The sequence below is a fragment of the Phacochoerus africanus genome, chromosome 6, assembly GCF_016906955.1.
Source record: "Phacochoerus africanus isolate WHEZ1 chromosome 6, ROS_Pafr_v1, whole genome shotgun sequence".
Classification (NCBI taxonomy): Eukaryota; Metazoa; Chordata; class Mammalia; order Artiodactyla; family Suidae; genus Phacochoerus; species Phacochoerus africanus.
The window spans coordinates 13,991,025-14,063,113 of NC_062549.1; the positions used below are offsets into that span (position 1 = coordinate 13,991,025).

The following is a 72,089-nucleotide window of genomic DNA, read 5'->3' on the forward strand; positions in this document are numbered from 1 at the left end:
TAACTTTAGACCTGGGCAAACAATTCCAAGGGAAAATTCCAAATCGCATTAGAATTGCTGCTTTACATTGTTTGTCGAACAATGAAAATTTGAAACTGAATAGCTGTGGTAGATTGAGGATGTCTGCAATATTTTTTTTTCTTTCATTTTGTTTTTTTTTTTGTCTTTTTGCCTTTTCTAGGGCTGCTTCCACGGCATATGGAGGTTCCCAAGCTAGGGGTCTAATCGGAGCCGCAGCTGCCGGCCTACACCACAGCCACAGCAACACAGGGATCCAAGCCACATCTGCAACACAGCTCACGGCAATGCCAGATCCTTAACCCACTGAGCGAGGCCAGGGATCAAACCCGCAACCTCATGGTTCCTAGTTGGATTCGTTAACCACTGAGCCACGACAGGAACTCCTGCAATATTATTGGTCATCAAAAAAAAAAAAAAAAAGGAAATTCTGATACATTCTAAACATGGATGAACTTTAAAGATGTTAAATAAACATCTTTATTAAATAAACCAGTCTCAAAACGACATCTACCGTATGATTTCACTTATATGAGGTACTTAGTGTATTTAAATTTATAGGTACAGAAAGTAGAATGGTGGTTGCCAGCAGATGAGGGGAGGGGGAAATGAGAATTATTGTTTAATGGGTATGGAATTTCTGCTTGAAAAGATGATAAATGTTCTGGAGATGGATGTTGGTGGTGGCTAAAAAGCAATGTGAATGTGCTTAATGCTACTGAAATGTACACTTAAATATAGTTATAAAGTGGTAAATTTTATTTTAGGTAACATTTTAGCATAAATTTTTTAAAAGCTGAAAATTCTTTGCTATTCCTCCCACTGTGAAGTGAAGTCTAATTCCCTTCCCCTTGAATTGGTCTGGCTTTGCAACTTTCCTGATGGATAGAAAGTAGCAGAAATGAAGTTCTGAGACTTCCAAGACTAGGTTGTAAGAGGCTGCGTCACATCCACAGGCCCTCTTTGAACACTTGCCCTGAGGTAGTGGTACTCAACTCACAGACGGGGGTGACTTGCCCCTGGGTGATATTTGGCAATGTCTGAGACATTTTTGGTTGTCATACTGGGAAGCGGAAGGACAGGTGCTACTGGTGTTGAGAGGCCAGGGATGCTCCCTAACATCCTGCCCTGCCCAGCCCAGCCCCTCACAGGAAAGGATGGTCCATCCCCAAAAGTCAAGTCTCGGCCAATACTGAGAAACCTGGGCCCTGGGGAAGCCAGCTGCCTGTAATAACGCCACTCACCCTGAAAGCACCACATTGTGAGGACATTGAGGTAATTACTTGTACAGGCCATGTGGAAAGAGAAAATACCTGCATAGCTCCAAATCCTCCATCCATACCATCCTTGATGCCAGACATGAGTGAGGGCACCATTTTGAATGCTCACTGCCAGCAGAAGTGATTGAAGAACCGAAGAAGGCACAGCCTTCCAGTTGAGCCAACCTGAACATCTCCAACAGTTAGAGCCACCTCAGCTGAGGCCCTGCTCATCAAGGCCACCTCCCCACCGTGTGCTGATGGAATTCATGATCAACAAGAGTGTGCATGCACATAATAAAATGACTGTTGCTTTACGTCACTTAGTTATGGACTGGTTCGTTCAGCAGTAATAGATAACCAGAACAGCATCCCGTTGATGTCATAGAAAAGATTAACTCTTAGGAACCAGGAACCTGGTTGCAGGAAGACTGGCACTAAGTAGATGGTGCAGATTAAGTCAACCTTAATCTCAGTGATCGCATCCATAAAATGGGGATATGCATCTCTGTCCTTCAAGATAGTGAGAAAATTAAACAAGATCAGGTGTTCAAAAGCACTTGGGATTGTAGCTGGCCTAGTGGAATTATTCAGTAAATAAGTTTAGGTTAGATTTGATCTGATTTGTTTTAAGAGCAAAGATGATCTTTTTTCAGACCTCCTTCAGTATTGAGTAATTTCAATGTATTTGTCTCAGAAACCCTCTTCTCCTCACCCACCTCATGCAAATATCTCTTGCAAATGGTTGTCAAACAGACGTAGGTTAGAGCTCCACTTCAAATCCTTTCTAACTGAATAGGCTTGAGCTATTTAAAATCGCTAAGCTTCTATTTCGTCTTGGGTAAAATAAGGGTAATAATAATATATTTAGCTCATACAGAGGGTCCATAGATTAAATGAGATAAATGCATATAAGGTCCTTAGCAGAGATCACAGCACAAACCAAACACTCAATATCATTTTTATTGTTTGCAGGCCACCGCCTGCCCACCAGCCTATCTTACATCTCTGAATCCCAGCAGTGGGCACAAATTACACTCTAAATGGGCTGTGCACGATAGTAATAAAATGAATTTTCTCTAACTTCGAATGATGCCAAAGGGACTGTAACTACAGGAGGAAAGATGAACGGTTTCTCCTCCTCTGTAATAACACATTTGCTGCATCGGGACACGTTCAGAAAGTTGAAGAGGAAAATCCTGCAACTTCTTCTGAGGTCAAGACACGGGGATTCCTCTGGTGTGTAGCACCCAGAAAGATCTGTCCCAGATGGAGCAGGCTGGTACATCTCTCTGAATCACCATCATCTGCTCTTTCATTTTTGGCTTCACCATCTAAGCGTTTGGACCAACACTTGGCTTCATCATCTAAGTGTTTGGACCAACACAAAAGATTGTTTTGCAAGATATAAAAGAGTACCAATTTGAGGGAGGTTAAGAACCGGACTAGTAACCACGAGGATGCAGGTACGATCCCTGGCTTCACTCAGTGGGTTAAGGATCTGGCGTTTCCGCAAGCTGCAGCACAGGTCACAGATGCGGCTCAGATCCCATGTTGCTGTGGCTGTGGTGTGGGCTGGCAGCTGCAGCTCCAATTACACCCCTAGCCTGGGAACTTCCATATGCCTTGGTGCAGCCATAAAAAGAAAAAAAAAAAAGGAATACCAATTTAAGTCCAGTTTGTTTCCAGGCCTGAGTAAAAGCACAGCAAAGGAGCTATTACGACACCTGTCAGCAAGAGATTAGGCTGGCCATTGAGATGCAAGCCCTGTTCCCTCTCTCCTGGACTGTAGAGTTCATTGCAACCCATGGCCAGGCCCTTCTGATCGGAACTTCCCCAGGGGACTTAGTTCTGTGAAACCTGGAAAAGCAGCTACCCTACCCTAGGGAAATTATCCAGATGAACACCCCTAACGGTGGCGTTCACCAATTGAAGAGGCTTTGGTGCCCAGGAAAGTAAACGAGGAGAACATACAGGCCACTAGGATTGGATGCCTTTGAGAACCGTGAAAGGAGTGGGAAAATTCTAAGAGCTTTCATTTGGACACTGGAGTCTCCTGTGAAGTACTGTCTACAGTTTACAATGAGCCTGGAAATCTGTTCTAAGACTGCTGGGTGCAAAGATTATGCTGTACATTAAGAGACATACCACACACACACACACACACATACACGCACTCATTAGCCACCACTTAAAACATTTTGCTTTTCTTCCCACGTATGACATCTACTGAGAGCCCTGCTAATGATCTACTCTCCCTAGTTTGACACAGTCTCTAGGATTTGCAAAAAGACTATGTTATGAATGAAACAAAATAATCCCCAACATTTGGGCACAAAAGTATTTTCATATATCTGATGAGTCGTGTCATACAAACATTGCAGCTTAAATTGCAAACCACCCCCATTCCAATACTCCTATCCCCCTTCCTTGGTATATTTTCCAGAGAGTACTTACTACCCTCTGACATACTGTATTTTCTGTATATACATGTTTAGGTTTTTCTTTGTTTTGCCCAAACAGAATGTAAGCTCCATGAGGGGGTTGGGTAGGGTATTTTCCTAATTTCATTTACTGCTCTCTCCATAGGGGCCAGAGTAGTTCCTGGTCCCTGCTTGGCACTTGCATAGATCAGGGTCCAATCAGGAGACAGAAACCACGCCAGCAGTTGAAACAGTGAATTAAATTTTTTTTATTTTTATTTATTTATTTATTTATTTTTTGCTTTTTGCTTTTTAGGGCTGCACATGTGGCATATGGACATTCCCAGGCTAGGGGTCCAATCTGAGCTGCAGCTGCCAGCCTACACCACAGTCACAGCAACACCAGATCCCAGCCAAGTCAGTGACCTAAACTGCAGCCCACAGCAACGCCAGATCCTTAACCCACTGAGCAAGGTCAGGGATCAGACTTGCATCCTCATGGATACTAGTCAGGTCCATAACCAGCTGAGCCACAGCAGGAACTCCCAAGAATTAAAATTTTAAATTGTTAACCAGCCAAAAAGTTATTAACTAGATAACTAAAAGAATAAAAAGAATTCTAAAGTAACCACCTAGGGCTGGGTTAACCAAGGGAAGAGGTTGAAATAATTAATAAAACTTGGAAACTTGGAGAAAGGGCCCCATGGAGCTGCAGCTCTGAGAAGGCTGCCTGCTGGGTTGAGGCTGGCGTCTGGGTGGGGCCCAGAGGAAGTTGCTGTGGGCCTGAGACTCAGATCTGAAGCGGGGCATGGCCTGACTGACGTCCTGGAGGCGGGGCATGATGAGGCTGAATTCAAGGCAAACAGGATTCCAGCGCTGCCACCTGGGGGCGCTGTTGCATCCAGGAGATGCGCACAGAACCACAGAACAGTGAATCATAGGAAGCCCCAGAGACCTGCCAGCGAGAGGCGATTCCCCTCTTCCCCATCCAGCCTTGCAGAGAGATCTCAATGCTAAGAAGGGAGGTGTTTCTGCTTAAAATAATAACTTAATAAAGTTATTTGTAAAGATTTCTAGAAGAAAGAAATGAAAGGGAAAAAGAAGGAAGAACAGACAGACCGCGGGACATTGCTGACAAAAGATAACCCCGTGGCATTTAAAGTAAGAATAATAATAGTACCTGCCAGTTATTTTTCTCTAACACTGTGCTCAGCTCTTTAGCTTTACTTTCTTGTCTCCTGACAGCTCTGTGATACTGGACTTATTATTCTCGTTTTATACATGAGAAAACAGAGAGCCAGAGCGGTTTAAGTACCTGCTCAAAGTCACAGGGCTAATAAATCCTGGAGTGGGGATTTGAACCTACAGATATTTAGTATTAAAGCCCCTCCTCCTTCTCCTCTCCTTCTTCATGCTCATTGGCTAAAGTGTATCTGGAAAGTTAGCACTTCAAAAACCCAGGAATACCTAGAGAAAGAGAGGATGTGAACTATGAAGGGGTGTGTGTGTGTGTGTGTGTGTGTGTGTGTGTGTGTGTGTGTAGACTCCAGGTCAGCTGTTAAGGTAACCCTGTCTATAGCCATGTGACTATGAGGCCTGGGGACACTAAATTACTCTTTTTTCATCAAAGACTTTAGCTAAGGAAAGAAAGAAATGAAGAATGAAAGAAAGAAGCAAGACTAGAAAAGAAAGGGAGGAGGGGGATAGGGGAGAAGAAAGGGGGGTGAAGAGGACAGGGAAGGAGAGGCCCAAGGGGAGGGGAGCAAAGCCCTCCTGCCAGTTACACGTAGCCATGGGCACCAGCCTCTCCACAAGTAGAGAACTGCCTGAGACAGTCAACTTTTCTTCCTTCCTCTCAACCAGAGCAAAAAAAAAAAAACTGTAATGAGGTTATTTACTCCCCCCAGTAAGTCCCTTCACTGACAGCTCTTAGGCTAAGCTTCCTCGCAAATATAGGAAAGGCCAAGCCTAGCAATCAGCACAACTAATTGAAACGCCAACTTGAAGTTCACTAGATGAGTGCCGCCCAATCACAGTCATTACCGGTGATTAAACGTTATGCAAAAAGATCCATGGAAAGACACAGGTTTAGCAATAGACTTTAGCCCTACCCACACTGTGGGAGAAGCCAGAGCAAGATGACACTGGATGGAAAAGCTGGGGTGGAAGCAGAACAGCGATTGGCTTGGGGGTTAGCGGAACACAGGCAGATGAGGCAGGATGGATTGGGGCCAGCTGTCAGGAAGCTGCTATTAAGAGCACAGAGGTGCCTCCTTGCTTTCCTAGAGGGTCTCTTCATCAGAGTAGTGGAGTAGACCCAGGAATCAGATCTTAGTGCCAGTCATGGCTCTATCTCTTTTCTAACCTGTGAAGCAAAGCTCATACTATCTATACTTTAGAACTTCCATGAGGATAAATTAATAAGTAACTTAAACACCGGGATGAATGCCTGGCCTACCAGCTGTTACTCCATAATAGATAATGTCTACCATCAATCAGTCAACCCATAACCAATCAACAAATGTTTGTTGCAAATGTACAATTTACAGGAACTCTTTTTTTTTTCCAGCTCTTTTCGTTTTTTTTAATGTTTATTGAAATATAGTTGGTTTACAATGTTGTGTTAGTTTTGGGTATACAGTGTAGTTCCTTGTGCTATGCAGTAGGTCCTTGTTCTAGATTTTTTATATAGTCACGTGAGAACAAAGCAGCAAGAGAACAAAGAGGCTGTGTTTCAAAGCCTAGTACATCTGTCTCCCAAGGCCATGTATTTCCCTACAATGTTTGGCCTCCTAAGATGGGAATGTAGAAAGTTCAAAAACAATGGGAGAGGGAACAAAGCCTACAGTTAACCAGGCAGTGTGTGTTCCCCACACAGGTTGAGAGCCCAGGCTTTCTGGAGAAAGAGGTATCACTTTGGGTTGGTCCTGCCTCCATTAGCTTCCTAGCACTACTGTAACAAATTCCCATAGCCTTGTGGCCTAAGACAATGGAAATTTATTTGGTCACAGTCCTGAAGGCTTGAGGTCCTGAAAGTGTCGGTGGAGCTGTGCTCCCGCTGGGGGCCCCGGGGCTCCCACCATCCTCGGCTACTTTGACAGCCTCCTTTCCATCTCAGTCTCCTCCGCGGTGGCGCTGCCTCTTTCTCTTCATGCATCTTCTTTTGTCTCTTATAAAAACACTTAGTATTGGACTTGGGGCCCCCCAGGTAATCCAGGACCATCTCATCTCAAGATCCATAACTTAACTCCATCTTCAGAGACTCCTTTTCTGCATAAGGTCACATTTACAGGGTCTGGGTATTAGGACATGGACACATCTTTGTGGGGGGTGGGCAGTGACCATTTAACCCATTGAAATGCTCTAACCTTCTACCATGTTTGGAATTTCCTTTCACCAATTATTCCATCTCTCCTCTTGCCATGTCAATCTGTCTGTCTTTGGCCTGCCTATACTACCCACGAGCAAGAGTCTCCTCAAAATCCTGCTCCTGCTGCTTCTCTTTGTTCTATAAACACTAAACCTCTTGAAAAGCATTGTCTGTACCTGCAGCTCCAACTTCCTTGTCACCCACCTGCATCTTGGTCCCCGAGAACCTTGTTCCCGCCCTCACCACTGGACTGCCAGTCCTCTGAAAGGTCCTGTCTAAATTAGCATCATTCTTTCTTTGCATATTGATCCTCTGTTATCTCCATTATCCCTGCCACCAGCTACATGACATTGAAGCCTTTGTCTCGGCCACCCTGCACCCCAGTGCCTAAAGCAGTGCATGACACACATTAGGTGCTGCCTCAGTGTGTTAGTCCAGGTCTTCTGGAAAGTCAAAGCAAAGAAGCAGCTAGAAGTGCAAGAGATAGCACCTGTGACAGCTGAAGGAGATGGAGAGCAAGGAGAAGCTTAGGGCGATGATATGGATCTGACATCCGTGAAAGCAGAGAGGAAGGACTGGGTAGGAAGGGTCTTAGACTGCAAGGAAGTTCAAGAGTGTTTTGCCAGGCTGATGGGGAGCCCAGCAGACGTGTCCACAGCCCATAGGAAGACAGCCGTCTGCAGCCACTGGCTGGTAACAGCCTTGGAGCAATGCACCCTGGCACCTCTGTGTGGCGGGGGCTGGGCAGTCAGCGTGCCCTCCTCAGGAGGAGCATTTTCACGGCCACCCCAGGCGCTTAGTAACCCCTCTGTGACTGAATGGACGAGTGTCCTCAGTCTGTCTCTCCTCAGCACAGGGCACCACTAGCTGACCGCCACCTTCCTCCCTCACCATTTTCGCCACCCTCTCGCAGCCCCTGTGTGCTTGCATTTTCCTGATTTCTTCCTACCCCTCTAGCCTTTTGATTTTCTTCTCTGCTCCTTCTTCCTCAACTCACCGCTGAAATAAAGGCATCCCCAAAGCCTCGACCCTCTGCCAAGTCCTTTTCCTCTGCCACACTGTCCGGTATGCCTGCACCAGTCTTGCGATGAGAGGTGCACAGGAGGGCATTGGTCTGGGGGACGTCAGCAGACGCTGTCATCTGTGCAGCACTCACTGGGCACCAGGCCTTGCCCTGTACCTTTGATTTGTCTCACGTTTACTTATCCTCACTTTGCCCCTAAAGAGGTAATAGTATCCCTTTTTATAGATGAGGAAACTGATTCAGAGGGCCTCCTAATCCCCAGGCCACATGGCTTATAAATGGGCAGGATTTGAACTCAGGTCTACATGATTCCAGAGCCTGAGCTCTCACTAGACTTCAGGTCCTTGAGGTCAGAAGTCATGCCATCCCCATGGCATCTAGGGTAGCTAGCTGAGCACACAGTAGGTACTTTGCAACCTCCAAGTGCCTGATGGATTCTGATACTGGCACACACTTGCCTGCAGAGCCCCTGTCAGCTGAGAAGGGGTTAAGGGCTCTGGCAGAGGGAGCCTGGCTCTGGGCGACCTATTCGAAATAATGAGCCTCTGGTATTCTTGCTAATGACATTCTTCTCTCACTGCTTCAGGTTTTACTCACAGGAGTAATGAATTAATTAGTGAATGTGGGTGAGAAGCTCTTTGAAGTTGTAAAAAGCCCCGAGTACACATGCTAAGAAAAAGGACCAAATAGACTAAATCAGAGGCCCTGTGAGTGCAGAATAACTCCTAGGGACTGTACCACCTGCCCTTGGAGGACAAGTGCAGACAGAACAAAGGAAAGGAGGCAGGGACACCCACTGGCATCGTGAACACACCCAGATCCCTGGGGCAGCCTTCAGAGTCTCCCATCACCTCCTGGGAGTTCACCAAACAATTCATCTGGTCTGCACACTCGCAGGGATTAATGGTGGAAGAATCTGAGGCCACCTAGAGGCTCAGCAGGAAACAGTGCCAGTGTCATGGGTATTGTTTTGGTTTAACTCCTGCTGCAAAGTCTGCATAACCATCCACCTCAAAGCCCAGGGACTTACAACAGTCATCATTTATGTTCATAATCTGCAGGTCAGTGGAGGGCCCCCAACTGCTTATGGGTTTGGCTGGTGTGGTCAAGCCCTGCTCCATGTTCTCTCATTCCCCTCCTGGGATCAGCAGCTAGCTCAGGCATGGTCTCCTCATGGTGATGGCAGAGGTACAAGAAGACAAAGCTACTCTCTCAAGCCTCCACCTGGATCTCAGCTGCTAATATAGCATTGAGCCAAAATAAGTCATTGCAATGAGATGAGCCCAGTGACAAAAAAGCATCCCCAACCACAAAGAGGACATTGCAAAGTTATATGAAAAGGAGCTGGATAGAAAGAGGGGTAAAGAATTAAGACCACTAGTGAAATGTACCGTGGGGACAGAGGGGTGGAAGATTTCTATTGTAGGCACCTCCCCTCCAATCAGATCATCAAAGTCCTGTTCTCCATCAAGAAGTGAAAGAGACAGGGCTCCATAAAGAGAGAACATCAGCACCGCAGTAACCTGCTCATACTCACCAGTTACACAGAAAACTCTGATGTTTGTAAAGGCAAGTATAGACCCTGTTATGTTCCATGTTTTTTCCAAGACTCCTGGAGTTCTCAGGGTTGAACTTTCAGACTCTTTAAAGCCAAACAGTATCCAATTTTCCCCACACTATGCCCAGTGCAGAATTCCACAAGGACCCTCTGCGTAGACCCCTGCTCAGTGGTTCAGTTAGTAGTGGGACAGGCCCTCTCCCGTACATATGGAAATGCTAAGTGGGGATCCCCAGAAACCAGACAGCCCCATTCCCAAGAGGACTGCTTAGGCCACTAGCCTATGGCCTTATGCAAGATTTGCATCTAGCAATGAGTTGTCCTTTGGTAAACATTGAATGAACGAGTGGGTCGAATGCCCAGAGGGAAGGCATCATGGCATCTATCACACCCGGCCTCCTCGGCTGCTTTGTCCCAATCTTCAGCTCTTGAAATGTCCGTCATTCCTGGATTCTTCTCATTGGTCACTCACCCCCCCCACACAACTTCCACTTCCATCTAAACACTGATGGCTCCCCAACCCTAATCTTCAGCCCTGTCTTCTCCGGAGGTCCTGATTTAATGGTGTCACGGCCTTCCTATACTAGGAAGGCATTCACTCAATTTATCAGAAAGCCTGATGTGCACCCATCAATTGAACAAACAAGGCTTTATCTTGCTCACATATCAGGTAATCTTGAGGGAAGTGGTTGCTGGCATCCATTCAATAGCTCTATAATGTCAAGGCCAGCATCAAGGGTGTTCTCGTGACTCTTTGAGGAGATCCAATAATAAAACTCTCTTGTCTGCCCAGTTCTGAATTACTTGAGAAATAAGACAAGAGAGTCAGCATGTAGAGAACCAACACATCATCTATTTCCTGATAACTGACCCTGGAGGTTGTGTACTACAAATCTGATTAAGCAGGGTCCCTCTTTTTGGAGCCCAGTATTGGACTGACCGCCATTCAGCTTCATGGGACTGAGGCAGGTCCCAGGGTCAGAGCTGGGCTCATGCTGGGGAGGTTGTATAAGGCAGCCTCGTCCATGTAGAAGGGAATACCAAATGTGGAAAGAAGCATTCCCCTCCACACCCCACATGACTTCACCTCCCCTACACCATTGTTGAGCTGTGTGTTCCCATCTCACTCACATCCCCTGCATCTTGCTCCACGGGGGTTTCCAGAGGGATCACCCCAATTTGACCCTCTCCCCCTTCCTACCCTCTGCCCTGCAATCAGAGTGGTCTTCCTAAAAGCCATGTCTAGTCATGTCACTCCCCTACCCCTAGTCACCTAGAGAAGAAGTGCCTTCCTGCTTAGCATGGCAGACAGATCTAAACCCTGTCCTGCCCAGAGCACCTCACCTCTACTCGCTCCAGCCCCCGCATCCCATGTTCCAGCCACGCCAGCCTCCCTAGCCTTCCGTGGACACTCATGCCCTTCCTTACCTCTTCTTCTTTGCACTTTGCTGCCCCCTCGGCCCAAACCAAATGTCCCTGTTTTCCTGCCTGCCACATACAATCCTATCCGTCCTTTAAACAAAGTTTGCCTCCTCCTGAAGCCTTCTCCAAGCACCCTCCCCAGGGCAGGTAGTATATATTTGGATCTCCAAGAGTTACCTGGAATGACACTTCCTCTGTGGCTCACAACATAACTACTCGGTGGTGTCCTGCCAACAGCTCTGATTCTATCCCTGGCCGAGGAATTTCCATATACCCCGGGAGCAGAAGAAGAAAAAAAAAAATTCCTGGCGTTTCTCCAGAAAAAGCTCACAGAATGGAGGCTTTATTGAATGAATATGTGACTAGATGAGTAAATAAACTTTTCTACCCAACTAGATTGTAAATTTCTTCCAGACGGGAGCCCTGACTCGTGCCTCTCTGTACCTTGTCACAGGCAAGGATGATAGTGATGACGACAATGAGAATGACCACCACTAAATCAGCAGGCTTCTTGGCCCTCCTCTTCCTCCCAGATGTACACTACGTCCAGGAAATCTCTCCAGTCTCACTGATCTGTTGAAATAAATGACCACGTGTCAGAGCAACACTGTGCACAAATAAAATGCTCTCCAAATGGTTTCATCTCTGAGGGCAGTCCCTGGCTTTGAAGTGAAGTAGCAGTCTAACCACTTTTGTGAAGACTTGTGTTCTGGAACACACCTGGGGCAGTACCTTGTCATCTGCTAAAAGGTTTCAGAGCAAGAAAACATCCCAGCTGAAAGAAAGATGGTAATGTCAAAATGCTGGTGGTGGTTAAGCACTGACTGATACTGGCTCCCTGGACACAGTGTCTGGCTGAATCTTATTCTCCCTTTCATTCAGGTCAGGACAGAAAGACATGGTTTTACAAGACACAGAGGTCCTTCATCTCTGTGGAAGGGTTCTAGGCTCTCTGTGTACCTGCACCCACCAAGAAGAGGCTGTGCAGTGTCCTCTGTGGCAAAGATTGGGGTCTGGCCTCAGGGACCCTGATCTGACACTGACCAGCTCTACTGTGTGATCCTGCAAAAATCATTCACCTCTCCTAGCCTCCATTTCCCTTCTTGTCTCCAGAAGGCATCTAGATGCCTTCATCTTGCAAGTCAGTGCTCTAAAACTCATTTTTTCCCTTGCCCACTCAGCTGTGGCCTCACTGGCCTTTGGGCCGTTCCTAGGACATTCCAGATATGTGCCCTCCTTAAGACTTTTACACTCTTTCCTTCTCCCAGAAAATGCTTCTCCTGGGCAGCAACGTGGCCCCTCACTTTACGGTCTTTGCCAATCATCCTATTTGTAATAACCACCCTCCCTCCACTCCCTGGAGCTTCTTGCCCCCTTTTTCCTGTTTACTTTTCTTCATAGTACTTACCACCTTCTAACATACTAGATAATATGCCCATTTATTTAGTCTGTCTCCCACTTCCTCCCCTATGACAACAGAAGCTCTAGGAGGCAGGGATTTCTGTCCATTTTATTCACTGTTCAGAGCAGTGCCTGGCTCAAAAATATATGTGACTGAGCAAATGATTTCAACGTGTGTTTATTGAGTTCCTACTGTGTACCAGGTTCTGAGATATAGGAATGAACAAGACTGCTTCTCGAAGTGCTAAGTGTCTAGGGAGACAAATAAGTGAACAGATAGGTTTATTAGTTAATAAAACTGGGGCAGCAGTGGAAAGATGATGGATTCAGGGGTAAGTCAGAGGAAGAACTAGCTCATTCCCTTGGGATGAGGGAAAAGCCAGAGGCTTCCTGTCCTACTCGGAGCCCAGAAGCCCTTCATAGGGTCAGAAAAGCTGAGAAGGCCGGTCCAAGTAGAAGTTTTGTTTCAGAAAACAGCAAAGGCAAGACTGTCATTTGCTAAAACTTTATTAGGAACAGAGATGTTTATCTCCTGGATTGCTTAATGGATGTTGAACAGATGAAGAAGTAAATGCTTTGGAGTTTGTGTCATGGCTCAGTGGTTAACAAATCTGACTAGGAACCATAAGGTTGCGGGTTTGATCGCTGGCCTCACTCAGTGGGTTAAGGATCCGGCGTTGCCATGAGCTCTGGTGTAGGTTGCAGACGCGGCTCAGATCCCACGTTGCTGTCGCTCTGGCGTAGGCCAGCAGCTGCAGCTCCAATTGGACCCCTAGCCTGGGAACCTCCAAATGCCACAGGAAGAGAAGAGGCCCTAGAAAAGGCAAGAAGATAAAAAAAAAAAAAAAGAAAGAAATTCTTTAACAAAAAGAGATCATCTAAGGCATCTTTAGCTCTACCATCTCTTCCAGACAAAAGAATTTCACAACACCCTAAACGAAATTTCACCGTTAAAACCTTCTTCAAGGAAGGAATTTTCCCTGGAAGCCTCAGCTAAAACATATATTGTCAGAGGAAGCTGAGGTCTTGAGCTACCAGATCAGATTACTTTATTAAATATTTAATTGATATGGGATATAAGAAGGATGTGAGAGAATGAGAGATGGTCTCGGTGAATTTTCACAGAAATGGCAATGGGATAGAGCAAGGGTGGCTAGCTACAGTTTCCCACCCCCCTGTCCCCTGTTTTGTATGGCCTGAGAGCTAAGAATGCTTTTCTTGTTTTCACTTTTTTTTTTTTTTTTTTTTTTTTTTTAGGGCAGCACCTGCGGCATATGGAGGTTCCCAGGCTAGGGGTTGAATCAGAGCTGTAGCTGCCGGCCTACACCACAGCCACAGCAACACGGGATCCGAGCTGCATCTGTGACCTACACCAGAGCTCACGGCAATGCCGGCTCCTTAACCCACTGAGCAAGGCTAAGGATCGAACCCACAACTTCATGGATCCTAGTTGGATTCATTAACCACTGTGCCATGACAGGAACTCCTTCTTTTCTTGTTTTTAGATGGCTGAGAGGGGAGGCAAAGGGAGGAATCAAAAGAATTCTACTTCACACACGTGAAAATGCCATAAAATTCAAATTTCCATGTCCATCAGTAAGGTTTTATTGGAACAGAACAGGCTAAGTTGCTTACATGTAACCTGTGACCACTTTCCTCTATCATGGCAGAGTTGAGTAATTGCACCAAAGACGGTATGACTGTTCTTTGGGAAAAATAATAGTAGCTCAGAAGCCACCATAGGTTAAAGTTCAGGATGGATTAAGCTACACCCCTACAGGCTCATTACCAGTTTATATGAAAGCAGGACTCCCACCAGACAGTGCTTGAGATGATTAATTTTATGTGTTAAAATACCCTGGTATTTGGTCAAATACATGTCTGAATGTTGCTTAGAAGGTATTTCTTTAGATGAGATTAACATTTAAATCAGTAGACCTTGAAGAAAGCACATTACCCTCCATAATGCAGGTGGGCCTTGTCTAAATAGTTGAAGGCCTTAAGCAAAAACAGACTGTATCCCCCAAAGGAAGAGGGAATTCTATCCACAGATGGCCTTCTGACTCAAACTGCAATATCATCCCTTCCCTGCATATCCAGCCTGCTTGCACATATCTCGCTCACTAGATTCTTAGACCTTGCCCCTGCAAGTGATGGGATTTTCTCAACCAGTCCACATATTATCATTTGCACTACTTTGCCAGTTAGGGCCCCTTTCTAACATTCATTATGCTAAGTTATATCCCACATATGTCACCAGCAAAACCCATTTCTAAACTCATTGAGATCGTTAGCAAAGTCCCTGGTATTGATCAAAAGGAAAAGGTAATAAAAGAGATTATCGCAGCCATTTTGGACTATTAGCTTTATGATTAGATTACTTGCTGCCCACTCCTTGGAGGTGAGCTCCTGCTTGATGGAACTCACTGCCCCTCAGGCGGGCTCTAAACTAACTGGCACATAAAGCACACTGAGAGTGAAGTATTTGGAAGTAAATTACAGACATTCTAATGATGAGATATAGGAAATGTCACATTTCTAAATCAACTTTTAATCTGCTTGGAGCTACCATCCCACTAAGATGGCAGGAAATTCAATCCCAGTGGAGCCTTCCACCCACAGCCCTGCTCTTAACTTCCATGAAGGTCCTGGGAATCTTATGCAGTCTCTGGCATCCCAGGAGGACCCTGGTCTCTCCTCCAGGTGGCTCTTCTGATGTGCTCCCCATCCAAGACCACCTCAAGCCTGGCCTCAGTGATCTTTGCCAAGATCGGAAGCCCAAGGCCTCAGGCCTGTCTCTAGATGCCCCACAGAGCCACAGCCTCTGAGGACTGGGGCACAGAGCCCGCCTGCCATGAAGCCTCCAAACTACCCACAGGCCCGTCCCTCTTTCCATTTGCGGGAAAACTCCCTATACCTAAAGCCCCACCATCTTTAGAGTGAGAAAACCCCAAGGGACTACTAGAGTGCAGCAGATTTGGAGCAAGAAGGAAAGAAAGGTTGAATCCTTGCATCTTGGAGCAGAAAAGAGAGAAGGTCTGGGCCTAAGCAAAGAAAGGGCCACGAGGAATTTCCCAGAAAATGTGAATCACAGAAGGGGGCTCAGAAGAGGCAAATCTGCAGTGAGCATGTGCTAAGATCTGGGAGGGATGCAGCAATTCTAAGTTCATGAGGGCTGGGGTCAAAATCTCATTTCAGGGTTGGGGGTGAGTGGAAGTGTCCAATTCTCCACCAGCCACTTGGCCTTTGACCTCAGCTCCCTCCTCCCCACTTGTTCCCCAGTGCATACCAGCTCTGGGTGGGATGGTTTCAAGCCTCATCATAAGAGCTTCTCTAATTAACAGTCTACAGGCTACTGGCACTGTTGGCCTTGTCCCTGCCCATCCATGATGTCATGATGCTACTCTGACCACAGCCACAAAGAGGGGCAATGCTGGCCCATAGGGAGTCCAACCAAGGAAAACAGATGTTAAACCAGATTGCAGACAACTTTCCACTCTCCCTTGACCACCCCGCCCACACCCCGCCCAGGGCTCCCTGGAGATGCCAGTCTGTGTTCCCCTTCTCTGCATCTCTGCTGCCCCTCATTCCTCAAATCCCCTTGTGCGCATGCTTCACGTGAGAGTGGCAGGGCTGGAAGCCAGGAGGGGCCTCCCCCACACTGCTCCCTGCAAAGCTTCTGTGAGTTAATTTTATATGCCAACTTGGCTACTCAGGTATTTGGTCGAACACATGTAGATGTTGCTATGAAGGCATTTTTAGATAAGATTAGCATTTAGATCAATAGAATTCAAGTAAAGCAAATTACTCTCCATAATGGGAATGAGCCTCATCCATTCCATTGGCGGTCTTAAGATAAAAGGCTGAGATCCTCCAGAGGAAGGAGGAGGAACGCTGTCTCCACACAGCTTTGGACTTGAGCAGCAGCACCAACACTCCCCTGGGTTTCCAGCCTGCTGCCCTGCTCTGCAGATTTTGGACTTGTCAGCCTGCATAATTGCATAAGGCAATTCCTTAAAATAAATCAGTCTCTCTCCCCCTTCCTTTTTCTCTCATATAAGATGAATGTGTGTATATATGAATACACACACACACACACACCCCATTTGTTCTGTTTCCCTAGAGAATACTAATTAAAACAGCTTCCAAGAGGACATTTTTGAGTATACCTCTCTGTCTTCTCACAAAATCAATTATTCCATTTTATGTATTTCAGAGGTTGAAGAGGTGGGAAGGCAGAGAATAAGAAAATGAGGGGAGGAGTTCCCATCGTGGCGCATTGGTTAACAAATCCGACTAGGAACCATGAGGTTGCGGTTCGGTCCCTGCCCTTGCTCAGTGGGTTAACGATCCGGCGTTGCCAGGAGCTGTGGTGTAGGTTGCAGACGCGGCTCGGATCCCGCGTTGCTGTGGCTCTGGTGTAGGCTGGTGGCTACAGCTCCAATTCAACCCCTAGCCTGGGAACCTCCATATGCTGCGGGAGCGGCCCAAGAAATAGCAACAACAACAACAAAAAAAAAAAAAAAAAAAAAAAAGAAAATGAGGGGAAAGAAAGGCTATTTTCACATATAAAGCAAGAAAAGGAAAAGGAAGAGAGTATATGGCAGCCAAGAAAGGCCCTGTGTCAGTTTGGACCCAGAAAGAAGGTACCAACACAGAGTTCACAGTGTGAGAGATTTTTTTTCTGGAAAAGTAGTAAACAAGGAAATTGCTTTTTTTTTTATTATTATTTTTTTATTTTAGGGCCGCACCTGTGGCATATGGAAGTTCCCAGGCTAGGGGTCAAATCGGAGCTACAGCCACCTGCCACACCCACAGCAACACAGGATCTGAGCTGCCTCTGTGACCTACACCACAGCTCATGGCAACACTGGATGCTTAACCCACTGAGGTCAGGGATCCAACCTGAATCCTCATGGATTACTAATCAGGTTTGTAAGCCTGCCACAGCAGGCACTCCAGAAACTGGACTTTTTAAAAAGCAAGCAAATCTAAACTAGCAATTATAAGTCAATAATAAATCAATTATTCAATGAATCCTTAGTGATTAATTTGATAAGAACAAGGTTGAATGCAAACAATGGACAATAACATGGGAGATCAAAAGAGGGAGACTCAGGGTGACAGTAATCCAAGATCCTTGCATTTTTTGAGATAAAATTTAACTTAGACTTGTTTAATGAAGATGTATGTTAAAATTAAGGGTAAGCACTGAAAGATTATAAATATAAAATATAACTTCCAAATGGGAAATAAGGGAAAGAGGAGGCTAAAGAAAACTCGACTGAATTGAAACACAGGCAAGGGGATGTAGAGAAGAAGCATAAACAAAAAATGTCAAATAGAAAACACAAAATAAAGCGGTAGAACTAAGTCCAAATACATTACTTATTGACGTAAATATAGACTGAGCCCTCCAGCAAAAGTCAAAATGGTTATCAGTTCTGCGACAAGCAATATATAAGATAAGCCTGGAACATCTTGTTACACCAGGAGCAAAGAGTTTTCAAAGACAGCAAGTTTTAGGAGCTCACTCCAAGAGGCTCCCATTGTCCAAAGATGGGGCAGACTGAGCAACGGTCAGAATAACCATAACAGTGAAAAAAACATAGAAAATATATTTGTAATATCCAAACACATAAAACATAATAGCAAATATATTAGCAAAGAATTTCAATGGAGTGAAACACTCCAATATATCACAATGGTAATGTTTAAATGGTCATATTTAAGGAAATAAATTCATTTTTTAAAAGCTAGTAAATAAAAGGAAAAAAGATCACACATTTACCCTGTATAAACAATACCTCGAGGCAACCAAATAAATTAGAGAGAATATTTGTTGTAGAAGAACCCCAGCTATTAAATGAATATGGTTATAGAACTAGAATTATTTTAAAAGCAATATAGAATCATCATTTTGCAAACCTACTAAAATAATTGGTCTAGTGCAAAGGTAGGCAAACTTTCAGGCATAAAAGGCCATACAGTCAGGACATTTAATTGTGCTGCTCTGTCTCAAAAGCAGACATAGATGATATATAAATGAATAGGCACGACTGCATTCTAATAAAACTTTATTTATAAAAACAGGAGTGATCTGGAGTTGGGTCCTGGTGGCCATTGTAGTTTGCTACCCGACCTGAGTAGTGATCATCAGTATTTGCTAACATCATAGAGAGAGACAACCATACGGACCGTGTTTTCAAGCCCAGTGCAACTATACTTCTAAGATATTCTTCTGGGAGTTTCCGTCGTGGCTCAGTGGTTAGCGAATCCGACTAGGAACCATGAGGTTGCCGGTTTGATTCCTGGCCTCGCTCGGTGGGTTCAAGATCCGGTGTTGCTGTGAGCTGTGCTGTGAGCTCTGATCTCATGTTGCTGTGGCTGTGGCTGTGGCTGGTGGCTACAGCTCGGATTAGACCCTAGGTGTGGCCCTAGAAAAGACAAAAAATAAATTAATAAAATAAAATATACTTCTGAAAATCTCAAAGATCAAAGAAGGACTCAAGATGAAATTAGAAAATATTTACAACTAAATGATCATAAAAACACTATCCATCAAACTTAATGGAATTTACCTCACATGGCACTGAGAGGGACAATGTAGCCTTAAACGTTATATTAGAAAAGAAGAAAGATGGGAAATTAATGGGCTAAGTTTGCAAACATTTAGGCAAAGAACAATAGAATAAATTTGAAGAAAATATGTGTAATAAAGACAGGAGGAAAAATTAATAAACTGGAAACAAAACATACAACAGAAGAAAAGGAATGTCAAAAGCTGATTATTTGAAAAGAACAAGAAATAAAACAGACACAGCAGGAAAACCAGTTAACACCCACGCTTCAAACAGCCTGGATAGAAAAGAATTGAGAAATTTCACATTTAAAATGCTACAAATGACAGGTCAGAAAGACTAGAAAGGGAGCTGGTATTTGCCAGCTAATGACTGCAGACAATCAGGATTTTTTTTCTAAAAGTTCTCAATCTTCTACCTTGGTATTTATAATTCTTTCTTTTGTTCAGAATCCACTATTTTCTACCCTGATTCTCTCCCTTCAACTCTCCTACTCTGTGGAGCCTAGCCCCTCACTCTCAGCAGACAGATACTTCACCTCCAAGGTCACTGAGCAAATAGAAACGGATAGGTATGAGTTCCCTCGCTCACTTTTCTGGATTCACTAGCCCACTGGGATGTTCCCATCTTTGTGTGTGTGTGTGTGTCTTTTTGCCACTTTTAGGACCGTACCTGCGGCATATGGAGGTTCCCAGGCTAGGGGTCGAATCGGAGCTGTAGCTGCCGGCCTGTGCCAGAGCCACAGCAACGCGGGATCTGAGCCGCGTCTGCAACCTACACCAGCTCACAGCAACGCCGGATCCCTAACCCACCGAGCAATGCCAGGGATCAAACCCACAACCTCATGGTTCCTAATCAGATTCGTTAACCACTGAGCCATGAAGGGAACTCCTGGGCTGTACCCATCTTGTTACAGACTCAAACCTTTGCAAGCATGTTTAAATATTCCTTTTCCTGGCCTCCTTCTTGGTAACTAGTATTTTAAGTTATTTCTTCTTGATGTTTCTCCCGGCAGAAACTTTTCTATCTACAACAACCTCATTAACACACAGCTCAACAAGTGCAGCTACCTCTTACCCTGGCTCCCGATTCCTGTCTTTTTCTCCAACACAACACAGCAACCATAAAAAATAATTTAAAGAAGAAAACTGACCATGCTGTTAAACTCCAAGCCATCCAGGACTCCCTCCTGCCTGTCAGATGAAGACTAAGCATTGGTGTTGGCCATTCAAGCCTTTGGCTTCCCACCCACATTTTGCCCCTGTCCCCCCTGCTCCCTTCAAGACCTAGTCTCTGGACTCACTCACTGCAGAGCCTCCTCCTTTGTTCCTTAAGGACTCACCTCCCAGGAATCCTCTTATACATCCAACATCTCCCCAGACTCCATTATCTTCTCTCTATAGCATGGATTTAGTGCCTTTACTTAGAAAATACTTTATGTGTGATTTCTCATGCAGCAAGTAATTATTCTTTCATCAGATATTTACTGAGCATTTTCACCTAAAGACATATCAGAATATTTATGCCAGCCCTATGCGTAATTACCAAAGACTAGAAACAACTTAGTATCTTTTGACAGTAGAATAGATGAGTAAATTGTGCTATATTCATAGAATGGTATACCAGACAGTGGTGAGAATGAATGAACATTCTTAATATGGGGCGTGTGTATGATTTATCCACATAAAGTTCAGGAAAAGGCAAAACTGAGTGATGGTATTAGAATCAGGATTGTAACTACCACTGTCAGGGATGAGGGGAGGGATTGGTGACTGGAACAGAGCATGATGGAGGCTTCTGGAATAATAGTAGCTCTGTTTCTTGATCCTAATCCCAAGATGTGTTCCTTTTGTAACAGTTCATCAAGCTATGTAGATTGTGATTTGTGCACTTTTCTGTATATGGTAAACTTCAACTAAAAGTCAACTGAGGTGTTCCTATTGTGGCGCAACAGAAATGAATCCGACTAGGAACCATGAGGTTGTAAGTTCGATCCCTGGCTTCGCTCACTGGGTTAAGGATCCGGCGTTGCCGTGAGCTGTGGTGTAGGTTGCCAATGAGGCCCAGATCCAGCGTTGCTGTGGCTGTGGCTGTGGCATAGGCCGGTGGCTACAGCTCCAATTGGACCCCTAACCTGGGAATCTCCACATGCTGCAGGTGTGGCCCTAAAAAGACAAAACAAAAGTCAACTGAAAAAAAAGCAGTGAGCACCTATAATGTGCCAGGCACAGGGTCAGAGGCACTGGGAAAACAAAGAGCTAGTCGGTCCCTCAAGGACTGGAAGCCGAGTGCAGAAGGCAGGTGAGGAAGCATGGCAGCGTTAGAGTACAGTGAGGGAGCGATGGTAGAGGTTAAGCATGCAATGCAGCCCATTCAATTCTGTGAGCCTCAGTTTCCCCATCTGTACAATGGGGAACATATTTCCCATTTCACTGAGTTACATAAGAACCCAAAAGATAATATGGGCGGGTGTGCCCCCCAGAGTGCCTGGGGCATGGCAGGTGCCCAACAAATGTTCTTGACTCTGAATCCCATTCTCAGCACAAATATTCCAGGAGAGCTCCACAGACAGCAGCTCCTTCCTCTCCACCTCCATTCCCCTTCACACTTACACAAACACTCAGACACACATAAATACCACGCGCACACAGGCCATTACTCCCGTGGCTCCTTGGATTAAGACAGCAGTAGAAAATAAATATTAAACCTCAAAGGTGTTCGCAGTCACTTTCTCTCATTTCTAAAAAATGCCTGGTTTCCTTCTCTGCAAAGTCCTGAAGGGCTTCCATTGAAATTTCCTCTCCTGCCACCAAAGAGTCCTGTTAGAGGTGCTCGCCCCAAGCCCTGAGGAACCTGGAAAAGGAGCCAATGGTGCCATCCCCAGGCTCTTTCTCCCACCAGGATTGAGGAGCTTTCCCACCCAAATGAAAACAGTTCTTTGGAATTCCTATTGTGGCTCAGTAGGTTAAGAACCCAACTAGTATCCCTGGGGATGATGGCTCGAACCCTGGCCTTGTTCCTTGGGTTAAGGATCCAATGTTGCTGAAAGATTCGGTGTAGGTTGCAGATTTGGCTCGGATCTGGCATTGCTGTGGCTGTAGCGTAGGCTGGCAGCTGCAGCTCCAATTCCACCCCTGGCCTGGGAACTTTCATATGCATCTGGTGCAACCCTAAAAAGAAAAAAAAGTTCTTAAAACGTTCTTTGAAATCTGCTCGTTTGGAACTGAATGGGAAACATGGATAGGCTCTGCTGGGTTCGGTAGCCATGGCTCCGGCTGGTTTCATTGGACAGTCATCTTCTGAGGGCTGACAGCTAAAACAGTGACCTGTCAGCAGATGGCAGAGTTGCTGTATGATCATAGACAGGTCCCCCAAGGGTGTGCTCAGGGCACAGGGCACTCCATCCTGATGCCACCTGCTGTGACTCACCTGGAGATGCAGATGTGAGCAAGTAAGCTGCCGTTGTTTTGGGAAGGAGATGCACCCCAGCAGGTCTGAGCCCACTTATCTGTGCAATAGAGCCAAGAAGGCACCTTCATCTCCTCTGTGCCCCTCTGAAACCTCACTCAAACCCCACGCCTTCTTCCCATCTCCCTCAAATCAAAACCTCAGCCACCATCACCTCTCAGCCATACATCTCAAATCACCTCCTCACCTATCTCCCTAATTCCCTCCTCGCCCTGCCAACTACACCACCTCCCCTCATCCCACTCAAGCCCACCAAGCTCCCGCCAAAGTGGTCAGGAACGTTCCACACGTCCTCCTCACCTGCCCAAGTCCTGCTCATGCTTCAGATCTCCATTCTCAAATCACCTTCCCAAACGTTTCGCTGACTCCCATGCTGGTCAAGAGTAGACCCCTCCCCCATCATCCTCTCCCCTAACAGCACTCCCAGTGTGTGTCTATCGATGTGTGTATTTGTGTGCATGTCTGCCTCCTTCGCTGCTAGATTATGGACTTTCATTCATCACTCTGTCCTTGGGGGCCAGCACACTGCTTCAAACACAGTAGGGGCTCAATATTATTGGGTTGATTGGATTGATTGATTGATGGGGCTCTAGAAGGGGAGCATTGCCGAAAACTTTAAGCAGCAAAAAAGAAAGGCTTTTCCTTCATTAATGAAAGAAGCTTGGGGAGACAATGGAAGAATCATGCTGCTTTTTATAGGGAACAATTATGGGCAGCCATGTGGAATGAGCACAGAACCAGACAGACCTGTTCCTGCCACACGTCAGCTGTGTGATCTTGAGAAAGTTACTTAACCTCTCTGAACCTAGCTTTCTTTCTGATAATGAGGGGGGAAATAATACACGGAAGTATTTTATAAAATCTTAAAGCACTGGAGAATTCACAGGGTCTGAGTTAAGGCGGCAGCAGGGGAAGCAGAAGGTAACGGAAGCGAGCAAAGCCTGTCTGAGCTGCTTTCCACACACGCTCATACACGTGCTCTACTGAAGAGTGTTTCCCCCAAATTCTCGGCCACCAGAGCCTGTGGAACCTTGGAAACAGTCTTTGCAGATGTACTCAAGACGAAACCATTCTGGGTTAGGGTAGGCCTAATCCAGGGACTGGTGTATTTATAAAAAGAAGGAAATTTGGATACAGCCACAAAGGAAGTCATGTGAAGCCAGAGGCAGAGGTGGAGTGGTACATCTGCAAGCCAGGGAATGCCAGGTTGGTAAAAAGCCATCAGAGGTAGGAAGAGGCAAGAAAGGGCCCTCCCCTAGAACCCGCAAGGGAGCATGGCCCTGCCTATACCTGGAGTTTGGACTTCCAGCCTCCAAAACTGTGAGAAAATGGATTTCTGTTGTTTTCAGCCACCTAGCTTCCAGTGCTTCGTTACAACAGTCCTAGAATATGAATACACATGCACTAGCAGTTTGCCATTTTGAATAACTTCAGTTGGCCCACGTGGCCCACCTTTGCCCTAGTGAGTCTTTGTCACCAAGGAAACAGCCCTGGTGCTTAGCCTAAAAAAGCTATCAGGAAGATTTGTCTTCAAAAGATATAGAGATGAATTGTTCCTCTTGAACTGCCTGCTCTTGGATGGTACTTGTCACTCTTAATGCCCCAGTTCTCTGCCTGCCTTTAATACCAACAAAGACTGTCGCAGCAGCCACCCCAGCTTTTCTGTGGCCTGTGGTCCAGGCAACATTTGGCTTCCCCTCCTCCTGACCTCGAACCACTGGGGGCACAATTCCATCCCAGGCTCAAACTGACTGAGGAATAAGTGGCCAGGAATGATTTTTATTTGCAGCCCTAGTAGAGCAGATTCTATACAAATGACCCATGAGGAGAAACTGGCCAGATGTCTTGGACTAGGGTGTCCACATGTCATCTTCCCAACAGCAGACTGTGGGTTCCCTTTCTTGATGGCATGTTAGAGAGCAGAGTCTGGGACAGCAGTCAGCACATAGCGGTGACAGAAAAGATCCAGCTCACCCACTGCGCCCACAGCCGGATCCATCTCTTCTTCTGATGTGTAGATGGAAGTGTCCCTTCCCTACACCTGCTGGCCAGAAGGAGCGGCTCTTCCCCAAACACTTTGCCCTTTGCCCCTGCCATCTGCCTCCAGAGCTGGCATGAGTGTCCTGGTTTATGAACAACAGCTGATGGCCCATGTTTCTCAAGAGGGAGGGGCTAATCCATCAAAGAAGCGGAGTGAGAGTCCCTGGTCTCTTTCTCCTTCCACCCGGACCTGTGGGTAGCAGGGACCTGAGAAAGTGTGTCTGCTCTGCAGATATAAAACCTGCCTTGGGGAGACTAGGCTGTGGACAGGCAATAAGCAAGCCCTTTTGGATCTCTCTATAGCCTCTACTATTCTTCATCAGTAATAAAGGTGGCTTTTTAGTTTCCCCATCCTAGTCATTTTATGACTTATCAACTGGTTCAGAACATGGTGGTGAAGGAGTGCTATTTGGTAGGACCTCCCAGTGGCCTTCAGACCTTCAGATACAGTTGATTCTTGTTATTAGTGATAGTTGTTTTCTATAAAGTCCTGTTAACATTGAATTGGCAGATACTAAACTATCTTTCCTTGGGGAAATACGCACATACACACACATCTTAAATCCTACAAACAACCCATCCTAGTAGATTCAATTTGATTTTTATTTTACAAGAGAGAAAGCAAGGTTCAGAAGTTTTAGGTGACTTGCCTGAAGCCACCCACTAATAGGGGCCAGAGCTGGGATTCAAACCCAGTCCAAATGGCCAGTGTCAGGGCCTTTTGCACTGCCCTGTCCCACCCTGTCTTCATCCTCTGCTTCTCTCTGCTCAAGAGTAAAACTTGGAGGCAAAGTGTTGTCTTATTCTGCTCCGGCTAGGAAGAGATGCATCAGGCAACTCATTTTTTTTTGTTGTTGTTGTTGCTCTGCACATGTGGGCAAATAACTACAAAAGAGCCAAGAGTGTTGATTTGGAGTTACAAATAAATGTTAGCTGGTAGGTGGGTTTGCAAATACAAATAATGAGGATCAACTGGATATTGTCTTATTGCTTCTATTTATTCACTGTCCTTGTAGCAAAAGGATTATACATCCTTGCCCCTGTCATGTGATGTGAAGTGCCTCCCTGGGGAGGTGGGGAATAGTGCCTGCCCTGTCCACTGCAATCAGGCCTGGCCACGTGACTTGCTTGGGCCAGTGAAATGCCAGCGGCAATCCTGGGAGAACCTCTAGGAGCTACTTCATGGTTTCAACCACTTCCTCGCCTCTTCCAGGAGAACACTATGTCTCAAATGAGGCTGCCTCTTCCACCTGGATGCTGGACTAAAGATGCCTGAATCACAGCCAACATGTAATATAAATGAAAACACTACCTTTGGGCTTGTAACCGAATGAGATTTTGAGGTTTGAAACGGCAGTCTAACCAGAGCAAAAGCTAATAGAGACTGAAAGAGTCTCCGATGTGATGAGTAGACGGCCTTGCTGTAATCTTATCCTGTGGGTTAAAGGCAATAATCTTCTGTTTAAATAGTGTTGGTTGGGGTGGGGGGCACACCATCCAGTGGAGGCAAGACTCCAGAATTCCCAGGTCTATCCAGGATGACTGAGGCCTGGATTTCAAGATGCTACTTGTGCTATGGTTCTCAGGTTTATTGAGCATCTGCTATGAACCAATCATCCCTGCAGGTCCTGGGAATATGGATAAGAACAGGCGCTAGAGGACTCGCCGTCTCAGAACTTACCCCTTCAAAGCCTTCCCAGGCATGACTCAGAAGCACAGCTCCAGGATTCCCTGGTTTGGTGTTAAACCTACAGAAGTAAGAAAACAGCCTTTTCCTGCTGTGTGTGAGCTCATGATTTTTTTCTTGTGTCGGTGGGGTCAATTACTCTCCTGCAGTACTGCAATAAAGCTATTGGAGACTCTCAAGTCAATGCTCTTATTAATTACTGTATCAGCTGTTTCACATACCCTAATTATCTCCCTGTGGCACAGACAATGGCCTTTTTAAGGTGTTTTTTTTTTCTTGTAAAAATAGAAATATGTATTTTAAGCTTTTCCAGAATTTAAGCACAACACGCGCGCCATCTGCTGGTTAAAATGAGAAATAGGTGCATTGATTTCCAGATTGAACTTTCAAAATCCTACTAGTACAACTAAGGCCTCTCTGACAGCAGGCCTTGCAGCCTCGCAGCCCACAATTTTCAAATGGATCCACGGTTGAGAATATTCCAGAAGCAGGACTTTTTGCTTTTTCTCAAAGGAGCTTTGTAACACTGTTGGCTTTAAGAGGAAATTCAACAGTCGTGAGTAACTGGAAGCAATGTTCTGAGATCTGTTGGTTCAGGGGCAGGTGCTGCGAAGCCTCCAGTTTCACTGCAAAAGAACCAGTGTTTTTTTCTTGACTGTGGGCTTTGCTGATATTTCTGATGATACTTTTAAATTTTGTTCTATTAAATATTCTTGAATGTTATTACAATTGTTGGAACACACCAAAAAAAAAAAAAAAATACATTTCAAAATAATAGATTAAAAATGCCCTTTAGGAGTTCCCATCGTGGCACAGTGGAAATGAATCCAACTAGGAACCATGAGGTTGCGGGTTCAACCCATGGCCTTGCTCAGTGGGTTAAGGATCTGGCGTTGCCGTGAGCTGTGGTGTAAGTCTCAGTCACGGCTCGGATCTGGCATTGCTGTGGCTCTGGCATAGGCCTGCAGCAACAGCTCTGATTCGACCCCTAGCCTGGGAACCTCCATATGCCACGGGAGCGGCCCAAGAAATGGCAAAAACAAACAAACAAACAAACAAAAACAAAGATTAAGAACTAAAGCACAAAGAAGGGTAGTGACTTGCCAGTGTGGTAGATGGCACAGTCATAATTTGAACTGCCATGAACCCGTCTTCTGTTCTACACCAGCATCCTATAATAAGCTTAGTGAAGGAGATAGAGAAGACGTAGAATTTAAGGACATAGAATAAGTCACAGTTTGCAAAGCATGCAAAGGTACATGACCTTGGGAAGTCCCCTTAACCACCTCGTTAGAGGTGTCGTCATTATCCCCATGTCATCATCCCTGTGTTACAGAGGAGGAAGCAGAGAAGGATTAAGAGTCCTGCCCAGATGTCACACTCAGAGCAGAACCAGGGCTGGATCCTGGGTCTGCTGCCTTTGGATGCCAGGTTATACCCACCAGGCCTTACTGTTGTCCAGCCCCTCCAACTGGTAGGGAAAGAAGGTATCTGAATCATATTTCATCCTCCCAGGGACCAGTAGGACCAGGCTCCATCTCAGAGGGCAAGGAGGACAATGCTTCACTTTCTGAAGGTTTCCCACTGCAGGAGATTCAACCTCCTCCTCCAGAAAGAGGCCCCTCCCCCTTCTCCCTACACTCCCTTTGTGCTGTCCACACCCACACCTGCGGGGATAGGGACTGCTGAGGCCCTCAGCCTACAGCAGGCCACCCTCTTAACACACACACACACACACACACACACACACACACGCCCTAACACTAGCTTGTTCAGCAGTTAGCTTTTCCTGAGTCTCTAGGAACAGTAGGTATCACATTGCTAATCCTTGGTGTCTCCCAGACAGCACATTACACACATTTTTGGTGATTCATTGATGTCTAAGGAGTGATTAAGATGGAGAAACCTCAATAATTTTATATGATAACAGATGGTAACTGACCAATCATTTGTAATGTACAGAAATATCAGATCACTATGGTATGTACCTGGAACTAACATAGCATCATAGGTCAATTATATTTCAGTTTTGAAACGGTATTCAACAGCAAACCCATGAAGTCCTTCCAAATGGAGGAATCCTACAGCCACTGGGAGTCAGGTATGTAGATGAGGTCACAGCTTCACCCTTCACAAAAAGTTTTAAGCCTCTTTTAAACGTCAGTTTCTTCATCTCTAAAATAAGTATAATAATCTCAAGCTCTGGAAAATTCACTGAGTATAAAGAGGGGGACATCACACTTGAAAATGCTTCATCGAGATGAAACCCGTTGTACGTGCCAAAGAAAGCCCTTCCTGAACAATGTGGCTGTGAACTGTGGATTCCTCCATCAACTATGAAGCTAGTGGAAAACTACAGTGATGTAAACACTAACTGGAGTTTCCACTGTGGCACAGTAGGTTAAGAATCCAACTGCGGCGGCTCAGGTCGCTGCAGAGGTGTGGGTTCAATCCCTGGCCCAGCACAACTGGTTAAAGGATCTGACGTTACCACACCTGCAGCTCTGATTCAATCCCTGGCCCAGGAACTTCCATATGCCATGAGTGCAGCCATAAAAAGAAAGAATGAAAAAAAAAAGACTAACTGCAATGTGCCATTAGAATATGCATTGTTTATGTTGTTATCATTCTGAGACCAGAAGAGTTAGAGTTCCACAATAAGTCATCAATTCCACAAGTTATTGAGTGCTTCTGTGTTCTAGGCACCATTCTGGGGCTGGGGCTGGGGGAGGGAAGGGTTGTCTTTTTTTCTTTTTCTTTTTTTTTTTTTTGGCCATGCCTGCAGCATGTGGAAGTTCCCAGGCCACAGCAGTGACAATGCTGGATCCTTAACTACTGCACCACAAGGGAACTCCAGAGGGTATTCAAAACACCCCACAGCCCTGGCCTTAAGGTGCTCACTACCCTACAGGAAGACTGACTTCTTCTTCTCTCTAGCTGACTTCTTCTTCTCTCTAGCTGACACAAGGAGGTACTACAAAGAGGCCAGCTCCAGCCCCAGCCCAACATGGGAAGCAGCTCAGTGCATCAGTAAGGGAGCAACATGAAAACACCTCTCAGATCTTCTGGTTCTTCTGCTCACCTGCTGTGTGCTACTTTTCCTGTCTTCTATGTGAGTACTAGCTCAGATAATGGATTTAAAAATGAGTTCTAACCAGTTAAGTGCCAAGCAAATATTACAGCAAAGACTATTCATATTTGTTCCTCAATATCATTTTCCCATTTTACTATCGCTGGAAACATGGCTGTTTAGCATAAAGACTACATTTCCCAGACTCCCTTGCAGTTAAATGTAGTCATGTGACTGAGTTCTTGCCAATAGGATGTCACTAAGTGTCATGTGGTGGCTTCTGGTAGATAGAGGAAACTTTCTTAGAGGTAGCTGGTCCACCCCTTCTGCCCCTTCTTCCTGCTTTCCTCCAGGATGTGTTTGGAGTATGGTTGTGACTATTGAAACTCCAAACTGGGCCATGAGGACAGTGGTTAAACCCTAGGGCAAGTGGAGTGGAAGCTGAGAAGGGCGGTGGTCCCAAAGACTTTGTGGAGAGCCATCACAGCTCTCCTGAACTGGAAAGACTGTGGATGTTCACACAAGACAGAAATAATTATCTCTTCAAGCCACTGTCCTTTTGAGTTTTCTGTCATGCACAGCTGAACCTGATTCTAATGCACATAAATATTGTTTGCTATGGTGATGACATGCCACAATGGCCTTTCTAACAGTGGGCATTGTGTAGTACAATGGGTTGTCCAGTTAAGAAGGTCAGCTCTTACCACAAACAGTCCTCAAGGAAATACTATACAAACTTCTGTGAAGGTTCTTCTAGAAGAGAATCTTCCATCAGCTGGATTCCAAGGACGAGCAATCCAATGAGCATGAGACGCACATGCGTAGTGGGACTCAGGACAAATCAACCACATCAGGAAAAGCTCATACAAATTCCCAAAGCACCTATGGCTCACAGTCTGGTGGGAGACAAATGATGACAACACCATGGGGTATGTAACGGAGGTGTCTGAGATCCTGCGGGAACACAAGGGGGCATTCTGGTAAGAAAGCAAAGGGAGAATAAGAAAAATTTTCTCTTTTTTTATTGTTTTCTCTCTCTCTCAAGAATTGTTGATTTACAATATTGCACTAGTTTCAGGTGTACAGCTAAGTACTTCAGATATATATATATAAATAAAAATTATATATATATAATTTTTCAGGTTCTTTTCCAATATGGGTCATTACAAGATACTGAATATAGTTCCCTGTGGTGTATAGTTCCCTTGTTGTTTATCTGTTTTAGATATAGTAGTTTGTATCTCTTAACCCGATACCCCTAATTTATCCCTTTCCTCTTTGGTAACCATAAGTTTGTTTCCTATGTCTGTGAGTCTCAGTCATAGAAAAGGAAGGAAATAATGCCATTTGCAACAACCTGGATGGACCTAGAGATTATCATACCAAGTGAAGTAAGTCAAACAGAGAAAGACGAATATTATATGCTATCAATTATATGTGGAATCTAAAAAAATAATACAAATAAACTTAGTTACAAACAGAAACAGACTCACAGACATAGGAAACGTTTCTGAAAGGAAACATTAACTTAGTTACAAACAGAAACAGACTCACAGACATAGGAAAGGTTTCTGAAAGGAGACATTAGAGTTTGGTCTTAATGGATAAATGGAAGTTATCCAGAAAGAGAAGGGTGGAGAAAACATCCTAGGCCGAGCGCAACGCTCAGAGGCAGGAAGATGTTGGTAGAAACCCAGAGCGGGCTTCCAGCGGGGTCCACCTGCTATGGACCACAGAAGGAGCAGCCACCCCAGGTGAACCCCGCCAGCCTGTGGAACACAGCTGCACCCCCAGGTTTCACTTTCCAGGGTGACTCAGAGGATGACGTGGAGCTGCCGTGGGCTCCCCGGTGGTTTTTTCGCAGGGATGGCTTCTGCATGTGGGGTCATTGCTGGTGAGTAATGAGACAGACCGGCTTTATAGATGGAAAGTGAGAAAATATCAAAGTGCTCAAAGCAGGAAGAGGGAGATGTGGGGTAAAGCAAAGGAGAAGCGAGCATTAATGATTCCCTTTTTGGAGACCACACAAGGGCTGATCCTGCTGCCTCCTTAGCTGCTCCCCTCAATGAAAGGAGGATCTCAGTCCCACAGCCACATCAACCCCAGAGGTCAAGTGGAAAGTCCTCAGAGCCTCCTCGGACATTCTCTCCCTTTCTTCCACGTCAGAAGTGAAGCATGCCCATCTACTGCAGTCCTGAGAGCCATTCCTGGCCTTGCCCTGCCGCCCAGGATCTGCCTTCCAGAAATCCAGGACATCTTCCCAAACTGCTCACCCACTCAGCCCCTGGCCTGGCTGGAACTCCACTCAGCCTCTGGGTAGAAATGGCCCAGGTAAAAAGAAGGATGATGCTTGGAAGGTTAAATCAGCCCTGCCCCATGTATATACTCTTATGGGAGGATTCTCCGGCAACCCTGCTCAGATGGGAAGCTGAGGTTTGAACCCACTGTGCCAAGGCTCATATCAAGCACTGTACCACTGTGACTCAGAGGAGGAGGTGTCCACTCCTGAACCAGAAAATCCCATTTTGTCATAGCGCATACGACTGAAGATGCTCACTGTCAGCTTCCCAGCTGACACTCCCCTGTACCAAAGGGCCATGGGAGACACAAATAACAGGAAGCATCAAGGGCAGGGGTATCTAAGGAATGCCCGCTGTGTGCCAGGCACTACACTGGTCACCCAACATGAGCCATCCTAAACAGATGGTCCTTACAAGAGTGACACTGAGGTCAAGATTAGCACACCTGTTCTACAGAGAGGGAAATAGAGACTCGGGGAAGCTGGAAGTGATTCGTCAAAGATTCAACTCCACAAGAGATCATTACCATTATGAACAATGCAGACTCCTGGGCCCCATCCCAGACTGGCTGAATCAGAAGCTCAGAGGTTGGGACCCCAGGAATGTGCTTTTCAAACCATTTCTCTCCAAGATTTTCCGATGGTTAAAGTGTGAGACCACTGTCCTCCACCAGGGGCTCCGAGTTGGGGACATAAGACCTTCATGCCTCAAAGTCCAGTAATAGATGACAGTGAGCCAGGATTTGTCAACAGGAGGCAGCTGGTACAGTTGTTAGTGCATAGTCTCTGGAGCCAGGTCTCTGGAGTTTGAATCCTGGCTCTGCTGAATACTAGTTGTGTCACCTTGAGCTAGCCACATTCCTCACTGTGCCTGAGCTTCCTCATCTGAAAAACTGCATCAAAAAAGAACACCTAGGGGTTCCTGTTGTGGCGCAGCGCAAACGAATCCGACTAGGAACCATGAGGTTGCAGGTTTGATCCCTGGCCTTACTCAGTGGGTTAAGGATCTGGTGTTGCCGTGAGCTAGGGTATAGGTCATAGACACAGCTCGGACCCTGCGTTGCTGTGGATGTGGCGTAGGCTGGCAGCTGTAGCTCCGATTGGACTGGGAAACTCCATATGCCGCAGGTGAGGCCCTGAAAAAACAAAAGATAAAAAAAAAATAGAACACCTAGAAGGTTGTCTGGGGAGGTTGAATGAGTTAAATGTGTGGAGTTTGGCACAGTGCCTGCCACAGAGTAACAATCCAGTGATGCCTTTGTCGTCATTACATGATCAGTTGTCCCAAATGACACAAGAAAGAGATTATTTGACACTGTGGCTCCTGAAGGAGGAGGTCAAAGAGCAGCGTTCCAGAGAATTTGAATGGATAAAAAGAGAAGAGCTTAAACAACAGCTCTTTCTTTCATTCCTGAGCTGATCTTACATCACTGTTTGTTATTCCTCAGGAAATGTCACCAAGAGCAAGTCACTGCAGTCGAGACAGGTCGTGAATCAGTGTGCGAGGCTGAATCACAGCCAGAGCACATCCTCTCCTAGGTCTTGAGGGGAGGAAGATGACAGTTCTCTTTGAAGCTGAGGACGGCTTTGCCCAAGAAGGGAGCTGTGTATATTTTTATGGCCACCAGGGGGAGACAGAGAGCTTAACTGACTTAACAAACTGAACAGTATTCCTAAATTCCTTGAAGATTTGGGCCATTGCCCACTGATTTGTTCTCACTTTTGCTATTTCCCCTACTTAGAATGGCCCCCATTTAACCCATCGTCATTCTCCCAGCCAACTTCTTCATATGCAAACTAACCTCTGGCCAACCACTAGGCCAGGGGCGGAGGGAAGATACAAAGAAACATAAGGCATTTAAGGAACACTTTGTGTGTACAGGTACTCCACTGGTATCCTTGTAACTACAATGAGGTCATTCATTTTCAAGATTCACTTCATCAGGAATAAGATTCAGGGCACTGTCACTAAGTGCCAGGCACTGTGCTAAGCATTTCTGTGAATTAGCTCATTTAACTCCCTGAACTACCCAATAAGTAAGTACCACCATTATACCCATTTTACAGCAGAACAGACTGAGTCTTGAGGGAATTAAGTAACATCTGCCCAAGAACGCAGAGCTAATGAGGGAAATGGAATTCATGTATGAGCCCATGGAGTCTGGTTATAGAACCAAAGCTGAAAACTGGCCACCTCTCTGGTCCTTCCACAAAGCCTTGCCTCTGCCCACACTGTGCTCTCTCTTCTCTGGATTCTGATCTTGTTTGTAAGCAATCCAATGTAGGACTTATACTCATTTCTTCTCTCACACACACTGGCAAATGCCACTCTCCCATCCTACCCCCATCCCACCCCTGCCAGGTACAGAGTAAGTTTCTTAAAGCCAATGATTCTATCTCACCCTTATTTCTATGTAACTACCACTTATTAAGCATCTCTGTATCTGACATTATCAAGGGCACATTTATTCTTTAGATTTGCTGTTTACTAGTCTTCACAGTAACCCTGGCAAGTAGTAGTATCCACATTTTATAGGTGGAAGATTAAGTCTCAGAAGTTACATGATCCTAGACCACTCACCTACCTGGCAGGTAGAATATGTGGGACCCCAAGGCCTGCAGTCTCTCCATGACCCTCAGCTCCCACCTCCCCCTCTGCCTTGCTTGGGGCAGCACCCAGAATGAAGGGAGGCCTCAGAACATGAACTCGAAGGCTTCAGTTAAGGTCCCTCACTCTTTGGGATGCAGGTCAAAAGCATCATCTATTGATTCCTGTCCTGGCACAGTTCCCAGACTCAGGCCCTCTCCTATTCTCAGTCCTGCCCCTTCTTTGGTGGATTCCATGTTTGAATGTCACTAGTGTAAGAACCATGTCATATTCACCATCATGTCCCCAGAGCCCAGCACAGAGCTTCACACATAGTCTGAGGCTCAGTATATGCTCAGTGAATAAATGAACAAATAAAAACAATTAATACATCTGGTCCCTCAGGCATTCTGTACCCAGATCCTCTATGAACTAGCTTTTGACCACAGCCTGCCAGGTTTTTGCTCTCAATTCTATCATTCAAATTTGGACAACAAAAAAGCACTTTATGTAGAATTCCTGCTGTGGTGCAGCAGGTTAAGGATCTGGCATTGTTTCTGTGGCAGCTGGGATTCCATCCCTGGCCTGGGAACTTCCATATTCTGCAAGTGCAGCCAGAAAAAGGAGTTCCCATTGTGGCTCAGCGAAAATGAATCTGACTAGCATCCGTGAGGACACAGTCTCAATCCCTGGCTGCACTCAGTGGGTTAAGGATCCAGCATTGCTGTGAGCTGTGGTATATGTCACAGACACTGCTCGGACCTGGTGTTTCTGTGGCTGTGATGTAGGTCGGAGGCTACAGATTGGATTTGACCCCTAGCCTGAGAACCTCCATATACTGCAAGTGCAGCCACCTCCCCCCACCCAAAAAAAAGCACTTTGTGAACTTTAGCAGGCTATCAAATGTGAGATAACACCTGAGCTATCCCTTGAATCCAGGACACTGGTAAGGACCTAAGAGAGAGAATCTGTCTGTCTATCTGTCTGTCTGTCTGAAACTCTGATATTGGAACATAGATGCAGGAAGTCTTTAGACATTTTTAAGGATGTGATAGTGTCAAGAGCCTGGTAATAGCATGGAGTTAAGAGGGTAGGTGCTGTGCTGCTGGCAACGTTCTAGCCGTTCTGCCCAGGGCTGACCCTGGCTGTGGCTGCTGCGCCCAGCCTCCCTGGTTCCCCGCCTGGTTCTCCAGCCCTCTCCCATCAATCCTGTGAACTACTCAGTATACTCCAGTGAATTCTAAAATTAGGCGGAGTCCACTTCTGTCGCTTGAAAGCCATAGCGGAAGCTGGCCAGTTGCTGACCAACCCCATTTCCTCTTTTCCTAAGCACACGAGGCATTTCTCTCCGCGATCCTTGCAGTTAGGTTAGTGGGGATCTGGCGGGCCAGTGGGGTGGTCCTAGAACCCTTTGAGCAATCACCACATTCTCTCTTTCCCTTCCACAGGGACTTCAGAGGCTAGAAAGGTAGTGGCACAAGATGGAAAGAGCCATAGTCCCAAGTCGCCATTTGGGGAAGAGATGCCCCAGACAGCCACACAACCAGCATCAAGCCAGGAAATAAATCTCGAACTCACGCCACCCATAGCATGGTTTTTGACAGGACCTAGAGTTTATCACTCCAACTAACACCATCGATAACCCAGACTAGTTCAATCCCTGTTATCGTTAGTGTTGCTATTATTAACATGGCTCTTCTTTTTGTTTGTTGGGTTGGTTGGTTTTTTAAATTTTTATGGCCACACCCAGGCCATATGGAACTTTCCATATCGGGTTGCATATGAGCCACAGCTGTGACCTGCACCACAGCTGCAGAAACACTAGGTCCTTTAAACCACTGTGCCAGGCTGGGGATCGAACCCGCACCTCCACAGTGAGCTGCTGCAGTCAGATTCTTAACCCACTGCACCACAGTGGGAACATGGCTCTTCTTAATATACTGTCTATTCAATACGTACTTTATTGCTAGGAAACTGCCGTTTTTAGGTCACTATTAACTTTTCTTGATTTCCTATGAGGTGCCTCGAATTATTCTAGGTATTGGAAAGCTTGGTGATCAGGTTGTGGCAACTCAAATGGGAATATGTCTATGATTTTTCTAATACCCAGCACATAGCACCTGCTGAATGAAGAGTGCTTTCTCAGGAGGCAGGAGAACCTGGTGGTGAAGCAGGCTCCCCAGAGTGAGATGCACCTGGATTCAAATCCCGGATCCTCCTCCCAACCCGTGGGAACGGAGCCGAGCCATTCAGCTTCCCTGAGCTGCCTTTTCCTCCCCTGTTAAATGGAGAAATGTATGCTTTCTTCAGCAAATATTAAACATTTTACTAAAAACTTTGAGGATCAAGAGAAACAAAATACATGCATTCTAGATACAGCTCCCAGCACAGAGTAATTATTAGAAAACAGAATATTCACTATTTTAAGTTTTTCTAACACTGAAATATTACTCGGGAATAAATGTCTAACGGAGATTTAGTTCCACGGACAATTTCATTTCTTAGGTAGATACCACAGCTGCTTAGATTCTTTAGATTTAGATGCTTAAGCATCTCAGTTAGCTGTCTAGCTTTTTCTCAGTTTCATAATTCTGGCTTGTTTATTTACTTCCTGGAGCCCCGCTGCCTTCCCTGGGCACTGCGCACACATCAGCGTGGATGTGGGGCCACGATCCCGCCCAGCAGATGCCTCTGTGTTTTCTCTTTAACCCCCCAAATGAGGGGAAAATTCACAATCCTAATGAGTCTAAGAACAAAAGTGTCTTCACTGAGTGAAGATGTTCCATTGATTTGCAGATTTTAAGGGGACTTCAGCCAGGTGGCCAGTATTTGGGAACCACGGCACATTCCATCTTTGTGAAACAGCAGCAACTATTTATTGAGTGTCCAGCACCGAGCCCACACCGCCCCATTTAATGCTGAAAATGACCTTCAGAGATTGAATCTGTCGTGATATCCACTGGACAGATGAGGACAATGAGGTTTAGAAATTTGAAGTAACCTGTTCAAAATCAACATCTGAGTGACAATGACTCCCCTGCGTCATACCCTGAGCCTCACTTGGCACTGGCGGCACTTGGGAGCTGACCCATCTCTTTGACTTGAATGCTTTTACTTTTAGTTCTTACACTAAGTGCCGGATACACACACTAGTGCAATTCTCAAATGCAAGCCCATTTCCCTGACTTGAGCATCTTGCAGCTAGACTGTGTGGGCTGCACTGACTCTGCAGGTCTGGTCTCAATGAGCTGGTGCAATGGACAGGGCAGAGTTTAAACACCCCACATGCTCAGGTCTGACCCCTGGCCCCACCACTTAACAAAATCACTTCAACTCTGCAGCTTTGGTTTCCTCATCGATGAAATGGGTGTATTCCTACTACACAGTAAGCCCTGAGGATTTAGGTACAAATCTAGTGCAGGTCAAAGCACAAAACATGCCCCCTAAACAGCAGTTCTCTGTGCCTTCACTTTTGTCTTTCCCAAACTTTAGGGCAAAAGATTGACAGCCCAGTGGGGTTCTCAACCAATCAACAGTTGTTACTGCTGTTGTTTTTCTAGACTTGGATGGGGATTGGGGGTGTGGACAAGAGGTGTGTCACACCTCATGCTACATAGAAATTCTGGGAGGAATTTGTATGTAGAGAACCTTGGACTCCCCCAAAGAGATTCTGATTCAATAAATTGGGATTTTTTACAGCTTATAGGGCATGCCAACATGGAGGTCATCAGACCACCCTCTGGGAAACTCTGTGCTTCAGTCATTCAATTAAAATCACAGCATCCTCTATATCCTCAAACCACCTCAATATTTTTAACTAAATTTTTGTAGTATTCTTTTTCATATTCTTTTCCATTACAGTTTATTAAAGGATACTGAATGTATTTCCCTGCACTATACAGTAGGACCTTGTTGGTATCCATTCTATGTAAAATGGTCTGCATCTGCTAGCCCCAAACTCCCAATCCATCCCTCTCCAATCCCTAACTTAATTTTCTATTCATTGTGTCCATTCCCATCAACACACCTTTGTAACTCGAAATAAATATATCATTAAAACATATTTTATATCAGTTCCTGAAACACAAATATATAGCAAGAAAAGATGACAGGCGGTTACCAGGAGCCCCAAAGGCAAAACTGCCTGATTGAAATCCCATCTCTGCTGCACACAGCTGTGTCAGTTTGGACTGGCTTCTTAAAGTCTGTCTCAATGTGCCATGTGTCTGAAGAGGCAATAAGAGTAGCCACATCATAACGCTGTTGTGATGATAAAGTATTAGGTATAAAGCATTTACGACAGTGCCTAGCATATGGTGAGCACTCACAAAATGTAGTTATTCTTATTTTGAGAAATGAAAAAAAAATAGTATCACTTACTGCAAATAGAAGATAATCACTTGAAGTTCCCATTGTGGCTCAATGGGTTAGGAACCCAACATAGTAACCAAGAGTTTACAGACCCCTAGCCTCGATCAGTGGGTTAAGGATCCAGCATTGACACAAGCTGTGATGTAGGTCACAGATGAGGCTCAGATCTGGTGTTGCCGTGGCTGTGGCATAGGCTGGAAGCTGCAGCTCCAATTCAACCCCTGGCTCAGAAACTCCCATATGCCGCAGGTGCCGCCCTAAAAAATAAAATAATAAATAACCAAAATGTATGCATAACTGTGAAAAGTTATTAAAAGGTCATCCATAAACCATCTAAAGTCATCTCTGTATCATCAGTAGTATACATTCCAGAGGCCAAGAAGCATGTCAAGAGGGGCAAATACGGGACAGACCAACTTGGGGGTCATTTTGGTTCTGTCTCAGACCTAGCTTTGCATCTCTTCTGGAGAGCTGCATATAGTCCTAGGACAAGGTCCCTTCCATCTGGAAGTAGCCAGAAGACACCTATCTCCCAGGGATTCGGAGCTGCTCCCAGCTCTGTGGGAAACAGAGCCGCCTCCCAAAGGAGGTTGCTCCACACCTGCTCATTAGGACTCTGTGCTTCTCAAGGCTTGCTTATCTACAGATCTCAGTGTGCCTCAAAACATTCATTAATGCACACAGCACCGCCCCGGCAGCCCAGAAGCACAGTCCCCATTTGGCAGATGGGAAAATTGATAGAAAGATCTATTAAGTGATGGCACTTGTAAGTGACGGAGTGATTAAGTGCCTGTTGAGCCAACAAGGAGCTGTGGCAAGAAGGGAAGTGATGACTCTTAAAGATCCAGGCCTGCAGGGCCTCCCTGAAAATTGAGGAGGGAGGTACACATGGCAGAAAGCTGTATGGCTCCTTCTGTTTTCCCCGTGACAGGATGGGAACAGGACAGGGTCTCTGGAGAGCAATCCAAGGTCACGATGTAGATATTGCATAAAGTTCTGCTGATTTAAGGGGTGGAGAGGATTTTTTTAAAGGAGTCCAAAGATTCCTTCTCATCCAATTCCTCACCTAAGGAGTGACTACAGACTCAGCAGGGTGCAGAGGCAAGGGTGGATTAGGCTGAGAGATTTATGACGCAGAATGACGAAGAGGTATGTGGGCAATAACTGGAAAGGAGGCCAAGAGCGTGGCAAGCCTCAGAGCCAGGGAGTAAGATGAAGGCTGAGATACAGGAGCTACAGACGAGGTTCAAAACTCATGCTGGGAAGATGTATAAATAATCTTCGGGAGTTCCCACTGTGGCTCAGTGGGTTAAGAACCCGACATAGTGTCCCTGAGGATACAGGTTTGATCCCTGGCCTCGCTCAGTGGGTTGAGGATCAAGCATTGCCACAAGCTGCCGTGTAGATTGTGGATGTGATCCGGACCCAGCGTTGCTGTGGCTGTAGCATAGGCTGGCAGCTGCAGCTCCCATTCAACCCTGGGAACTTCCACATGCTGCAAATGTGGCTGTTAGGAAAAAAAAAAAAAAGAATCTTCAAAATGCTCATTTCAGGAGTATGTCCAAAGAAAGTCATAGGACAATTACTTGAGGATTTTTATAAAGATACCTTTAAGATACATTTTCTGTAACAGTATAATTTGTATTAACAAAAATTATAAATAATCTAAATATTCAAAATTCAGAAATCACCTTAAAGAGGTTATGGTACATCCACACTATGAAGCCATTAAAAATATATTTAAGGATGTTTAATTATATGAAGAAAAGATAATCATAAATAAGTGCAATTTCAGCAAAGATAGTAAACATATTCATAAAGATATCAAAGGAAACAATTCTATGCTGAGGGAAAAATCAGGAAGAAATACTGCAAAAGTATGAGGATAATCTGGGTGGTGGAATTAGGTTGCATTTTGTACATGCACTTCTGTATTTACTGAAATTTAAATAATACATTATGTATCGTTGTGATTTTAAGATGTTAATTTTTTTTAACTTTTTCTGTGAATGTTGTTGGGACTTTATTTTGGAACTTGCTCCCCTGGGAGACAGCTCTGCATTTCTAAAATAGATCCAAAGACTTCAAGACTTACCCGGTATCTGTTGGCTGGATACTTCAATGGCTCCAAATGGCCAAGGGGCTCCCAGCCCTCAGCATTTGTGAAAGGCATATGACAGGACATGAGAATGAGCCCTGGAGTCGAGAGATCCTGCCAGAAGTCCCAGATGAGCTGCTTACCCATTCCATGGTCTTCAGCAAAACACTTTCCCTCCGATTCCCCGTCTACAATGGGGATAACAGTGTGTGCCCTGACACCTCACAGCAGCTTAGTCCGTGAATGACGTGCTCACAGGGACATAGTCATCCCAGTGGAGATGTAATAAATAGCATCCTAGACCCGGACACAAAGAATGACCTCAGAGTCCACCCTTGGTGAGCTCTGCCCATCCGCGTGTACCCTCTCCCTCTATCAGCCACCTGCTGAGAACAAGTGTTCACCGTCTGACCTCAGAGTCATGTTCAGCTCCTGGAGGACATGTTGAATCATTCCAGAATGACTAAACCAGGAGAGGAATCCTTGGAAATGTATAAGCACCCACATTCACCATGGTGACTCTCAGTGAGTCATGGTGTCTTAATTTAGCTGCAACATCCATCCCGAACTCAGCAGGCTTAATAGGAGGAAGCCGTCGGTAGCAGGTAGTGAAGTATCCTGGTGACTTTGAAGAACATTACCCATATTCAGCTGTGAATACACATATGTGCAGAACCAGGAACTTCATCTTCCTGTGGACCCATCCTTTGAGGAGTTCCACTCGCTTTAACCCTTCCTATGGCTTGGCTTCTTCTCATAAAGTGGCCAGTGCATTTCTGAAGCCATAGAATACACATAGAATGTCTCAGTGTTGCCTGATCACCTATGCACCTCAAAGTCTCTAGGCTAACAGTTCCTAAAAAGCAACAGTGGGACACTAGCTTAAAGAATGATAATTACAAGAAAGACTGTCCTCAAGTCACTTTGGAAAAACACACTTTTTTTTTTGGCCACCCTGCAGCATATGGAGCTCCCAGACCAGGGATTAGATCCAAGCCACAGCCTCAGAACCAAGGCAAGACTGTGGCAACGGCAGATCCTTAACCCACTGTGCTGGGCCAGGATTGAATCTGAGTCCCAGTGAAACTGACAGCATTAACGGCCTGAACCCAGCCTAAACCCGGAATGGGACTTGAACCTAAGGTTTTAAATTAGAATCACTCACCCTGTGTCTGGACTCACTGAGGTTCAGGTTCTTCATGTCTCCACACAGAAGGAATTCAGCAAGAGACAAAGTGATAGGCAAGAAATAGATTTATTAGGATAGGACGCTTGTGAGAGATGCAAGCGGGTAGGCACAGAAGTTCTGCCCTGAGGATCTGGTGGGCTACAGTTTTATCCTCCAAGAGGAGTGGGGGTTGGAAAAGACCTCCTCTTCCTTTCAAGCTCCTCCTTAGTATCCAGTAAGGTGTGTATTCAAATCTGCAGAAGGGTGGTCCTCAAACTCTTGCCCTTGGTCTGAATATGAATGCACGCCTCATTCCATCCCTCACCCAATGACCTGAGGCAATTCTCGAGACTCCACTAATGAAGCAAGCCCGCCTTGTTCTGATGGCTTTTTTTGAGCAATTTATTTACTTAAAGTGATCTCCCAAAGTACCCTAAGTTATCTGTGGTCCTTTATTGGGGCTTCTAAAACTACCTGTGTCTACTCCATCCCTATCACCAGCACTCCCAAGATGCTGCCGATCCCATTGCTCCACAACAGGAACTCCTGGAAAACATAACTTTTTAACTTTAACGGGTAACATACAATTATAAATCTCCTAGAACCATGAATCCTTTTTGCATGACCAATCACACGGGGCTGTTGATCCAGGGAACACTTTTTGGTCAACATGGCTTTGAAGCAAACTAGCTTTGTCTTCTGAAAGACAAATAACCTCACCAGTAGCCTCCAACCTGCTAGAAAGAAAGGAGAGACTGGACGCTGGCAATGGAAAGAAGAGTAAAATGTAACTGGATCACACCACATCACTCCTCTCTCAAATATTGTCCATGGCTCCCCACTGCCTGAAATTCACTGTCTCAGGCATGGCATTCAGGGCTCTTCACCTTTTAACCCCAAACCACCTCCCAGCCTTAATTCCCACAGCTGCACATTTTCCTATACTCCATTTAGATTCATGTAGAATTAAATTTCTAACTGTTCTGACAGCCAGCACCTCTGTCTTCATGAAGAGTCTCCTTTCATTGACAGCTTTGAATGATCTGGGTTCAACTTTATTAAAGGAATTGGAAACTTTTTCAACTGAACCACAGACTGAAACCGAGCAGGATCCTGGGGAACTCCTGGGCACCAAGGCCTTTAGTCCCCCATTCTTGCTTTTAGGACATAGGCCTCTTTCGGCCTCCATGACCCTCCCTGAGTTCCAAAGGATAGATTCAGTTGCTGATTAGGGAAGGGCAGGGAGGTGGAGACCAGGAAGGAGCAGTTGAGAGATAACAGTGCAGCCTCGGGGCAGGGTCCTCTTTCCTCCTCAAGGAATATGCGTAACAATAAGGGATATACAGAACAATATCTATGAGTTCTTCTGCAGAACCAAATCCTCCACAGGAAAGATGTTAACTTCTAGATAAAGGATTCTTCCTTCTAGAAAGGAGGACCACCTTCTGAGGCAGCTAAGCACCAGCTTTGAAGAATACAAACTTGCATCTATCCCGATCCTTATCCCTGAGCCCTATTTTTCACTCCCCAAATATAAAACCACCTCCCATGCTTTCCCATAAAGGGACACAGGTTTTAGAGCATTAGCCTTCTATAGCCTCCTTTGCCTGGCAAAGCAATAAACGCTACTTTTTTCTCCTTTGCCCAAAATTCTGTCTCCAAGTTTCGATTTGGCACCAGTGAACAGAGGCTGAGTTTCAGCTGCAAGACCACCTGTGCTTTCCCCTCTCTCTCCCCATCCCGCCTCCTAAACCGTCATCTTCATCTATTTATAGCTGTTTTCAAAATGCCCTTAAACTTCATCCCTCCTCTCTTGTCATTCTGGAGTTCATATCTACACATTACATATTCCTATGTGATGCTTTTCTCCCATTGTGTCATAGTAAGCTCGTTGTTCGGAGCTGCCACAGTTGTGCTCTGACTTCCTCCATCAAGACACCCTGTGGACAAAAAAAAAAAAAAGGGAGTTCCCGTCGTGGCGCAGTGGTTAACGAATCCGACTAGGAACCATGAGGTTGCGGGTTCGATCCCTGCCCTTGCTCAGTAGGTTAACGATCCGGCATTGCCATGAGCTGTGGTGTAGGTCGCCGACGCGGCTCGGATCCCACGTTGCTGTGGCTCTGGTGTAGGCCAGTGGCTATAGCTCCGACTCGACCCCTAGCCTGGGAACGTCCATATGCCACGGGAGCCGCGGGAGCGGCCCAAGAAATGGCAAAAAGACCAAAAAAAAAAAAGACACACTGTGTGTCTCCCTTCTCTGTGGCAAACACACAGACTTAAAAAACAGGATCTCTGTCTTTACCCAGGCCATTGATTAAAATGCTGACTAACTTATAGCAGGGAATATGGCCATAATACCTCCTCCTGAGGCTCCTGTCGATTTGCTAATGAGAACATTTGGGTAAATGGTTATTCAGATAACTTAGAATCCATGTAACTGTGTTATCATTCAGTGCTTGTGACCCCAATTATCTGAAAAAGATCCCAATTTACCCATAAAAGAGCCCACTGAAGGCCATGCCTGAAATCCAGACACTCTGCTCATGAGGATGTCATGAGACAGCTGTTCTAATCACCATATTCCAAAAAAAGGCCCTTGGCCTTGAGAGGTTGGCATATTAGTCAGGATGGAGAAGAATCTGGAAATCTCTGTGGATTATCATATTACTTTATTTATTTATTTATTTTTGTCTTTTTTTCTTTGCTAGGGCCGAACCTGCGGCATATGGAGGTTCCCAGGTTAGGGGTCTAATTGGAGCTGTAGCCACCAGCCTACACCAGAGCCACAGCAACACTGGATCCGAGCCACATCTGAGACCTACACCACAGCTCATGGCAATGCTGGATCCTCAACCCACTGAGCAAGGCCAGGAATCGAACCCGAAACCTCATGGTTCCTAGTCGGATTCTTTAACCACGGAGCCATGAAGGAAACTCCTTATCATATTACGTTAATCTTCAGGCATAAGATAAGAGCATGGGTCGAAAGTTCTCCATCTTGTCATTTTGCTTCTGGAGCAGCAGCGTCTAAGGCTGCCATGGCAGAGGAAGAAAGGGACATCAGAGCCCCATCAGCTCCTCCCCCTGCTCATCATCCACTAGTAAGAAATTGTCATGGGGCTCCAACCTGATTCTGGGGGCACCTGTGAAATATCGGGGAGAAAACAACTGCTGGGTGGCACGAACCATGTCTGCCACAGCTGCGGAGGCTGCTGTGTGTGGTCCTGCACTCATGTTTCCCCTCTTCTGTGCCGGGAAAGCTTTAGCTTATTTAACAATTCTAGAATCCTCCACACTAAAGTCTTTGAACAGATTCCATTAGCATCAACCACAAGAGGCATAAATGCCAGAGCAATAACCTAGATGTTCCAAAATATTGCTTAAGAAGTCCCTTTCATGTCATTGAAACACACACAGACACAAAACCATCTAAGCCTCTGGCCCCTGGAGGATAAGAACTCTCAGTTCCGAACAGTGTGCTTGAGTAAGTCTGATTAATGAATTTCTAAAGTTATTTTTGTTGATCCTCCCACTCTTGATGCCATAATTCGCCTGTGGCAACATGTGTGTAGATTAATGAGGCTTTCAGCAGCAAGTGGAAAAGTGTTCATTAGCTTAATTATCCACACCCTCAGAACAAGGGCAGCTCAGGGCTGCAGGGACAGCAGTGTCTGTGCTGGCAAAGAACGGCCACTCAGGGCTGCTCAACCAGGATTATCTTCTCTGGAACGCAAGTTGAGGAAGTGGGGAAATGAGCCTGGACGTCGTGCACCGAGGACAAAGCGGCAAGATTCAGTGTGACTTCCTGACTGCGTGCTGAACGTGCACGGAGCGCCCAGCACTGGTAATCCTGTGCTGAGGAGCAAGCACCTCCTCTGCTTCTAGCCCGCTTGATCCTCACGCATAGGAAAAGCCCCCAAGCCAGGGACCAATCTCCTCTAAGTCAATGGGAATGGAACGTGTGGATTCTTGCTGGGATGAAATGATAGACCATCGAGCCCTCCTACTCCTGGACCAATCTGACTCTATGTCTCACCTATGGTCGGCTCCCACCTTGGACCTAGGACTTAATGACTCAGAGCTGGCCCTGTGGGCCATGCTTTGCTTCCAAACCACCCCCTTGCCCCTTGAGACTCTTACCCCCAAGGACCTAGTCCTACTTCTAAGCCCCAAGCAGAGGAGAGAAATTTCCCCTGCCTCTTCACGCTGCCCCTCTCCTGCTGACATCTCTGTCTCCTCATTGCTGTGTTCTGCCAACTGGGACCCATCTTTTGCTTATCATCCCAGACTTGGCACTTTCACCTTGGCTTTCCCACCCATTGGCTTATAGTGCTCCCTGCTAGACCCTGTGTAGGACAGAAGTGGTCCTGTGGGAGTTCATGGCTCTCAGAAGATAAGACCCATACATGGAGAATGACCATCAAAGGAAAGGGAGCTCTAGCACCTTGTAGGTCAGTCTTCCTCAAACTTGCTTGATCACAAGAATCATTTTCTAAAGATGTAACTTCCAAGCCTCCATCCATAAAGATTCTAATTAAAAAAAAACTGAGGTTTAGACATTTTGCTAAAGTATCTAACAATTTTAAAATTGTTAAAACACTTTCAACAAGCAGCCTGGAAATCTTTATTATGAGGTGAGTTTAAAAACACTAGTAAACAACTATATGACAGTAGTAGCAACTATCGATGAAACATCTATCAGCCAGCCAAGGTGCTAAGAAATTTACATATAGTGACTCATTTTATTTATCTCAACAAACTTTTCCACATATGAGTTAAGTTCCAATTCTGCTAATGAGAAAATCCATATCCAGATCCATTGACTAATTTCTCAAAATCATACATTTAGTAAGTGACAGAGCTAGGATTCCAAACCTCATCTCCCTGGCTCCTGACCCACATCAACTAAAATAATCTGTTTCCAAAGGCTAAATTCTGGTGTAGACCAGTGGTCTCTGAGCATTTTTTGCTTTTTGGGGGGGGTGGCTTCCTATAGCAGTTCTCAGGATAGGGGTCAAATAGGAGCTACAGCTGCTGGCCTACACCACAGCCACAGCAACACCAGATCCCCAAGCCACTGAGCAAGACCAGGGATAGAACCCACATCCTCATGGATACTAGTTTGCACTGAGCCACAGTGGGCCCTCCTCTGAGCAATTTTTTGATCTAGCACCATGTTGATAATAAAATTTCAAGCATGCACCTCCAACATATGTGCATGTATTTTTAATATATATACTATTATTCTAATGCATTATTGATGTTATAAAATATATATATGGCAAATTAAAAGGCTGAAATCAAGAGAATTAAATACATTTAGTAATTTTTATTTTTTTAGCAACACCTAGTAAATGTTTTTTGCTTTCTTCCCTGAAAAAGCATTGATAATTATAAAATGTTTTTTGTGAGATCAATGTGATTTTGAGTATGCTTTCCTAATTGTTTTCAGTCTTACTTGGATCTTTATGGTATAGAGATTGATGCTTTGGTCTTAAATTCAGTTTGTTCTGACACCTGCTTTTAGTGGCTGTCATTGTTGGAAAAGATGCCCCATAGAGATGTATAGATTCAAATGAAAGAAAGACAGCGTTATAGCTTTATTCAGTCATGATAGTTATTTTATAATTCCATCCACCAATTATTCAAAGATACTTGGTGAAATGTGGCAAGTAATTTCTGACTTCCCTGATAACAATACATTTTCCCCACGATTTATTGGAATTTTTTTAAAAAATGAATTTAATATCCAGTAACATTTCATTTAGAAACTTAAAACAGGCTAGAATATTGTTTCAGTCTTTTAAAAAATAGAAGCATATGTTGTACACATCATTTTTAACCAATGTTAACATTAGAAATGATTCGAATTCTCAGTGCTCAAACACTGTCTTCATATAAAAAGTATCTTTTTCTTCTTTTTATTCAAGAATAACGTGCATACAGGAAAGTGTACATATGATAAGGGTCCAGATCAATGTAGTTTCACAATGTGAGCAGACCCAGTTGCAGATCAAGAAAGAAAACTTTATCTGCAGCTACATTATCAAAAGCCCCCTTGTGCCTTATCCAGTAACACCCCACTCTCCTAACTTTCAAATTAGTTTTGCATGTTTTTCTGTTTTCTTTCTTTAACCCCACACAAGTGGAATTCTTCAGGAGGCATCCTTTTGTTTGTCTGGCCCTTGTGGTTCAAAATCTCATTGGTGAGATTCATCCACTCTTTCAACCAAGGCTGTCTTTGTGATTCATTCTCGTCATAGGTAGTCCTGTCTTGTGTGAATTCACAAGTTTATTCATTTCACTTTGGGTAGGCATTTGGGTAAATGCCAGGGTTCAAGTATTAGGAATAGTGCTGCTACGAGCATTCACTGCCATCTTTCAGTGAACAGATGCATTTCTGTTGGGTCTATCCAGAGTGTGGAATTGCTGGGTCACTGGGTTTGCTTCTGTTCCACTTTTGTAGATACTGCTGAACAGGTGCCAGAACAGCTTCCATGAATTTCCACTCCCATGCTGTGGGAGTTCTGAGTGTTCCACATTCTTGCCCACTCTTGGTATTATCGATCCTTTTCATTTTAGCTATTGTGGTGCATGTGTGATGGTATCTCACTGTGATTTACACGGTTTTTCTTTGAAAGGCAGTTACTATCTCCATCGTTATTAAATCCTGACACTTACCTTATGGGGACAACTTCCGTGCATGCTTGTGTTTTTTCAGATGTATCTACTTTAGCTTCGTCCCCACAGTCTCTCGTCATCCTTGAAAAGATCAACTAGTTTGGAACCCTTGATTTTATGTCCACTCACTGTTGCTAATACTTTGCCCAAAGAGAATGAAGGAATATGGTTGAACAAAATATTTTTTTGTTCAGGTGCACTCCCCACCTAATTACAAAGTATTGTAAAAATTCCACTTTATTTTATTTTTTTATTTTTCTGTCTTTTTTTTGCCATTTCTAGGGCTGCTCCCGCAGTATGTGGAGGTTGCCAGGCTAGGGGCCAATCGGAGCTGTAGCCGCCGGCCTACACCAGAGCCACAGCAACAAGGGATCCGAACCGCATCTGCAACCCACACCACAGCTCACGGCATCACCAGATCCTTAACCCACTGAGCAAGGCCAGGGAGCGGACCCACAACCTCATGGTTCCTAGTCGGATTCGTTAACCACTGAGCCACAACGGGAACTCCAATTCCACTTTATTTTAAATTTCTCGCCTCTGTACAATGATTCACATCAGTGAAATCCAGTTGTACTCTGTGCTTTGGTGGCTTCAATACCCTTCTATGGACAATACAGCAATAAGTTTCACAGACAGTGCTACCTGGCAAAATTTACCTTTTTCCTTTTATTCCAGTCACCTTGACTGCCAGAAGCATTGCTTTTGTTAAGAAACGCATTTACTCTAAACCAGGAGAATGTTTTGTTTTGTTGTGGGTTTTTTGTTTTGTTTTGTTTTTTGTTTTTTGGTATATCTTTCCTTTAAGAGCTCATAAGAGGAATTCGTCGTGACTCAGAGGGTTTAAAGATCCAGCGTTGTCACTGCTGTGGCTCAGGTTGCTGCTGTGGTAAGGGAACTCCCACATGCTGCCAGCATGGCCAAAATAAAAAAAGAGTTCTACAATATATTTCATCTCTGAAATGAAGAATCTAGAGGGAATTCCCTTCATGGCTCATGAACCCAACTAGTATCCATGAGGTTTGATCCCTGTCCTTGCTCAGTGGGTTAAAGATCTGGAATTGCCCTGAGCTCTGGTGTAGGTTGGAAAAGTGTCTTGGATCTGGCCTGGCTGTGGCTGTGGCATAGGCCAGCAGCTGTGGCTCCCATTTGACCCCTAGCCTGGGAACTTCCATTTGCTTCAGGTATAGCCCTGAAAAAGAAAAAAAAAAAAAATCTAGAAATAACATAAGCTGAAATATGTTGGAAACATTTGTACTTTCTAGGAGTTGTATAGCACACTGAATTATTTGTTTTCTTCAACTTTTCAGCAAAAAGTTCTATGTATCTTCCAACAGTATTTAATGACCAAGGAGTCTGTTACGTGCCACTGTGTAACAAGAGGAACAAGGGTTTGACTGATGGATTGTGATCTTTTACTTTCAGTATTAAGTCATACTTTTATAATTATCACATTTGATCAAATTTTGTAAAGAGCTTGATTGAGTGTATCATGGCTTTACCCAGTTGAAGAAAAGTCTCTAAATGTCTTGGTAATTGAATGGCTTTGCACTTGCGTTAACTATGTCAAGATACAATATTCATTTAAGGAAAGAGTCATCATTAATGACAGTAGATGAGAAACCATATTTGAAATATTATTCTTTTTTTTTTTTTTTTTCATTTTACAGTCACACCTGCAGCACATGGAAGTTCCCAGACTAGGAGTCAAATCACAGCTGCAGCCGCTGGCCTATGCCACAGCCACAGCAAAGTGGGATCTGAGCCACATCTGCAACCTACACCACAGCTTGTGGCAGCACCAGATCCTTAACCCACTGAATTAGGCCAGGGATCGATCCCGCATCCTCACGGACGCTAGGATGGGTTCGTTAACCCCTTGAGCCACGATGAGAACTCCTCAAATATTATCCTTAATGATTTTTAAGTTTTGACCAATTTTGTGATTGATGTAATGAGACAGCCATGATTTTCCTCCTGTCATTAGCTGAAAAACAGGGAGAACTGGGAGATACAGCAGGGTCTCGAGCCCTCCTGCTTAACCTCAGGCTAGCATCATTAACATCTCTTCAGCTTGCAGTTTCTTCTCAGGAATCATCTCAATCACTTGTCCATTTTGTAAGGATTAGTTACATTGAAGTGAGATGTCCTACACTGCAAATCCACTAAAGAAGGCACAGGGCACCAATAGGCAAGGCTTCTTGGAAGTGTACAGATTTCCATTTTAGGGAGTCTCCTCTGAATAGTGTTCCCCTGCACTTCTCCTTGGCAGTTTCCAAGGCCAGAGCTCTGGGGGCTTCTAGGAAGAATCTTGTCAGCCCCCTCGTGTGATAGATGAGAAGCTGGAGGCGCTCAGAGGAAGAGTAGGGACCAAGGAGATTGATGAGGGCCCTCTTGGAGGGGACACAGGTTCAAATCGTAGCCCCTTCCACCTCCTCTCTGTGTAGGCTGGAGATGACTTTCCTCTCTAAGCCTGTTTCCTCAGCTGGGTACCTATCAGGGCAAAGGTTACTGTTTGTAAACTACATCTTCATAAACCTATCTTTAGAAGGAAGGAAGGGAGGGAGGGATGAAGGGAGGGGGAAAATCATCAGTGCCAAGGCCTAAAATTAAGTAGGGATTGTCAGGCACACCTGGAGGCTCTCAGGAAGTGGCAGCTCTGTCCTAATTATCTCTGTAACCCTGGTATGCTTAGCTCCTAGTTGATGCTTAAAAGTTATTAATGATTGTAGCAGGTTGAATGGTGGCCCTCAATGTCCCCCGCCAAATCCCTGGAACCTCTGACTATGTCCTTATTTGGAAAAAGGCTTTTTGCAGATGTCAGTTAAGGATCTTGAGGACATCCTGGAATATATCCAGGTGGGTTCTAAATCCAATGACAAGTGTCTTCGTAAGAGATGGAAGACAGAGAACGCAGAGGAGGAGTCCGTGTGAGGGCAGGAACAGAGACTGGAGATACACAGCCACAAGCCAAAGAGGGCCAGAGCCACAGAAGTTTAGGAATAGGCAAGGGAGAGCTCTCCCCTAGAGCTGGCAGTGACCACAACCCTGCCAACCCTTTGATTTTGAACTTCTAAATCAAACTGTAAAAGCATACCTTCCTGTTGTTTTAAGACACCAGATTTATGGGACTTTGTCCCCACAGTCCCGAGAAATAAATACACCAACCTTGTTGGGTTCATATAATCACACAAATTTGGTATGACCTGATCCAGTGATTTCCAAACTTAAGCTCTGAAGAGCCCTCCGTGGCCCTCATGACATAATTTTGTATTTAGAGGTACTCTTAAGATTTCCCGTAATTTAAATATTCTTCAGCTTAAAAAAAAAAACTAAATTAAAAATCGAATCAGGAGTTCCCGTTGTGGCTCAATGGAAATGAATCTGACTATCATCCATGAGATCAAGGGTTCAATCCCTGGCCTTACTCAGTGGGTTAAGGATATGGCATTGCCTTGAGCTGTGGTGTAGTTCACAGATGCAGCTCAGATCCTGCATTGTTGTGGCTGTGGGGTAGGCCGGTGGCTACAGCTCTGATCCGACCCCTAGCCTGGGAACTTCCATGTGCCCTGGGTGCAGCCCTAAAAGACAAAAAACAAACAAACAAACAAAAACAACCTAATCAACCAAACCTAAATCTTCTCCAACTCTAAATGGTTTTTTGTTTTTGTCTTTTTAGGGCTGAACCTGCAGCATATGGAAGTTCCCAGGCTGGGTGTCGAATCAGAGCTGCAGCTGCTGGCCTACACACAGCCACAGCAACACAGGATACAAGCCATGTCTGCGACCTACACCACAGCTCACTGCAATGCCAGATCCCTAACCCACTGAGCGAGAGCAGGGATGGAACCCATGTTGTCATGTATACTAGTCAAATTTGTTTCTGCTGAGCCACGGCAGGAACTCCTCCAACTCTAAATGTTAACACTGAAATCAGAGAAGTCACATAACTTGTCCAAGTTCCCCTGCAAGCAAGAGGCAGAGCCATGGTGAGCACCACTGTCTTCATTCTCCCTCTACAGGGCTCTGCCTGTTCCCCAAGGAACCACCACTACATCAATATCCTTGGAAAACAAAGAGGAAAATACAAGCAGCAGTGCTGTTACCGTGAATGACAAGATAAAGATGCCCTTGATTTCCAGCACCGCCACCATTCAACCATCAACTACAGGTTCCGAACACTGTGAGAAGAAGAAAGAAAGAAAGAAAATGGAAAAAGAGAACAGAGAATTCAAGTAGTGGGAGCTCCAGACAGTCTACAGGAGTCTTGAAGAAAGCGTTCATGGTATCGACACCGATGAAGGTAAACCTTTCTTCCTCCGTGGACTGAGCAGTCAGCTCAGCCTGCTGTCACTTTGGAGTCAGACACAAAAGAAAATTCCTCCCGTAGCCCTGTGACTTAGGTCTGTGTGACCTTGAGCAAAGTTAACTTCTGGGAACCTTAGTGTCCTGAGGAAATGGGCATCATAGCTCCCTTGCAGGAGCTTGCACACCTAAATGAAGGCTGCAAGGCTCACATGATCTGAGCAGCCTAGGGATCTGACCCAGAATCTGAAGCTAAGCCGGTAGACCCTTGACACTAGCTGTGGGCCCTGGACAGTTGCCCGTCCGTGCCTCAGTTTTCTTGTCTATGAAATGGGAATATTGCTACCTGCCTCAAAGGGTCCTGATGGAGTTTAGAATAAGCCAATAGTACAAAGTACTGAAACAATGCCTGGCAGAAAAGTGCCGTATGAGCATTTGTTAAATTAAAACAATATGAAAAGGCAAGTGTTTTCTCATATCCTCATAAGAGGGACTCTTCTTTTTTTTTTTTTTTTTTTGGTCTTTTTTGTCTTTTTAGGGCTGCACCCGTGGCACATGGAAGTTCCCAGGCCGGGGTCGAATCGGAGCTGTAGCTGCCAGCCTACACCACCGCCACAGCCACAGCCACAGCCACACAGGATCTGAGCCGCATCTTCGACCTATACCACAACTCACAACAACGCCAGATCCTGAACCCACTAAGCAAGGCTAGGGATCAAACCCGAAACCTCATGGTTCCTAGTCGGATTCGTTTCCCCTGCGCCATGACGGTAAACTCCATAAGAGGGACTCAAGGACTTAGAAGTTGATCAAAAGAATTTTGATTGCATAAAATGCATCGATGTTGGTTTTAGCAAGGGGAAATTTGCTTTTCTGACAGATGCTACAGTCTGAAGATTCTGGAAGTCTGAGAACTTCCTCCCTGCCTGACTCAGTGTGGACAGAAAGAGAGTTTGAGGAGAGACGGAAGATTCTGAGGGCTCAGTGACTGGCTGACAGTGAGAATGTTTTCTTTCTGGTGATAAATTGTCAACTGCCCATCTTTCCAACCTCATGGGCCTAAGTGGGGGGCGTGGCCATGCCCAGCCCCTGACTTGGAACAGATGTTGAGTCATTCACCTCCACTGACGGGATTAGGGTTATTCCAGGCCTAGGACCAGGCATTCCTGGGCCATGACCGCAGGTTGTGCTGACTGGAGTCTAATTTCTGCAGGCCTCTAGCTCACATCTGCTGATCGCTGAGCTCTCTCATTCCTTTGGACAGAAATAATAATAATAATGAACATCGGTACGTATCCGGCCCTCTGCGGCTAGGCAACCAGGAACACAGAGATAAGCTCATGGAAAAATGAGATTAACAAATGGAACATTGCGAGTCCTGTTAGGTGGGAGCACGAAAGAGACATTTCAGATAACCAGGGGCTGAGTGTAGAAAGTTAAGGAACCTTCTCTGTGTGCTAAGCCTGACTCCAAGAATGTTGCTTTATTAACTCATTGGACCCTTACAGTCACTCAGTGGGGTAGGTGGTCTGGCCCTAATTTACAGGCAGGGAAAGCAAAGAACAGAGAGGTTAAGCCACTTACTTAAAGTCACACAGCTAGAAGCGGTAGAATCAATGTGCATCCAGACAGTGAGGCTCCAGAACCTGGGCTCTCTGCCTCTCAGCCGGGCTGAGGTGTCCTGGTTGGTGGCCCATCGCATTTCACCTTTGGGTCCTCGATTCCCTCAACATTGGAAAAGAGAGTGAGATCTGCCTTGAATGCTGACCCTGGACCCCTGTCAGGAGAGAGGATCTCACCTTACCCTCAGGGCCCCGTTGCTCCAGGTTATTGCTATGAATGAAAAATGACCCCCACCCTATCAGTAAACAAAGCAGATTGCAGCCATCAAACCCTCAGCCACAGCAGCCCCCCCCCCCAATTGGGCACCCTGAGGGGATTTGGGGTGAGAAAAGCAGCAGGGCACACAGTTGAGGTGCAGAGTGATTTCAGTGAGCTCAGACCCTTGCATCTTCGCAGAGAGAGAAAAGCAGAGCTAAATCCATTAACGGGAGATGTCCGGTTTTCTTTAATTACTCGTAATCTTTTCTTGTTCTAGCTACCTAGTTTTCATGGCAAAGCGCCTACATATCCTGGCTCCTCCCTTACCTCTTTGGAGCCGTCCCTCAGAGCAATCTGAGACTGTCCTTCTTGGACTTAAGTCCTCAGATTTGACCCCTAACCTGAGAACTTCCATATGCTGTGGGTGCAGCCCTAAAAAGACTAAAAAAAAAAATCACCAAACAAACAAGAGAACTCCAAATTTCATACCATTTTTACTGTGCCAAATCGGCCATGGAACCACTCAAGGCAAATCCTCGGGCCACATAACTCAGAGCTTCTGTTGCATGAATGGCCAAAAAAAACTGAGGGCGAGGAATAATAAATAACAAAGATAATAGTGGCAGATAACATTTACTAAGCTTTTAGCCTGCTGTAAGCACCGTGCTAAACACCTTATTTCATTTAGTCTTAACATCACTGTGACATCCGTTCTTTTTTATCCTAGTTTTTTTACCAATAAGGAAAATGAAGCTCAGATGGTAGATGATTTATCCAGTTTATCTGCTGTGTAGTGGGAATCAAACCCAGGCAAGCCTGATTCCAAAGCCAGTGGATTCCTCTTTCCTTTGCAGCCAGAGATGCATCTTCCAACCACCTCGGCCTCTGTGTGGTGGTGCCCAGGGAGGCCATACTCTCTGAGATTTGCCTTCTTCAGAGGTAGCTGTAGGACCAGTGAAACCCACCTTCTAGTGGTAGTGAGAAGCCACTGAGTCAGGATCCCTGGGGGCTGGGATCATTATTGCAAAAACTCCTCAGGTGAGTCTAATAAGCAGTCAAGGTTGGGCCCTTGTAGGTTGTGAGAGCATCTCAGGCTTTAGTGTGACAGCTATGTGGCTTCTGATTCAGCAAGTCTGGAATGGGACCTGAGATTCTGCATTTCTAGCAACACCTCCCCCCGCCCCACCCTTCCACGCCGAGGCTGTGGGCCACACTTGCGGATACTAAGGCTATAGGTCATGGTGAGGATATGAATTTTATTTTGGTGCCAGGGAAGCCCTAGCAAAGATTTTTTTTTTGTCTTTTTTTTTTTAAGGCCACACCTGCAGCATATGGAAGTTCCCAGGCTAGGGGTTGAATCAGAGCTGCAGCTGCCAGCTACAGCCACAGCCACAGGCACAGCAACGCCAGGTCTGAGCCACATCTTCGACCTATGCCACAGCTCACGGCAACACTGGATCCTTAACCCATTGAGTGAAACCAGGGATCGAATCTGCATTCTCATGGATACTAGTTGGGTTCTTAACCTGCTGAGCCACAACAGGTACTCACCGGCAGAGATTTCAACAGGGGTGTGTTTCGATCTACACTGTGGAAGGATGACCCTGGCTGCTGTGTAAAGGACAAAGCTTTGGGTGATTGGGAGGCCCTGTGTCTGCCTTTGTCCAGAGATGACATGTAAAGGCTCCGCTGCCCCCCTTCCAGGCAGGAATGGGTGGGGCACGAAGCACGGGCCCAAGGCCAACCTGGGAGGCCAACATTGCCTGGGGTGGAGGTTGCTAAGCCTGGGAGGGGCCAAAGGCATGCTCCAGTGACCCTCCTCCTGCTTCTTTGGGTGCTGGCAGAGAGCTTTCTCTCCTCAGTGGCTGAAGGGCCCAGTCTGAGAACAATACACCCTGTGGGGAGACCCAGCAGGCAGGTGGGAGAGTGGGAGCAAAATTTTTTCCAGAACTTTTCCAGAATTCCATCAGGCTGCGAGACCCAGCCCAGAGCCTGGCACCCTGACCAGCAGCCCTCTGGAAGGAACAAAAGCCCCTTGGCCTGTCTCGCCCCGCTTGTGGGTGCTCGGGTGAGAATTCAAGGGGAAAGAATTTCACTTCCAAAGGAGTGGCTGTGAGAGTTTGAGACAAGCCTCACTTCCCCAGGCTCTCCGTTTCCCTCTCGGCCCATGAGTCATCCTGCTCCAAAATGACAAACACGGGTAAATAAGATAGTAGGAGTGACAGGGGTGACTCAGCTGACATGGGCACCCGTCCGGCAGGGTTCAGGGGCCCCACCGAGGGCAGGAGGCTGCATTCGGAAAAGGAGGAGGATGGTGCATGAGGGAGCCACTCAAGGCATGTTTTTGTCTCGTCCTGGTCACAGATGGCAGCCACAGAGTGGTTTTTCCACCGGGAGCTGCCTGAGGCCGGCCCGGCATTACTCACAGGGGAGGGGGGCACAGCCGGAGTCAAGGGCCAGTGGTGGCTGGATGTGTGCAAACCTTCCTTTGACTGTTGCCACAAACGGCAGGGCCCTCCTCCCAGAGTGCTGGTCTAGGCCTCATTTTCTTCCCCAGATCCTCCAACAAAATGAATTTGGACCTTGGGGTGTTTATGAGTAAAATAACAGGATCCTGGGATTTATTTATTTATTTGTCTTTTTAGGGCCACACCTGTGGCATATGGAGGTTCCCAGGCTAGGGGTTGAATCCGAGCTATAGCTGCCGGCCTACAACGTAGCCACAGCGATGCCAGATCCGAGCTGCATCTCCCACCTACACCACAGTTCACAGCAACTTTGGATTCTTAACCCACTGAGGGAGGCCAGGGATCGAACCTGCATCCTCATGGATATACTAGTCAGATTCATTTCTGCTGAGCCATGACGGGACCTCCTGGGATTTATTTTAAAAATTCTATTATTCCCCACTCTAGAAACACTGAGAGGTGATAAATGAAGTGACGTTGGCAAAGTGTTTGTAATTGCTCAGCTGAGTGAAGGATGCATGGGATCATGAAACCATTTTTTGTGCTTTGGGGTACGGTTTCAATTTCCATAATAAAAAATTGCCGTGGTTGTCATTTTAAAGGGCTTTGGTCCAGTCACCTCTCACCGACCTTTAACCTCCTGGAGCACTGACATCTTTCTGGAAAGTTTGACCTCACTTCCCCTCATGGGCCTCAGTTTCCCCAGCAGCCTAACCATCTCCTGTAAAGAATGGGGCATTGGTTCCAGTGCTTTCTGAGCCCTTTTCCAGCTTTGCTTCCCTGTGAGCTGATGATCTCTGTGGATTCCAAATTCTCACTGTCCCCGGGCACCCCACACACGCACGTATTTCCGCAGCAACCTTGTGTGCCGTGCTTAGTGTAGGGGTTAGAAAAGGATTCTGGAACACCAACGTCCAGGGGTGAGTCCTGAATCAGCCACACCCTAATTATGTGACCTCAGGCAACTCACTGACTGTCTCTAGATGTCAATTTTCTGATCTGAAAAATGAAGATAATAATACTAGCTACCTCATGGGGTTATTATAAAGATCCAATGACCTTAAATTTGTAAAACATTTAACACAGCGCTTGGCCTATGGTGCCACAGAAGTAAAGTGCACTGAAGAAGAGGGAAAGGCTTCAGAAGCCAGCTGGTTCTCTAGGTCAGGGTTGGCAAACTCTTTCTTCAAAGGGCCACACAGGGAGTTCCAGTTGTGGCTCAGCAGTAGCAAACCCAACTAGTATCCATGAGGACTAGTGTTCGATCCTTGGCCCTGCTCAGTGGATTAAGGACCCGGCGTTGCCGTGAGCTGTGGTGTAGGTTGCAGATGCATTTCAGATCTGGCGTTGCCGTGGTTGTGGTGTAGGCTGGCAGCCATAGCTCTGGTTAAACCCCTACCCTGGGAATTTCCATATGCCTATGATGCCACGGGTGCAGCCCTGAAAAAAAAAGGGGGAGGGGGCCAGACGGTAAATGTTTTCAGCTTAACTGGTCATATAACTTAGTCACATCCAGGCTGAAGCAACTTGAAGCTGATAGGCCTCTTCCATGTCTCTCTTTCCCCACAGGTGGTATATTCCAGATGGTGTCACTGCCATTTACAAAATGACAGCAAACTCACAGTCTGGGCTTTAGCAGAATGAGAAACTGTGAGTGTATTAAAGCCACTGTGATCTCTGTGGCTTGTTCTGTTGCTGCAGCACAGCCTGGCCTCGCCTGATACACAGTGGGCAGCCCTTGAGGCCATAAAGAATAGACCTATTGTTCTTTCCCAAATTCACTCCAAGTACACAAACTTTCTTAGTTTTATTTTTTTTCGTTTTCATAAATCATGTCACATCTGTCTACCATGCCAGCTGCCACCTTGTAAACACCTTCCGATCTGTGTGCACGCTCTGCTCTAAGCCAACGCCCAGAGTTGAACATGGTCCCCCGGATGGGCCTGACTTCCAGCAGAATAGGACCACTTACAGGGGTACACCGAGCATCACATCAGGTAGGGGGAGGAGTTCAGAGTGTATTGTTGATACGGATGGAGTTTCCAGTGGATCATCTACTATTGTGCCTCTGTGAAGCCCACCATCATGTACGGTTTTTGTAAAATTGGCATTTCATGGAAACCAAGAGGCCCTGCTCCATTTCATCCCGGGCTGCCCTGCCAGCCTCTCAACATCTGTCATCAAGCTGAAGAGAACAGGATAAATGGGGAGGAAGAGTCAGCAAATGTTGTCAAGTGTCCTCGGTTGTGTGTTTCTTACACACGATAGTCCCAGGTTCTTGGAAGGATTCTGAGAAATGAGTTCAGTGGGAGCTGCAATTATGGGGACTGTTTTTCCCAAACTGAAAATCAGGATGCAGATCAGATTAAAAATATGATGCCGCTCTCAGGCAGGGGATTAATTTGGAGGCTGACTTTGGGGAATTTTAGGAATATTGGGTGGTCCTTTGGGCTCAGAGGAAAGGATCCTTGGCCAGTCGGGTTATCAGGGCAATCTGGAGAACTTGCAATCCAGAGGCTTTAGGGAAGAAGAGACACTAAACTGCCACCACAGGGGCTGAAAGAGGCTAAAGGAGCCACAGGGTGAGACCCACTGGTAGGAGCAAGGTGTTGGGACCATGCAGGCCTGCATTCAAATCCTGGTTCTACCCTTACCTACCACATAAGCCTCAGGCATGCCCAACTCCCCTAAACTACTGTCTCTTCACTTGAATTCCATTTTAATGGTGGCACCTACTTGAAGGATTGATGTGAGGATTGAATGGTGAAGGTCTATAGACTCCAGGCTCTTAGGAGGTGCTGGAGCTGAAAGTACCATTTCACATCAGGTACTAGGTACTTCTCTCAATAGGTGTTAGGTACTTCTCCATTAGGGTACTAGGTACTTCTTTTGATAGGTACTAGGTACTTCTGCCACTAGGTGCTAGATACTTCTCTCAATTTGTGCTAGGTACTTCTGCCACTAGGTACTAGGTACTTCTGCCACTAGGTACTAGGTACTTCTACCACTAGGTACTAGGTACTTCTACTAGGTACTAGGTACTTCTCTCACTATGTACTTATTCCCACTAGAAGATAGAAAGAACAGCGAACAAATTCACTTTATTTAAATATAATCTTTAGAAATGGATACTGCCGAAGTTCCCGTCATGGCACAGTGGTTAACGAATCTGATAGGAACCATGAGGTTGTGGGTTCGATCCCTGGCCTTGCTCAGTGAGTTAAAGATCGGTGTTGCCCTGAGCTGTGGTGTAGGTCGCAGACACGGCTCGGATCCCGCATTGCTGTGGCCCTGGTGTAGGCCGGCGGCTACAGCTCCGATTCGACCCCTAGCCTGGGACCCTCCATATGCTGCGGGAGCGGCCCTAGAAAAGGCAAAAAGACCAAAAAAAAAAAGAAAAAAGAAATTGATACTGCCTTGGAACATTTGTTCATATTGCATATTAGAATATGTATCTGCTATCTGTATTCATATTCTAGATAGTGGGCAGTTTTTTTTATTTTAATCCCCATGCCCATCTCCAGGGAATTCTGATTCAAACAGTAAGGATGACTATGATGTACAGCTAGCTGGGTTGGAGAACCACAGGCCCAGTGCCTCCCACCTCCCACCAATGGGAGCCCACCCACACAGCACTCACAGGTCAAGGAAGGAAATCTCTCCAGCAGGCAGCTGAGAGGTAGTGCAGGTGACTCCTGGCTATATCTATATCATCTACATCTCAATATTATCTTGAGTAGAAAATGGGAAGGATCTTATTGAAAAACCCATGTGCTGACATATACCTCTTGGAACTCTAAACCTTTCACACCCTACCTGATTGAAGTGTTTATTTGTTTTTTTAACTAATTAAGAGGTTGGGAGGGGAAAAAAAGGAATTCTTTGGCCAAAAATATTCCTAAAATATCTGCAGGGAGACAGAGGGTAGTTTAAAGCATGAAGAATAAAAATGCAAGAAACCCTATCAGAATCCAGGCAGGTTCAGAAGGAAGAAGAGACATGAAGACTCAGAATATTAACTCTGCTCCACAGGTGAACGTGACCCAGCGAACGAAAATCAGTCTTCCCCATCGTCCCCAGGATGACAACACAGCTACTCTCCCCACGAGGAGACACGAGTGAAGCAGTAGAGAGAGAAGGCTGGTCTCGAGCACTTTCACAGGGAGTAGATATGTTGATTAGATTCTACATGTTTAATGGGCCAAGGCAGGAAGGTAGGAGGCTCTGTGGAATTTTCCAGAAATCACACTTTATCTCCTTTATATTCATGTGTTCGTTCAATCTTTACTCATGCAACCAACACATACCTCCCAGGCACACTCTGGGTGCTCCAAGTGCCCTTGTTGGCTCTGAAATGTGGGGGCCCAAGAGCAAGAACTAGGGAGAAGCCTCTAGGAGCTAAGGGCTGGCCCAGCTGGCAGCTCACAAAGAAACAGAGACCTCAGCCTGACAAACACAAGGAAGGGGATTCTGCGACAACTTGAACAAGTCTGGGAGCAGATTCTCCCCTGAATCTTCCACCAAAAGGCCTGCTGACCAACACCTGGATTTTGAACTCATGAAACCTTGAACAGAGAAACCAGATTCTTGTCCAGTGTCCCAAGGTGGCCCTGCAGGTCAACAGTGATTCCAGGCCCACCTACCATCCCATAGCCTGGTAACTAGACAGAGGCACGGCCTTCCACAAACCCTGCCCCATGAGCCTCGTCTCATGCTTATCTTCTCAGACTGACCAACTGGGGGCTCCACTGATCCTCCAGCTTGCTTCCAGACCTTCCTTCCCAAGATACCTACCATGAATGTTTAAGGTTCATTTTCTGTCATAAATCTCAACTCAAAAAATAAAAAGGAATTGGCTTCCACTAGTGCTGAAAAAAAAAATTCCTCAGGAGTTCTCATTGTGGCTCAGCAGGTTAAGAACCCAACTAGTATTCATGAGGATGCGGGTTTGATCTCTGGCCCCATTCTGTGGGTTAAGGATCTGGTGTCGTCATGTGCTGTGGCACAGATCACAGATGTGCTCAGATATCCATGGCTGTGGTGTTGGCCAGCAGCTGCAGCTCTGATTCAGCCCCTAGACTGGGAACTTCCATGTGCTGTGGGTGTGGCCCTAAAAAGACAAAAAAAAAAAAAAATCCTCAGACACCATTCTATCAAGAGGAACCAGGGCTGGCTGCCAAGAAAGACAAGGCAGTCCTTTCTTTCAAACAGCCCTCTTCAGGCTTCAAGCCACCTGAGACCCAGCCCCAGGTCTGCCTGTGCCCCACTCCCTTCCCAGCTTGCACAGTGACTTGGGCTAGTCGTTGTACTTCTTTGCACCTGATTCCTCACCTATGAAGATGACGGCAGTTTTTCTACCTGCTTCACAGGGTGGCTATAAGGATCAGGTTTGTGCAAAAGCAAGCCAGGGACTGATGAGGCGATGCATGCAGATGGAGGCTACGGAGATTGGCCAGGGAGGTGAGGAGGTGGGGTTCTGTCCTTCTCCCACCTAAATGGCAGATGAGAGAAGGAGGAGGAGGCTGCTAATGTCAAGAACGACCACAGCCATGACAATGACGCTTGTCATCTCAGAGCACAGATTCTGTACACAGGTTGAGCAGCAACCAGGTGGAAATGGGCAAGGCTCAGGCAGACCCCTGTTTCTCCTCTCCCTGAGAGCCCACCTTGGTTTAGGGCATAATCCTAGACCAGGACACTCACGTGATTTAACTCGTTTCGGCAATTTCTTTCCAGCATTTTTTGTTTGTTTGTTTTTTTGTTTACATTAAGGATAAGTGTTCCAGGGAACGTATCAAAAAGAAAATGATTAGAGTAGAATGAGTGGCATCAACTGCCACTGATAACCAAGGCTCCAGGCAATAACGTGGATATGCTGCCTTTCCTCCCAGATGCTCAGCAAGCAGGTGCAGATGAGATCTCATATTTGCACCAGACGCTTCCCCTGGCCCCACAGGAAAAGTGAGCCCCTCCCCACTCAGGGATGCTCTCCCAAGATGTTGCAGCAATCTTTATGAGCCAGAGAGCAGAGGAGGGCAACTGATGTTTATTGGGTGCTAACCAGTACTTTACTTAATCCTCACAATTATCCTATGCAATAAAAATCATTATCCCCATCTTATAGATGAGACAACGCCAAGTCTTAGAGATAAAGTGACTTGTCCAAGATCACATTGCTAATAAGCAGAGGAACTGGAGCTTGAGAAAGGCCTGGCTCAGAGCATTGGATGCTAAGTGCTGTGGGAAATGCAGACATCAATGTTCCAGGGTTAACACACCCTTTAGGGAACTTTCAGTCCAGTGAGGGAAACAACAGGTGCAACTGACATAAAATATAAGGTGGGCTGCAGTAAGCATAACCTGAAAGTAATGGACTCTGAGTTCCCAGAGGAAGGAACAATGAATTTTGACCCTGATCCAGATGGCATTTAAATGGGGCCATGAAAGATGGTAGAACCACAGCAGGAGGAGAATGGGGAGATGCAGGGGAGGGATGGAGAGGCGGCGGGGGGATAGACACTAGCCTGGCAAAGGCCTGGGAGTCTGAGAATACCTGCCAGATTGCTCAGTCAGGAAGGTAGAGACCACGTGACCTTCCTGCTTCCAGTTCCTTCTCTTCCAGGATAAGGCGCAGGCACCTAAACCAGCATGACCAGGGCCTTCAGACACTGGGCTCCCCCAAAAGCCATGAACTGCCATAGTCATGTCAGTCTCCCCAACTTTCCCCACCTTCTTTCACACTGAGATCATTATTTTATTTTGTTTTGTTTTATTTTTTCTTTTTGTCCATGCCTGTGGCATGTGGAAGTTCCTGGGCCCGGAAATGAACCTGTGCCACAGCAGCAACCCAAGGCACAGTGGCAATGCCAGATCCTTAACCCACTGAGCCACCAGGGAACTCTCAGAAGTCCTTCTTCTTTTTTTTTTTTTTTTTTTTGCTTTTTAGGGCTGCACCTATGGCATGAGGAATTTTCCGGGCTAGGGATGGAATCAGAGCTGCAGCTGCCAGCCGACACCACAGCCACAGCAACGTGGGATCTGAATCGTGTCTGTGACCTATACCACTGCTCATGGCAATGCTGGATCCTTAACCCACTGAGCGAGGCCAGGGATCAAACCTACATTCTTATGGATACTAGCTGGGTTCTTAACCCACTGAGCCACTATGGGAACTCCTGAAGAAGCCTTTTAGAAACAGGAACCAGAGAGCACAGAGCACATCCAAGCTCTGGCTAAGGTGGCTGGGCACTGTCCTGGAGGGTTGGCAGTATGCCATGATGCCAGACACCACTGCTGTGGACAGGTCTGGGGAGGGGTGAGAAATTGCCTTGTATGCAGAGGAGCTCTTAAGAAATACTACGTGAATAAGTGGAAGCCTTGGGAAACCACCTATTATATGACTAAGGCTCTGAGACATCTCTGCTGATGGCCTGGCAGAGCGCTTGTCAGCCGAATCCATCACTGAAAACCTCAGAGAGCTTCTGGGTGCATTCAGATTATGGGTTGTGGGAATCTCAGGTCATAAAACTTTCGCCCAGCTGCTCAGGTGCCTGGCCAGGCAATTAAGGATTCTTTCAAGCAGATCAAAAGACGCTGGTGAGGTGATCTCAGGAAGCTTCCCTGTGAGGAAGGCAGGAGTCAGGTCTCATTATCCTCATCTTACAGATGAGAAAAGTAGGTTCCCTGGTGACTAAGTCCCTTGCCTGAAGTCAAACAGCCAGCAAAGGGTGGAACTCAAAATGAGCAGCTCAGTCACCCAATTCCCAGGACACCATCATCCCAGAGACTCCCATTCCATGGAAGCTGGAGTGCTCTCGGGAAGTCTGGACCCACATGTGGGATGTTAGGGCGTGGAGTGGTCCACAGAGACTCTTCCAACAATTCAGCATCCACGGACACTTATCACGTCCACGCAGTGACCTGGCATATGCCCTTTGCAACATCAAGAACACAAGACCCCAACCTAACAACATGGTTATTCCTTGGCCCCCTTCTATGCAAACCATTGCAGAGGGCATCCATTTTAGCAGTCATTTTACAGAACTTCTGTACCTGACTTCAGATCCCAGTTCTGTGCTATTCCCAAGACCTAAGTCTCACTTCCTGCATATGAGATTTGGAGATAATTCAAAATTCCTCTCCAGCTGGGTTATTGTGAGGTCAGGTGCATCAAAAGCAGAGCAGAGAGCCCGGCACGTGGTAACCACTTATTAAATATCAGCAATTATTAATGGCATTGCTCATATGAGAGATCTGAGCTTGAAAAGCAATTCCCCGTTCTTTAGCTGCTCACAGCCTGCCTCCTAAGGGATTAGGTTTGACTTTTAGTATTTGACCAACTCCCTTCCTTCCAGGACATGGAAGTTCATTTTTACTCTTCTTTTTTTGTCTTTTTGTCTTTTTTTTTCTAGGGCCATACCCATGGCATATGGAGGTTACCCGGCTAGAGGTCTAAACAGAGCTGTAGCCGCTGGCCTACACGACAGCCACAGCAACGCAGGATCCGAGCCGCATCTGCGACCTACACCACAGCTCACAGCAATGCCGGATCCTTAACCCACTGAGCGAGGCCAGGGATTGAACCGGCAACCTCATGGTTCCTAGTCGGATTTGTTTCTGCTGCACCACAACGGGAACTCCTCATTTTTATTCTTAACAATCTCAGCTACTTGCCATGTTTTAAAAGCAAAGTATACCTGTTATAGCCAGAATGCTCTAAAAGTCACAGAGAGGTATCTGGTTTGTCATGGCCTCAAAATCCTCTCTGGGGTCCTGCCTTGTACCTCCCTAGTCTTTCCATTGCCATCTGGTCATCAGCAGGACCAGGGTCCAACCAATGAAAGGCAGCTAGCCAAGAGAGGCCAGAGGTTGGGATTCTGATGCAAGTTGGCATGGGCGCCTGTGGTCCCTGACTCCAATAGCATCTTGGTTTGCATCAGTGTTATGGTGTCTCCTGACCTGGAAGGCTGTTTCTCCCAACGAACCCTGGTTACTCAATATGCTTGAAAAGGAGTGTATCTTCTTGTAGGCTCTTACTCTTTTTTTTTTTTTTGTCTTTTTGCCTTTTCTAGGGCCACACCCTCGGCATATATAAATTCCCAGGCTAGGGGTCCAATCGGAGCTATAGCTGCCAGCCTACGCCAGAGCCACAGCAACGCAGGATCCAAGCCATGTCTGCGACCTACACCACAACTCACAGCAATGCCGGATCCTTAACCCAGTGAGCAAGGCCAGGGATCAAACCTGCAACCTCATGGTTCCCAGTCAGATTCATTAACCACTGCACCACGACAGGAACTCCACCTTGTTCTTTGTGGATATTGCGGTTGCCCTTCACACATACCAATGTCCTACCTTCAGCTCATCAGCCCATCCCACAGGTCACCTGCAATTTAACACTCTTCTGCCTTCTTCCCCCAAACCCTTGCATCTCTTGGTCTGAGTTCTTTCTCTGCCACAGGAGTGCACTCAGCCTGCTCTCAGGGCAGGCCAGGGAGACCCTTCCGTGAGTGATCCAACTAAGACAGACAAGGATTAGAAGATAAATACCCCAGCTACCTCATCCTCAGGGAAGGCAATTCTAAGATCAGCCATTATTGCCTCTTAAAGAGTCTCCAGCACAACTGAATCTCAGGCACCAGTAGCGGCAGCTGACTTTCACTGGTTTCCTCCTTTCCCTGGAACTCTTCCTCATGCCTCTAATGAAGCGTCCTTGGACCCTCCGTAGCGGCTGCTGGTGCCCTAATCTCTGCCTGTGGTGTGCTCTTGGGGGAACCCAAACGAAGACAAACTTTCAAGGGAAGATAGCTGTTATACCAAAAGAGCACAAATCATTTAACTACCACCATTACATTAGGCAGACATTGGCACTGAAATGTGACATGGAGCAAGTCTAAAATGAATAAAACCCCTGGTGTCCTCTGTCTCAACAGACTCCTCTAATGACGACTACCAGTTAACTCAAGGTTAGGGTCTCGCTCACGAGTCACACCAGACCCAGCCACAAATAAAATGTGAGCCCCTCCAGAGCCTGTGGCCAGCCAGGGCTGAGCTCTCAGAATAAATCAATTAGACCCTCCGGGGCCAAGAGACAGCTATTCTTTGGCTCATTCAGTATCAACCTCCTGCCATTCTTTTTCGTCCCTTTTTCCCCTGGATTGCAGACTTGAAAGGAAAAAAAAAAAAAAAAATCCAAGTACTCTCTTGTCCTTTTCCTGCATGATCTTCAGAAATCTTCTCTTAGCTGAGCTAAGACATCTGCTCAGTGACTTATTCAACTGAAGTTCCCCCCTTATCGCATTCTCCATCTGCATCCAATAGGTACCTTCTCCTCAGCACTAAGTTGTCTCTGACAGACCCATCTTCCACCAAGACTTGTTAAAATTGTGTTTGAGAGTGTTGTCCTTCTGAAGATTTCAAAAATATTAGAACCTAACAACAATTGTTCAACAAAAGTATACCGTCAAATGTGCTGTGCTCTGAAACGTTTTCTAGATTTTCACATGTGTCTTAGAGTGGGTGTATTAGCTTTTATCGATTGCTGTGCAACACGTTACCACAAGCTTAGAGACTAAAAACAACACATACTCATTCCCTCGCAGTTTCTGTGAGTCAGGAGTTCAGGCGTAGCTTAAGTGGGTTCTCTGCTTAGGGCCTCACCAGGTCCAGGGGTGTTGGGCAGCATTCTCATCTAGAGACTCAGCTGGAAAAGGATCAGCTTCCAAGCTCATGAATATCATTGGCAGAATTCACTTCCGGTGGCTCTCTCACTAAAGATCCTGGCTTCACTAAAGATGCTGGCTGCCTGCTGGAGGCTGTCCCAGAGGCCGCCCCCCACTTCCTTGCCATGTGGGCTCGTCTAACATGGTCGCTTACTTCTCATCTCCTGTTATTCAACTCTTGCGAAATGCCCTCCTGAGTGTGGGCTGAACCATTCACTTGTTTCTAACTAACAGAATGTGCAAAAGTGATGAGAGGTCAATTCCAAGACAAGGCCGCAAGAGCCTGTGACTCCTGTCTCATTTGCATTCTCTCTTGCCCTCTCACTTGCTCATTTATGACGAACCCAGTGCCATGTTGTGGGATGCTCCACGGAAGGGTCCGTGTGGCAAGAACCAAGGAGGGCCCCCTGCCAGCAGTTCCTGAGGAACTGAGGCGCTCTGTGCAACAGCCAGTACGAAACTAAGTCCTGCTTAGGCGCCTCCGTAGGCACCAACTGGAGAGCAGATCCTTCCCAGTCAAGCCTTGAGATGACTTCCGCTATGTGAGAGTCCCAGAGCAGAGGACCCAGTTGAGCCTCTCCTGGATTGCTGACCCAGAAAAGCCAAGAGATGCTAAATGATGTGGTTTTAAGCCACTAAGTATAGGAGTAATTTGTTACACAGCAGTAGATAACCAACACACCAGCAGTTTGTCCCCAATACTTTAATAAACATCACCCTAAGGGAACAGGATTAAGGCCCTGTTCTAGCACAGATAACAGAGGAACAACTTGAGTGCAAGGGCTCAGAAGTTTCTCAATATGCCCCTTTACACCTCAGAGCTTGACCCAGAACCTGCAAGCAGAGAGGCTGAAACAGAAGAAAACAAAAATTGGAATTATTCCAGTAAAATCGCTTTGTCTATTGAGAAGCAAGGTGGCCTTGTCTTGGAGACAAGATGCAGACAGAGACAGCCATTCTCCTGGGGCCGGCACAGAGACGCTGGAGGGAGCAGCAGCCTGGGCACAGATAGCAGCCACTACGGCCTTGGCAAGAGGCCCCAAAGCTTCCTGTGAACATCAGAGCAGAAAGCGGGAGCTGAGAGAGGGAAGAGTAAACACCATGTGGGAGCCAGAGGACAGAGTCCGTGTGTACATGTGACCTATCTCTTGGGACTTCCAGAAATAACTGAGGTGAGAACTTGGCAGGGACTCCTTGACCATGGAGTATAAGACTAGTACAAAGTGAGACTGGGTAAATCTAAATATTTATTGACAATGACAAAGTGATGGGTGTGATAGATATGGCGGCTCCGCCCCTGCTCCCAACCTGTGGTCCCTGGGAACTTAGGAACATAGAATGATTTTCTTCCTAATGGCATTTTAAGTTCCTACAGTACAGGGATCCTCCTTGCCTTCCAGGGTGATGTTGAACATGCCATGTTGGGTGAAGAATATAGATGGAGAGAAAGACACCATGGTCCCTCCTATTTAATGAGTTTAACACAAATAAGTTTAGGCTTCATCCTCTTGACCTTGTTAGAGGCTGCCTTTTTGCCTGGTCTGCTGAGGGCAGAAGGCTGCATCTTTGGTACGAACGTCAACCAGCCTATGCATGGTATGATCAACAGCCAGACCCCAGCTCAAATTGTTGGAACGTACAACCTCAAAGCCCTCCTAGGCCGAACCCACTCCTCAAGTTCTGGGTGAACAATTAGCGCAGAAAATGTGGGGTGGAGAAAGCATCGATGAATGCATGGACCATTTCCAAAATAATGAATGACGCTGTTTTAAAGCACAAAGTGTAGGGGTCATTTGTTACACAGCAAGAGATAATTAATACACTCTTGACTGATGTCTTGTGCCCCACACTTTAGAAAACACCATCCTAAAGGACCAGCATTAAGCCACCATTCCAGTGGGGTGAGTGGGATGAAGATGAAAGGCAGAAAGACAGAGGCTAGATGGGAAATCAAAAGCCTTGCATTTTGGTTCCAACTCTGTCAAGACTCCCCAGCTGTGTGAGCTCAGTGAGAGCACTTCCTCTTCTGTAAAGTGGAATTAATGATAAATGCCTTTCTCACGTCACACTGTCATTATGAGACTCAGATTATAGAACCCGAGTGAAAGCTTTTTAACATGTAAGATTATATTCCCAGGTAAGAGGTTATAATCATCCACATTATCAGCATCAGCTTTATTGCTGGCTCTTATAAGGTAAAGCCAACAAAAGTTTGAATGTCTCAGTCAAAGTCCACCCGAGAGAACAGAAACCACCCTAAGTATTTGGAACAGGGAGAAATTAAATGGCAAATGAGTTACACAGGGGATAAAAGGGCTGGAAAGCCCACCAGGAAATAATGGGTGACCCAGAGATTAATCATCACAGGAAACCCCTCAGCTGGAGAGGAGGAGGCGGCGGGATCATAGGAACCTAGGGCTTGAGGTCAACCTACGGGACGCTGGAACCATGGTGGGAGCCAGAACCGAGGGAATAATACCTCTGCTGACACTTCTGAAGGCAGCGGGGAGAAGGACCCTGGTTTCTCCCTTCCTGATGCCCTTCCAAAGTGGTCCATTGCCTCCCATTGACTGGACCAAGCCAGAAACCAGTGGACACAAGAGTGACAAAGGGATCTGGAGCCAACCAGCCCTGGGCCAAAGAAGCAGTCTACTTAGCCAGCAATGCAGTAAGACTCTAGAAATGAGTCTCATCACAAAGAGACTCAGAATCCCAAAGACTCAGACTCTGAAAGACCATGGGAATCCATCTGGCCTGACCCCTCATTCCACAAGTGAGGCCTTGAAGAGGAAAATAATGCGACTTGCCCCAAATCCTCTAGCTACGGGCAGCCTGAAGCCCAGGCATCTGAATTCCCAGGTCATAGCCTTTTCGCAGCATTAACTTTACAAGGATGACTAGCACTTCAACTTAACAAAGGGATATATTCCAGTAGTTGATTTTTTTTTTCTTTTTACAGCTGCACCTGCAGCAAATAGAAGTTCCCCGGCTAGGGGTCAAATCAGAGCTACAGCTGAGACCGACACCACAGCCTCAGCACCATGGGATCTGAGCCTCATCTGTGACTTATGTCGCAGCTTGCAGCAATGCCAGATCCTTAATCCACTGAGCAAGGCCAGGGATCAAACTCTAATCCTCAAAGACAGCATCAGGTCCTTAACTCACTGAGCCACAATGGGAACTCCTAACAGTTGATTTCTAAGACAGTTGTTTGGATCTTTGTACTCATTTTCCCGTAGAAACAAAGTTATCTTGGCTGATTATGGTCCCAGACTGGCTATTTAGCCCACAACCGGGGAAGGAAGGAAACTTCCTTCTCCCAGTTAATGTGAAATCCAGAGGCGGATCAGCCTCTCTCTCCCAGGGCAGAACAGAAGAGCCTCCCCATCTCCTTGCTCTACCATTAAGGGGGTGCTGGGTGGGGGGAACCACCCTGCCTCCATCACTCCTCTCTCATCACAGCCAGACTCTCCCACAGTGGTCACTCCTGTGGCTGCAGGGCCAACAGCAGAGCAGACTCCCCTGGAAGGCTGGAAGCAGGGTTTTTTGTTTTGTTTTGTTTTGTTTTGGGGGGGTTTCATTGTTGTTTTTGCCCTTCAAACCTTTGCACTGTTGGCACTCCCCTAGTCACTGGCCCACCTCAGGCCTGCAGTTGTCGCCATGGGGTCTGAATCAGCATCTTCAAAGTACAGTCATTATTATGAGATCATTTTACATTTGGAAAAATGAAAAAAAAAAAACAAAACCTCTTTTACTTTTCTACTATAAGTGCAACGAGGTAAAACTCACAGGTACCCATGGGAAGTGCTCTTAGAAGGTGAGGAGAGAGGGAAGACGCAGAGAGGATGCGTTCTCTGGGGGTGAACGCTCCGTTCTCTGGGGCCGCCGTGGGTTCAGTCTCCTGTGGTTTGGGGCAAGAATTCCTTCAACAGCTGCATGGTGGCCCACACTTGATCTCTGGTTTTAGACATGCCGCATGCCATCAGTGAGCTCCAATTTTAGCAACCAAGCATCCCCATAGAGAGGAACTACTCATCTACCCCAAAATGAGAATGAGGGCAAATTTCCTGGGAACTTAAACCAAAATGCAATTTGGGAGTGAATGCAGAAAAAGAAACCGAAATACACTTTCTTTTCTGCAGGTCGAAACACAGAGCTGTAGTTCCTCAAAACTTAACCCTACCTCCCAGCTGAAGAGAAGAGGAAATCAAAGTCTGTACAGCTCTGGCAGCAGTCATGCTCCAGTGCC

General features: G+C 46.0%; 1 long non-coding RNA gene across 1 annotated transcript; it reads right to left on the reverse strand.

Annotated features, from left to right (window-relative positions):
• Window positions 1-18,881: 18,881 nt before the first annotated feature.
• Window positions 18,882-40,945, reverse strand: LOC125129028 (uncharacterized). The gene is made up of 3 exons (XR_007135399.1): window positions 40,674-40,945; window positions 30,026-30,275; window positions 18,882-18,912 (listed from the first exon to the last, which is right to left on the reverse strand). It is a non-coding gene; the product is annotated as an uncharacterized LOC125129028 (long non-coding RNA).
• Window positions 40,946-72,089: the final 31,144 nt, after the last annotated feature.